Source organism: Salmo trutta, chromosome 3, assembly GCF_901001165.1.
Source record: "Salmo trutta chromosome 3, fSalTru1.1, whole genome shotgun sequence".
Taxonomy (NCBI): Eukaryota; Metazoa; Chordata; class Actinopteri; order Salmoniformes; family Salmonidae; genus Salmo; species Salmo trutta.
In genome coordinates this window covers 34,681,513-34,736,773 of record NC_042959.1, presented here as the reverse complement: position 1 = coordinate 34,736,773, position 55,261 = coordinate 34,681,513, and the positions used below count along the sequence as shown (strand labels likewise).

The following is a 55,261-nucleotide window of genomic DNA, read 5'->3' as shown; positions in this document are numbered from 1 at the left end:
TCCTGAACATCTAATCAAATGGCTACCCAGACTATTTGCTACCAGAGCGACAAGTCTAGGTCCAAGATGCTTCTAAACAGCTTCTACCCCCAAGCCATAAGACTCCTGAACATCTAATCAAATGGCTACCCAGACTATTTGCATTGCCCCCCCTCCGCCCCTCTTTTACACCGCTGCTACTCTCTGTTATCATTTATGCATAGTCACTTTATTAACTCTACCTACATGTACATATTACCTCAATTACCTCCGAGACAGGATCAGCTGAGGGCGGAGCTAAATAACCTGCAGCCGGGGTCATGCTCAGGTCAAGGACCAGCTTTCCCATGACTCCATAGTAACCTCACCACTAAAACAATAGTGAATTAAAGTGTTACTGTGTCCCATTGTAGAATCCTTATGCTCAACAGATAGTGTTCATATTCATTTTGTTTTAGGTTGGCTTCTTTTTTTCTCTCTCACTTTCCTCCTCTCTCTCTCCCTCGCCATTAGTAGGAGCATAAGGAGTGTTTGGAGTTTGAGCTCCAGGTTCTCAGGGCCTCCAGGGAGAGCCTGGACTGTCAGCTCCCCACCCTCACCATGGAATCATTACTTTTTCACACAGCCAGAGGTAACAAAGGGATGGAGAGAGGAAGGAGAGAGAAAGAGAGGATTGTGTGTATATTTAAAGAGAGAGGGGTAAGGACGCGAGAGGGAAGGGATGATGGAGGGAGACATGAATGACAGAGGGAGAGAGAATGAATGTGGGTGAATGAGAGAGATGGAAAAAGAGAGTCAGAAAGAAGGAATGTGAGGGGGATTCATTTCTTAACAGCAGTTCTATTGAGGTAGTTATAAATTAACCTGATTACTAGATTAGTGCAATGCAGTTGGAGGGGAGGAGGATATTTCCTGCTGTGGCACTTTCCATTCAAACTCTGTTAAACACACCCACATACACATTTTTCCATGTATTGGGTAATAATCTCAAACCCGAGGTTTAGAATAATTTGCTTCGTATGAGTCCAATCCCTTTCATTGTGCTAATCTCCAGCAGGGTGTTAGGTCTACACCCAGCAAGGCTAGGGAGGGTTCCATTTGCGGGACAGCAATGCTGGAGTTGGCATCAAGTTAATGGCTCATGGTAGAGATCACAGTAGTGTTTAAGTCCAGACAAAAGAGCTCATAGAAGGGTAAGAGAGTCTATCATCCTTTCCTTATCCCTGTCGGGTGGTGACTGATTTAAGACGATAGGACAGGATCAAGCCTCATGTTAGGCAATCACCGTATTGATGTCACCTATTATGCCATTCAGTGGTCAGGGAGGACTGGAGGTGAAGAAAAAGATAAGACTATGATAACAGAAATATTACCTTTTTGTTTATATATATATACAGTACCAGTCAAAAGTTTAGGGACACTTACTCATTCAAGGGTTTTTCTTTATTTTTACTATTCATAGTTTTGAATACATCAAAACTATGAAATAACACAAATGAAATCATGTAGTAACCAAAAAGGTGTTAAATGAATCAAAATATATTTTACATTTGAGATTCTTCAAAGTAGCCATCCTTTGCCTTGATGACAGTTTTGCACACTCTTGGCATTCTCTCAACCAGCTTCATGAGGAATACTTTTCCAACAGTCTTGGAGTTCCCACATATGCTGAGCACTATGCACTATGCTGCTGCTCCAGTTTCAACTGTTCTGCCTGCGGCTACGGAACCCTGACCTGTTCACCGGACGTGCTTGTTGCACCCTCGACAATTACTATGATTATTATTATTTGACCATGCTGGTCATTTACGAACATTTTAACATCTTGACCATGTTCTGTTATAATATCCACCCGGCACAGCCAGAAGAGGACTGGCCACCCCTCATAGCCTGGTTCCTCTCTAGGTTTCTTCCTAGGTTTTTGGCCTTTCTCAGGAGTTTTTCCTAGGGAGTTTTTCCCAGCCACCGTGCTTCTTTCACATGCATTGCTTGCTGTTTGGGGTTTTAGGCTGGGTTTCTGTACAGCACTTTGAGATTTCAGCTGATGTACGAAGGGCTATATAAATAAATTTGATTTGATTTAGTTGGCTGCTTTTACTTCACGCATACCATCTCAATTGGGTTGAGGTCAGGTGATTGTGGAGGCCAGGTCATCTGATGCAGCACCACCACTCTGCTTCTTGGTCAAATTACACAGCCTGGAGGTGTGTTTTACCTTTATTTAACCAGGCAAGTCAGTTCAGAACAAATTCTTACTTTACAATGACTACCTACCATGGCCAAACCCTCCGCTAACCTGGACAACACTGGGCCAATTGTGCACCGCCCTATGGGACTATGATGCAGCCTGGGATCAAACCAAGGTCTGTAGTGACACCTCTAGCACTGAGATGCTGTGCCTTAGACCACTGTGCCACTCGGGAGGTCATTGTCCTGTTGGGGGGAAAAAATGATAGTCCCACTAAGTGCAAACCAGATGGGATGGCATATCCCTGCAGAATGCTGTGGTAGCCATGCTGGTGCCTTGAATTCTAAATAAATCACTGATAGTGTCACCAGCAAAGCACCATCACACCTCCTCCTCCATGCTTCACGGTGGGAACCACACATGCGGAGTTCATCCGTTCACCTACTCTGCTTCTCACAAAGACACGTCGGTTGGAACCAAAAATCTAAAATTTAGACATATTTCCAACACTCTGTCTATTGCCAATGTTTCTTGGCCCAAGCACGTCTCTTCTTCTTATTGGTGTCCCTTAGTAGTTGTTTCTTTGCAGCAATTTGACCATGAAGGCCTGATTCACGCAGTCTTCTCTGAACAGTTGATGTTGAGATGTGTCTGTTACTTGAACTCTGTGAAGCATTTATTTAGGCTGCAATTTCTGAGGTGCAGTTAACTCTAATGAACTTATCAGCAGCAGAGGTAACTCTGGCTCTTCCTTTCCTGTGGCAGTCCTCATGCAAGCCAGTTTCATCATAGCGCTTGATGGTTTTGCGACTGCACTTGAGGAAACTTCATGTCTTAAAGTAATGATGGACTGTCATTTCTCTTTGCTTATTTGAGCTGTTCTTGCCATAATATGGACTTGATCTTTTACCAAATAGGGCTATCTTCTGTATACCACTCCTACCTTGTCACAATACAACTGATTGTCTCAAACACATTAAGAAGGAAAGAAATTCCACAAATTAACTTTTAACAAGGCAGACCTGTTAATTGAAATGCATTCCAGGTGACTACCTCATGAAGCTGGTTGAGAGAATGCCAAGAGTGTGCAAACCTTTCATCAAGGCAAAGGGTGGATACTTTGAAGAATCTCAAATATAACATATATTTTGATTTGTTTAACCCTTTTTTGGTTACTACATGATTCCATATGTGTTATTTCATAGTTTTGATGTCTTCACTATTATTCTGACTGGTACTGTAAATATATAAAGAGAGTTATAGTATTTACTGTACTGATCTACCAGTACTGACCTCCTCTAGGTAACGCGCCTCTACAGAAACAGGCTCCAGGAAGAAGGGAACCGCAGGTAACCATAGCAACCAACCAGGGTTTGTGTTAGAGTGGACAGTGACGGAGTAGTTAAATATCTGTATCCATTACCAACATTCTATGGAATGCGCCCCTAGTGTCCACTACCCACCCTTTGAAGTTCCCTTTGTAGGGAAGGGAGCTGTTTTTTTCAGAATGGAACAAAGCCTGGGTACCACAGCAGCAGTGGTAACTTGTGACTGAGATGCTGCCTTGATAATGATGGATAGGATTTACATACTGCTTTTCCAAGTGCTCAGAGAGCTTTTATATTGTAACAGGACACCCAGCTGAGGCTGTGTGCCAACGTGAGATGTTGCTTGCTGTTAGATCGCCGGTGCGGCGAGCAGCCTCACTTCTCCATATTGATCTGCTTCTATTTTTAGGCTCTGGGAGATGTGATAATGAGGAGGAAGATGAGAATAAAGGATGAAGCCAGGGAAACAGAAGGGCCACACTTTAAACAAGGACCCCAAGGGGCCGTCGGTTGGCAGCTTTTCATGTCTGTTTTTTGTTCTCTTTGTCGATTTGAGTGTTTCTTTGTTTCTGGGACGGTTTTGTTTGTTTTGAGCGATGAGTCAGTTCTTGCAGCCAGGGGTCTTTTGTAAACTGTTGCTACGCACCAGCTATGTTTGTTGCTAGTGAGTGTGCTTTAGAGTGTAGCTTCGTTAGCAGCTTTTCTAAAAATCATTATTTCCATGACATAGACTGACCAGGTGAATCCGGGTGAAAGCTATGATCCCTTATTGATGTCACTTGTTAAATCCACTTCAATCGGTGTAGATGAAGGGGAGGAGATAGGTTAACGAAGGATTTTCAAGCCTTGGCACAAATTGAGACATGGATTGTGTACGTGTGCCATTGAGAGGGTAAATGGACAAGACAAAATATTGAAGTGCCTTTGAACGGGACATGGTAGTAAGTGCCAGTGTTGTAAAGTACTAAGGAAAAATACTTGAAAATACTACTTAAGTAGTTTTTTGGGGTATCTACTTCACTATTTATATGTTTGACTACTTTTACTTCACTACATTCCTAAAGAAAAGTATGTACGTTTTACTCCATACATTTTCCCTGACACCCAAAAGTACTTTTGAATGCTTAGCAGGACAGGAAAATGGGCTAATTCACACACTTATCAAGAGAACATCCCTGGTTATCCCTACTGCCTCTGATCTGGCGGACTCACTTTGTAAATTATATCCTAGTGTTTGAGCGTGCCCCTGGCTATCCATACATTTGAAAAACAAGAAAGTTAAGCGGTGTGGTTTCCTTAATATAAGACATTTAAAATTATTTATACTTTTGATACTTAAGTATATTTAGCAATTACACTTACTTTTGATACCTAAGTATATTTAAAAGCATATACTTTTACTGAAGTAGTATTTTACTGGGTGACTCACTTTTACTTTAGTCATTTTCTATTAAGGTATCTTTACTTTTACTCAAGTATGACAATTGGGTACTTTTTCCATCACTGGTAGCTGCCAGGAACTGAAACTGCTGGGTTTTTCACGCTCAACAGTTTCCCGTGTGTATCAAGAATGGTCCACCACCCAAAGGACATCCAGCCAACTTGACACAACTTTGGGAATCATTGGAGTCAGTGGCAATTTTAGCATGTACATCTTGGTGGGGCAAACTCCCAAAATGTTTTTTAGATGCAATGCCACAACACAACACTAAACAGTGCATTAATTGCACTATAACTGTGACAAAAGGTGCCCACAAACTGTTAGGGCCTACATAAAGCTGTCCCAACAGCAGAGCTTTCTTTTCAGCACCATGGAGTGAATCCTTACAACTGCTACACCTGACTGTCAGCAGAGCCTTGTCTGGCAGTGAAACAGTTCATTCAGCCTCATTTTGCCTTTTAAAAAAACATAGCTGATATGGCTGACTTGCTTAAACAAATGTAGTCTCTACTGACAATTGAGATGTACTTTACAAACTATGGCATAAGGGAATGATGAGCGGATGAGGCAATCCGTAATTTCAATTAAGACATTAATGAGCGAGCTTGGACAGGCGTAGTCAATATAACTATTTGTTCAGCACTTTTGAAAGGTACAGCACAGAATTCAGAACCTGGCCCGGCCTTACAGTATTCTCCTTGTATACCAAGTCAGAACCGTAGGATAAGTAAAGGGGGCATATAAACAGACAATGAAAGCTCTTACTATATTTGATGATTACATTTCTCAAAAACAGGCTACAGCCTACATGTGCACCACCAAGTCAGAACAGTATACTAAGTTATGAGGGTGAAAGGGACCAAATTATTAGGGTGAGGCACATGGGCTACTAACAGCTTACTACACAACATATACTTAGTATAACTTTCTTAGCTACAGTATAAATATCTCCCTGGTATATTACATCATTTATGCAGCAGCATACAATACATTTTTGGACTCACCTTGTTGTGCTGTGCTCACTGGAACAGAAAGGTGGAGCGGCGGTCCTTGTGGGCAAATTTTGTCATCAAAGTCTGGCATTCTCTGGATGTGTGCTGCTTTCAAGACAACTGTTAACTCTGGGGGAAAAAACAAGGTTGAATCATGAAGTCAGTGATCTTCAGGTCGGAGCTAGTTTTCCCCCCCCCCAGAGTTCCCAGTTGTCTTCAACTCACTGAAGTCTGAGATTTCCGAGTTTCAGTTGTTTTGAACGCGGCAGAAGTCATGCTGGGTTGACAGCATGGTCAATGTATTCAACCTTTTCTGGCCCATGGTGTGTTGCGAGTGAATGTTTATCGTTTTAAGCTTGGAAAAGAGACCCTTAAACCCAGACTTGGACCACACACACTCTCCACTGAATAGCAGGCTAGTGATTGCTTTACAAAGCTTGCAGTTAGCCACTGATTCCTTCCAAACCACTCATTGTAGAATTTGCGATTTCCAACTTGTTGTGTAATGTTTATGGCCGATGAGCACCGATAAGTTTAATCTATAATTTCTCTTCATATGACAAGGATTGTAATGATTTGCCAGTATATTGTCGAATTGATTCATGATGATAACTGCTTGTCTAGCTGGGATTTTGAAAGTATGATGTTGACATGATTAGTCCAATCAAAGCTACGGTAGATATAACGTGATTTGACGTACTTTTATCTGTGGCCAATGACCTTGAGCCTTCTTGGATGGGCTCTTCTAATGTAAATCTATGGCAGCACCCAAGGGGCTTGAATTTTCGAGCTCTCCCCATAGATTTTGCGGCATCCCCATGAGTGACAGAACACTGAGCCAATCACGGCGCAACTAGAGAACATTACCAACCCCTACGCTCTGTATTTTCCGCTGGCTGTCCCACCACCACAGAAAGCACTGAACTAGGCTGAAACATCTGCATTTTGGAGCTGCCTTATTCAAGAAAGCAACTCAATATTAGGACGGTGTTCTTAATGTTTTGTACACTCAGTGTATAGTCTACATAACAGAATGTACAGGCTTTGTTAAATGTTTGCCTAGTATGCTAATAAACGCGCTGCAAGGGTTGTTTACTTTCCTACCACTGAAGCAAATATACCCATTCCACCCTGAGCCCACATTTTGTTCCTTGCACTGGCCACACAGCAGCTTTTCATGTAGATATTCTAAGTCTGTGTTATGACGCTAGCTGAGGAAGGTGTAAAAGTGTATTTGTAAAGTAAAGAACAGTACTGGAATGTGTAATGGAACGTTTCCGTTTCCATGGTTCCGTTCTCATACACCGTTCCTCACAGACAGATATGTTTACATTCCGTCCGGTCTTTCAATGGACAGGAACAAATTAAATAAATGGCACCCCAACCACTTTCTTTACCAATATGTAGTCTGTGCAGTGTGTTTTGAGTTATGTTCTGTGTGTGTTTTGGCCGCTGCTTTGGGTAAGGATGTGGAACATCAGACTCATGTAGTCTGTGTAATGGAGGGTGAGTCATGCCTACGAAGCCTCATTTACTACACATGAAGCATTACATCACTACTGGCAGGCTGTGACGGTGTGGGACTAGGATCAACATTGGGAAAAGGCGACGTTTCAGAGCCTGTACTGTACTGCCTGAGAACATGGACATGGGGGAGAGAGAGGGGTCCAAGGGATGATTGACGTGTTTGTGCGTAGGAAAGGGAGAGAGAGAGAGAGAGTGGTGGGAAAGGAGGATCACTATAAGTAGCTTCATTTGATGATCTAAATCTCCATATAACTCAAATCTCTCGCAGGTCCCATCTGAGCCCTTCAGACTGTCACTAAAGAAGCGGGTTTGTAATTATTTTAAATTGTTAACGCTCATGAATATATTTAAGCTCATACTGTCACACACATGAATTCTTAAGCTGGTTATGTAAAGTTTATTAAGACAGAGGCTTGTTTCTACACTCCGCTCCTTTCAGTACAGCCATAGGAAAATAGAATAGCTATAGCGTCCATCACCACTATTTCTACACTGAATAGAGCCTCAAATGCCCATCCCATTCCACAGCGCACAAATAAAGTTGAAAAAAATTGAGAGAGCGATTCATAAAATGATGAAAAGCAACACTCACTATTAGTCAGTCTCTCTCTGCCTGCCCCGCATTCAAACCATCCCTCCAAAGCCCCTCCCCTTCCCCTTCCTTCCGTCTGTTATGCAGCTTTCACCCAGGCAGCCCAATTCTGACATTTTTCACTAATTGGTCTTATTTACCAATCAGATCAGCTCTGAAAAAGATCTGATGTGAAAAGATCTGATGTGACTATTCAAAAGAACAATTAGTGGAAAAAAAGATCAGAATTGGTCTGCCTGTGTAAACGCAGCCTCATTGTGCTGTTCTCAGCATCAGGCCTAGCCTACCAACCACACTCACCCTCCCAGCCTCCTATGGCCCTGCAGCGATGGACTACATATGCTGCCATTAACGTGTCCAGTGGAGTCTGTTAGTGGGTGTCTGTGCGTGTGTATGTCTGTGTGTTGAACGCCACTCAGACAGACCACAGCAGTAGGCAGAGAGAGAGAGAGAGAGACAGGCAGCTGGGCGTGAGTAATGCATCCATCCAAGCCCAGGGAATCTGGGTCACAGTCACACTACTGTGGGACTTCAGGCAGACGCTGTTATTTACTCTCACTAGATACTTATACTGCTGGGTGATGTTCACTAACGCAAACTCTCCTCCTATTCAAACGGGTAGTCTATAGCTGCATTGACTGCCCACTCCTGATTGACATTGGAATGAGCATTCACCAGATGGAGGAGCAAAGAATGGACTAGGGAAGGAAGTGGAACTGTGCCTAAGCTGTAACGTTTTTTTTCTCACACATTTCTCACATTAAGTCCACTTCAAAGGGTCAGAGGTTAATTGGTTATCATCATTATTCAATAGCCTATTATTAGGATAGAGGACTGGTTGTGTGCATTATTAAGCACATCTTAAAGACAAGGGGGATAGCATCATATATGCGTAATTGAACAGCTTATTGCCAGACCACCAGGCGTCCTGCTATGACGGTGCACGCTTCTCCCGCACGCTCTTCCCGTGCGGTGTCATTCCTGAACACGCAGTCAGGTGTCGCGTGTCTTTTGCGTTACCGGCGACGTCCATGATTTTCCCACGTCCACGTAGCGTTGGTTTTTTTATCTCCCATTTTATTACCGGGAGAGCTGAGCTGTTGGATGAAATGTTTTGAGAGAAAACTGACGTCGTGTAGGCGTGGTGTGTGCCAGCGTGCAGAGAGAAGCCCACCGCAGAACCGTTAATCCAGTCCGGACACCACGTTTTAGTGGAATTTAGCCTACATTTTGCCAAACTTTACCATCCGCTGCTATTTATAAAGGGATTAATTCATAGCAGACTATTTGAGAGGATAAGTTTGTAACTCGCCTGCTCGATGGAAAAAAGAGAACGCCCAGCACAGCATCTCAAATCGAGGTGAGAGTGCGCTCTATAAACCGACGCCGAGGCACCGCTGCCATAGTGAATGAGAACCAGCAACGTTTAACCAGACCGACAAGAATACCTCTCACTTGATGACTAACACCATTTAAGTAAGTTTATGTTGGCCAGCCCGATAGCTCTGTAGGCAAATTTGTGAATTTGTGTGACGTGCGCAAACTGACAGGCAGGCTGTGGCTTCTGCAACGGGCGACATCCTCTGATATCCGGGTAGCGCAGCCAGTCATCACCTAACTCTATACTTCTTTACATTGTATCTTTTTTACACGGAGTCCGTGTAATATTGTGTCTAGCCGGCTGATGTTACAACGTGGCCATGACAGATTGCTGATCTTCAGCTTTTTAGAGCCGTCTTGGCCATGCATATGGATGTTGTGGTCTGCGGCAGGGCTGGCCCTAGACATTTGGGGGGCCCTAGGCGAAATTTGGTGGTGGTTAAATAGCTGATGTGCTAGGGACATGTCCATCTCCAATATTACATGTCCATCTGACATGTCCATCTCCTCTAGCGTACAGTACTGTAATATTGCCTGAAACAGCTGGACGCATGTACATCATTTCTCCAAGTGGACACAACATATGTGTCCCGCTTACATCACTAATGATGGTGATTAGAAGGGGTGATCCGCAGGTGCTTTGGGCACCTAAACCCAGATTTGGCATCAAATGTGACTCTTTGCTAATTGGATCTTTAGGGCAACAGCTGCCTGGACGATTTGCTCTCTTCACTGCCTCTCCTCCAACCCCTTATTAAACTCCTGACCCCAACCTCTGCCCTTTTATCCCTGCCCTTCTAATACATTTGGTATGGAGTCTAATGTATGTCCCACTCCGCCTTGCCTTTCTCACTTTATTTCTCCTTGCTTTCAATGCTGGATCTGTATCCCGCTCCCTTTCTCACCCCTCACCTCTTACCCATCTCACCCCAGCCTTGAGTAGGGTAAGAGTGTTGGAGAAAACAAGAGATGGAGGCAGGTTTAATGAGGTTACTGGATGCATTATCATGTGTGTGAGGGGATGAGAGGCTGCTACTGCTGTCGCTTCTGCTGCTACACACGCACACTAGGGCCAGCGCGATACCGGTATCGCAATTCTCGTTAGTTGCGCGGCAAGGAAACTAAATATGAAGCGGATTTAACTTTAGGAAAACAGCCTGAATGTTGGAAACAAACATCCTTATGTTGTCATCCAAAGTCACATTTTATTTGTTTTCCAAGCTAAAGCACAAAACCTTTTTACATACAGCAGGTTTTTAAAGAACCGAAGAGTTTGGTCTGCTTCGTGTTTACATTTTGGAGAAAATATTGGCACAGTGGTATCGTCCTGGCCCTGAACACACACACACACGCTCCTATTTAAATCCCACACATTGCTCCATCAAATTCAGCATAGTACCATCATCACATACAGTAAGTAGCAAGCAGTCCTTTTAATAGACTGCAATATAATACTGTTGAGCCCTCCGTCCCCTCTCTTTACACAACACTGCATCTCCCATCATGACTTGGACTGTTGTGAATATAGAGTTGTTTGTACTCACTAAAAACATATGGGTTAAAAATAACACAACCATGGTACATTATAGCACCTACCTCACCTTGGGTTATTTTAACCCAATGCATTGAGTAGATTTTTTTTTAAACCCAGCGCATTGGGTTATCTAATCAACTCACAGTTGGGTTAACTATAACCCAACTATAACCCAATGTCACTGTGATTATTATGTCAAATCGTTGTATTTAATCACTTTATTTTAAACACGTTCACATTGATACCCCAAGGCAGTTAACCCTTAACAACAACTGCTCCCCGTGCGCCGATGATGTGGACGTCGATTTTAAGGCAGCACCCCCGCACCTCTGATTCAGAGGGGTTGGGTTAAATGAGGAAGACACATTTCGGTTGAATGCATTGTTGTGCAACTGACTAGGTTTCCCCTTTCCCTTCCCTTTCCACTCACCACCCTCCCTATCAGTGGTGTGAAGTAACTAAGTAAAAATACTTTGAAATACTACTCAAGTAGTTTTTTTCTTCTGTACTTTACTATATATATTTTTGACAACTTTTACTCCAGTACATTCCTGAAGAAAATATGTACTTTTTACTCAAATATGTTTTCCCTGACACCCAAAAGTACTCATTACATTTCAAATGCTCAGGCAGGACAGCAATATTGGTACAATTCATGCACCTATTAATATAACGCGTTGTCATCCCTACTGCCTCTGCTCTGGTGGACTCACTAAACACAAATAATGTCTTTGTAAATTGTGTTGGAGTGTGACCCTGACTGTTCATAAATAGAAAAACAAGGAAATTGTGCCATCTGGTTTGATGTATAGCGTTTACTTTGACTTTTGACTTTTGCTTAAGTATGACTATTGAGTACTTTTTCCACCATTGTAACCATGCATTTAAAAACACATACTTTTAGACTTTTACTCAAGTATTTTACTGGGTGACTTTTACTTGAGTCATTTTCTGTTAAGGTATCTTTACTTTTACTCAAGTATGACAATTGAGTACTTTTTCCAACACTGCTCCCTATCCCTAATACATAAGATGTAAAATAAGTGTTCAAACAAGACCAATACACAGAGTTTCAAATGTTCAGCAAGTGTCCACTATATGCAATTACATTGAACCTTACACAGGTCTGTGAGCAGTGTAGCTTTTCCCCGAGCTGGCAGACAAATGGTTCTTGGCTCTGCCTTCCAGAGGTAGGCTTATTGCTTGTTGACTCCAACCTTAAAAGTAACAACAAAGAAAGTTTAGCAGGTCTGTTAGAAATGCCTTTGTCACACCATTTGGATAAGGGAAGCATTTCTATGCTGTACTGACAGTACAGGTGCACTGCATTGTAGAAATGATCATATTACACTATGTGTACAAGTTGTGTTAGGGGCGTATCATTTGCCCATCCATTTTGTATGACCATGGAGGCAGCATGCCAGGAACCACCTTCAGGTCCACTTCGCCAAATGGGTCTATAGGGGAAAATGACATCAAACAAATCTCAAATGAGTAAATGTGCCTAGTTTTTGGTTGGCACATGCGCTCTAGCCAACATCTTGCAGATAGTGTGAGTAGGTTAGTTTACATGAGATTATTATGGATTAGAGCGAGAATATTTTGGTCAAGCATCAATCATCATGTCATCAGAATAAGACCCTTGACATCTATTGGGAACGAGCATCAAGTGCATACCGTACACTTTCACCACCCTGTGAAGTTGATCATAACATTTCATCTGTAGCATAATAAACTGCATGGTTTCCTGAGTCGTAGTGGGAGGAGCACACACCATGTCATCGCGTGACTCCAAGTTTCCTTCAATTTGATGGTTATTATATCAATATTTGCGACTTAAAGGTGTTTTTACTGCCATTTCTTCCATAATTAATTTTACCGACACATAAAGATCCCGCCATGTCAAACGAACATTTTGTCGGAATTTATAAAGTTGTACCCGAAACGTCCTGTTTCCGTCACAGCTGCCGTGATATTTGTTTCTACGGTATAACTTTACTCGTATAAAAACTGTGGATGGAAACGTGGTTAATGTCCAAGAGTGAAGAGCTGTGTCAAAAACATAATTATTATTATTATTATAGTTCTTGTATATTTGTCACATTGTCTTACCATTAGAAGGATTTCAGCATCCTCTGCCTGGTCTTTTCCTCCTTTCCCCCCCTATGGAAGACATTGATACATGTCCAATGACCCTCCGCCACACGTAGTCACAAGTCAGTCAGACAGACTAAGCCAGGTCCAATCCTGGGCCTGGAGGCTGGCCAGACCTGTTCTGTAAGTCCACAACCTGCTCTCTCTCCCTCCCTCCCTGCTGCAGCTTTTATCACAGCACAGCCTGCTGAGTCCGTTTGTGTGTGAGAATCCTGCAGTGAATGAATGTACAGTATGTGAGGAGTGTGCCCCTGTGTGTGTGTGTGTGTGTGTGTGTGTGTGTGTGTCTCCCATCCTTTCAGTGGTGGGAAAAAGTACCCAATTGTCATACTTGAGTAAAAGTAAAGAGATCTTTTTAAATAGAAAATGACTCAAGTAAAAGTGAAAGTCACCCAGTAAAATACTACTTGAGTAAAAGTCTCAAAGTATTTGGTTTTGAATATACTTAAGTATAAAAAGTAAATGTAATTGCTCAAATATACTTAAGTATCAAAAGTAAAAGTATAAATCATTTCAAATTCCTAATATTAAGCAAACCAGAAGGCACCCTTTTCATGTTTAAAAAAAAAATGTACAGATAGCCAGGGGCACGCTCCAACACTCAGACATAATTTACAAACGAAACATGTGTTTAGTGAGTGCCAGATCAGAGGTTTTTCCTGTCCTGCTAAGCATTCAAAATGTTCCGAGTACTTTTGACTGTCAGGGAAAACTGATGGAGTAAAAAGTACATAATTGTCTTTAGGAATGTAGTGAAGTAAAAGTACTCAAATATAAATAGTAAAGTACAGATACCCCAAAAACTACTTAAGTAGTACTGTTAAGTATTTTTACTCAATTACTTTACACCACTGATCCCTTTTTTATAGGTACATTTTAAATCCAGTCAGTGTGTAGTTATTGGGTGTTCTGTCTCACTTCAGTCACTTTGGCTATGTTAATATTTAACCCAGCCGTGTATGTTCATGCGTGTGTGTGGGCTCTGTTGTGCAGACTGGCCTAAAGATGGTCCATCTGTGTTTGGCTAATGAGCTCTGGACCAGTCTAAAGGAATCTGCCATTATTGCCACGCTACTTTTGCACTGTTAAGCTGGTACTGCTGCCATATCTGTTCTCTGGCAATGACACCTTTACTACAACGCAGTACAGTACACTGTCACTCATGATGGTACATTGTATGGTACCACAACAAAAGCTCCCTCAGTACAATGTAGTGTGTGAAACACAGTAAAGTCCTCAGGGACAGGAAACTCCGGAAGGGGGATGTGTTTGCAATAATAATACATTTTTTGGCTTAGGTTCAGGTTGGTCATCTGGCTGTTCTGAAGGGATTTTTTTTATAACATATCACCTTAGGCTGCTAATGTATTGTACTGTATGTTGGTGAGTGTCAGTGCTTTGGTTGTTGGTGAGAGACTGTTTGGATAGCGATTCTGCTGTTTGGTAGTATTGGGTATTGGTTCTATCTGTTCCTAGTGTTTGCAGTATTGCTACTGAGTGAATTTTCAGGGGAGTTTTAAAGTGGAAGTCTGCCTCTCTTAGTTGGTTGTGAATCTCCTCAGAAGCATTTCCTCACCATATCCCATTCTCCTGCTCTGTTGTATTAAGGTCTTTGTTGTTTTTGTTAAGCAAATTGTCTCAGTGCCACATTTGACTAGCTAGGCCTCTGAGGAGCGGGTTCGTCCTTCACTCTGTTTCCCTTTCATATGACTTGACTGTTCAAGCATGGAACTTTGAGCAATATTTCCCTATAGAGAGTGTATACACTTCATTCGGTGTATGAATTGCTTGTGCAGTCAAAAATTTGGACACACCTACTCATTCAAGGGTTTCTTCTTTATTTTTACTATTTTCTACACTGTAGAATAATAGTGAAGACATCAAAACTATGGAATCACTTAGTAACCCCAAAAAAATTCTCTCAACCAGCTTCATGAGGTAGTCACCTGGAATGCATTTCAATTAACTGGTGTGCGTTGTTAAAAGTACATTTGTGGAATTTCTTTTCTTCTTAATGTTTTTGAGCCAGTCAGTTGTGTTGTGACAAGGTAGGGGTGGTATACAGAAGATGGTCTTTTACCAAATAGGGCTAAGTCCATATTATGGCAAGAACAGCTCAAATAAGCAAAGAGAAACGACAGTCCATCATTACTTTATGTGCAGTCGCAAAAACCCATCAAGCGCTATGATGAAACCGGCTCTTATGAGGACCGCCACAGGAAAGGAAGACCCAGAGTTACCTCTGCTGCAGAGGATAAGTTTATTAGAGTTAACTGCACCTCAGATTGTAGTCCAAATAAATGCTTCACAGAGTTGAAGTAACAGACACATCTCAACATCAACTGTTCAGAGGAGACTGCGTGAATCTGGTCTTCATGGTCGAATTGCTGCAAAGAAACCACTACTAAAGGACACCAATAATAAGAAGGGACTTGCCTGGGCCAAGAAACATGAACAATGGTCAATAGACCGTTGGAAACCTGTTCTTTGGTCTGATGAGTCCAAATTTGCGATTTTAAAAAAACATGTATTTTTATTTTTTGTTCCAACCGCCGTGTCTTTATGAGACGCAGAGTAGGTGAACGGATGATCTCTGCATGTGTGTTTCCCACTGTGAAGCATGGAGGAGGAGGTGGGATGGTGTGGGGGTGCTTTGCTGGTGACCCTGTCTGATTTATTACGAATTCAAGGCACCTTTTAATCAGCATGGCTAACACAGCATTCTGCAGCGATACGCCGTCCCATCTGGTTTGCGCTTAGTCCCACTATCATTTGTTTTTTTATGACCCAAAACACACCTCCAGGCTGTGTAAGGCTATTTAACCAAGAAGGAGAGTGATGGAGTGCTGCATCAGATGACCTGGCCTCCACAATCACCTGACCTCACCCTAATTGAGAGGGTTTGGGATGAGTTGGACTGCAGAGTGAGGTAAAAGCAGCCAACAAGTGCTCAGCATATGTTAGTTTCTTCCCTCATAAAACAACACAGCTTCCCGTTATTACATTCCTGCTTTTCCCTGGACCATAAACTTCCCCAGACACACAGTGGTGATGGGGACGAGAACATCTGTTCCAGGGATGGCAGATGTGAAGTGGTTGTTTGATGCGCTACTGGGCTGGAAGACGAGACCCCATGTGTGTGTGTGTGTGTGTGGGGTGGGGGGATCATGCCGTTCACATTCCAAAACGTAGATTGCAAAATGCATGGAGTTCATATTGACAAATTCACCCTGCAATTGAGCGCTAATCAAAACAACACCCACAAACACGTATTGAGCTACAAGCTGAGCCATGCTTCTCATCCTGTTGGTATTGATTGCACAATTTTATTTTTCACCAAACATGGTATAACCCTTCGCTGATCGATCGAAACACAACATTTTGAGCATAGCTTGTTGGCATACTCTGGTTAGGAATGAATGAGTCGGTGTGTTTGTAAATAGATGTTAGTAAGAATACAGATGTGGTTTTCTTTGTGTGTGTGTGTGTGTGTGGCTGTGTGCAATGTCCTCTCCTTTCTCTCTCTGTGTCTCTCTCTGTGTCTCTCTCTCTATCTCTCTCTGTGTCTCTCCGCTCTGTGTGTGTGTGTGTGTGTGTGTGTGTGTGGCTGTGTGCAATGTCCTCTCCTTTCTCTCTCTGTGTCTCTCTCTGTGTCTCTCTCTCTATCTCTCTCTGTGTCTCTCCGCTCTGTGTGTGTGTGTGTGCGTGTGTGTGTGTGGCTGTGTGCAATGTCCTCTCCTTTCTCTCTCTGTGTCTCTCTCTGTGTCTCTCTCTCTCTCTCTCTGTGTCTCTCCGCTCTGTGTGTGTGTGTGTGTGTGAATGGGAGAATGAGAATAGCTTTCCTCTCCACTCTGCTGCGTGACATCATCATAGCAACGGAAAGGATGGAGGTGGGAAAGTAGGGCAGAGTGGGGGGAGGAGGCAGAGGGGTGATTGCCCCTCTCCACCTCTCTCTCCATCTCTTCCTGTTTTCACTCAGTGTGTGCCTGTTCATTCTGTCTATCGGTGTGGTAGAGCGCTCCCCTGCCCCTCAGCAATGCATTTCTGACTCCGTCATCCTCGTCTGAGAGAGATGGTCTCTAGATAAAGAAATAATGTAGTGTGTGTGTGTGTCGAGATGTCTGAAATCCTCCGGGAGACACTTTCCTCCTTCACAGGGTCCTTTTTAATGTGGGAGGAGTGAAGTTTAAGAGCACGAGTTGCCTTGGTAACAATTGCTGCCATCTGTGTGAGTGGTGTGCGGGAGGGAAAGGATGGCGTCGCCTCCGGTCTTAATGCTTCATCTCCTTCATTTTGAATGATTTATTTATTACTCAGCAGAACGGGAAGGTTACTGGGTTACGCTGGAACACTTCCTTAGCCTTATGAATCTAGAAAGAGACCAAGTCCATTCTCAATGAGGGTACTGTTTATATTCTGTCATACTGTCTCATAAAATAACTTCTCACATCTGCAGCACAACATGGCTACCAACCGCATTATAACTGCAAAGAGGAGGGCAGAAGGTATCTAAGGAGTGGGGATGGATCTGGGAATGACCGACACAAGGGTGGGAGGTTTGAGATGAGGAGAGGAAAGAGGCCAGCAAGGGTCTGAGGATTAGATGTGGACTCCCTCGGATGGCTGAAGAGGGCTTTATTTCTTTGTTTTTATTTAACCTTTATTTAACAAGGCTTGGGGAGAGGAGAGACTGAATAATTTGTAGTAGTCCCAGACCATTCAATAGTAGTCCCAGACCATTCAATAGTAGTCCCAGACCATTCAATAGTAGTCCCAGACCATTCAATAGTAGTCCCAGACCATTCAATAGAGTTCTCTCGGCTGCGGTGGTGGTAGTAGTAGAGGGTTCTCTCAGCTGCGGTGGTAGTAGTAGTAGTAGAAGGTTCTCTCGGCTGCGGTAGTAGTAGTAGTAGTAGTAGTAGTAGTAGAGGGTTCTCTCGGCTGTGGTGGTAGTAGTAGTAGTAGTAGTAGAGGGTTCTCTCGGCTGCGGTGGTAGTAGTAGTAGTAGTAGTAGTAGTAGTAGTAGTAGTAGTAGTAGTAGTAGTAGTAGTAGTAGTAGTAGTAGTAGTAGAGGGTTCTCTCGGCTGCGGTGGTAGTAGTAGTAGTAGTAGTAGTAGAGGGTTCTCTCGGCTGTGGTGGTAGTAGTAGTAGTAGAGGGTTCTCTCGGCTGTGGTGGTAGTAGTAGAGGGTTCTCTCGGCTGCGGTGGTAGTAGTAGTAGAGGGTTCTCTTGGCGGCAGTAGTAGTAGTAGTAGTAGTAGATGGTTCTCTCGGCTTTGGTGGTGGTAGTAGTAGTATTAGTAGTAGTAGAGGGTTCTCTCGGCTGCAGTAGTAGTAGTAGAGGGTTCTCTCGGCTTTGGTGGTAGTAGTAGTAGTAGAGGGTTCTATCGGCTGCAGTGGTGGTGGTGGTAGTAGTAGTAGTGGTGGTGGTGGTGGTGGTGGTAGGGTTCTCTCGGCTTTGGTGGTAGTAGTAGTAGAGGGTTCTCTCGGTGGTGGTGGTAGTAGTAGTAGTAGTAGTAGTAGTAGTAGTAGTAGGGTTCTCTCGGCTTTGGTGGTAGTAGTAGTAGTAGTAGGGTTCTCTCGGCTTTGGTGGTAGTAGTAGTAGTAGTAGAGGGTTCTCTCAGCTGCGGTGGTAGTAGTAGTAGTAGTAGAGGGTTGTCTCAGCTGCGGTGGTGGTGGTGGTAGAGGGTTCTCTCAGCTGCGGTAGTAGTAGTAGTAGTAGTAGTAGTAGTAGTAGTAGAGGGTTCTCTTGGCGGCAGTAGTAGTAGTTGTAGTAGTAGAGGCCTCTCTTGGCTGTAGTAGCCCCACTCCCAGACTGCCCTGGCCAGACAGAATTTCATGCACGATGGAGCCTCTAAGCGGATCCCATTGAGAGGAATTGGATTATGATAAATGGCCGGAGAGCTGCCAGTGTGCTCTCTGTGGGTGTTGAAATAGTGTGTGTCTGTGTGAGCTCTGTGGATGTTGAAATGGTGTGTGAGCTCTGTGGATGTTGAAATGGTGTGTGAGCTCTGTGGATGTTGAAATGGTGTGTGTGTGTGTCTGTGTGAGCTCTGTGGATGTTGAAATGGTGTGTGTGAGCTCTGTGGATGTTGAAATGGTCTGTGTGAGCTCTGTGGATGTTGAAATGGTCTGTGTGAGCTCTGTGGATATTGAAATGGTCTGTGTGAGCTTTGTGGATGTTGAAATGGTCTGTGTGAGCTCTGTGGATGTTGAAATTGTCTGTGTGAGCTCTGTGGATATTGTTTGTGTGAGCTCTGTGGATGTTGAAATGGTCTGTGTGAGCTCTGTGGATGTTGAAATTGGTCTGTGTGAGCTCTGTGGATGTTGAAATGGTCTGTGTGAGCTTTGTGGATGTTGAAATGGTCTGTGTGAGCTCTGTGGATGTTGAAATGGTCTGTGTGAGCTCTGTGGATGTTGAAATGGTCTGTGTGAGCTCTGTGGATGTTGAAATGGTCTGTGTGGATGTTGAAATGGTGTGTGTGTGTGTGTGGATGTTGAAATGGTGTGTGTGTGTGTGTGTGTGTGTGTGTGTGTGTGTGGATGTTGAAATGGTCTGTGTGAGCTCTGTGGATGTTGAAATGGTGTGTGTGGATGTTGAAATGGTGTGTGTGTGTGTGTGTGGATGTTGAAATGGTGTGTGTGTGTGTGTGTGGATGTTGAAATGGTCTGTGTGAGCTCTGGATGTTGAAATGGTCTGTGAGCTCTGTGGATGTTGAAATGGTGTGGATGTTGAAATGGTGTGTGTGTGAGCTCTGTGGATGTTGAAATGGTCTGTGTGAGCTCTGTGGATGTTGAAATGGTCTGTGTGAGCTCTGTGGATGTTGAAATGGTCTGTGTGAGCTCTGTGGATGTTGAAATGGTCTGTGTGGATGTTGAAATGGTCTGTGTGGATGTTGAAATGGTGTGTGTGTGTGTGTGTGTGGATGTTGAAATGGTCTGTGTGAGCTCTGGATGTTGAAATGGTCTGTGAGCTCTGTGGATGTTGAAATGGTGTGGATGTTGAAATGGTGTGTGTGTGAGCTCTGTGGATGTTGAAATGGTCTGTGTGAGCTCTGTGGATGTTGAAATGGTCTGTGTGAGCTCTGTGGATGTTGAAATGGTCTGTGTGAGCTCTGTGGATGTTGAAATGGTCTGTGTGGATGTTGAAATGGTCTGTGTGGATGTTGAAATGGTGTGTGTGTGTGTGGATGTTGAAATGGTGTGTGTGTGGATGTTGAAATGGTCTGTGTGAGCTCTGTGGATGTTGAAATGGTCTGTGTGGATGTTGAAATGGTCTGTGTGGATGTTGAAATGGTGTGTGTGTGTGTGGATGTTGAAATGGTGTGTGTGTGGATGTTGAAATGGTCTGTGTGAGCTCTGTGGATGTTGAAATGGTGTGTGTGGATGTTGAAATGGTGTGTGTGTGTGTGGATGTTGAAATGGTGTGTGTGTGTGTGTGGATGTTGAAATGGTCTGTGTGAGCTCTGGATGTTGAAATGGTCTGTGAGCTCTGTGGATGTTGAAATGGTGTGGATGTTGAAATGGTGTGTGTGTGAGCTCTGTGGATGTTGAAATGGTCTGTGTGAGCTCTGTGGATGTTGAAATGGTCTGTGTGAGCTCTGTGGATGTTGAAATGGTCTGTGTGGATGTTGAAATGGTCTGTGTGGATGTTGAAATGGTGTGTGTGTGTGTGTGTGTGGATGTTGAAATGGTGTGTGTGTGTGTGTGTGTGGATGTTGAAATGGTCTGTGTGAGCTCTGTGGATGTTGAAATGGTGTGTGTGGATGTTGAAATGGTGTGTGTGTGTGTGTGTGGATGTTGAAATGGTGTGTGTGTGTGTGTGGATGTTGAAATGGTCTGTGTGAGCTCTGGATGTTGAAATGGTCTGTGAGCTCTGTGGATGTTGAAATGGTGTGGATGTTGAAATGGTGTGTGTGTGAGCTCTGTGGATGTTGAAATGGTCTGTGTGAGCTCTGTGGATGTTGAAATGGTCTGTGTGAGCTCTGTGGATGTTGAAATGGTCTGTGTGAGCTCTGTGGATGTTGAAATGGTCTGTGTGGATGTTGAAATGGTCTGTGTGGATGTTGAAATGGTGTGTGTGTGTATGTTGAAATGGTGTGTGTGTGTGGATGTTGAAATGGTCTGTGTGAGCTCTGTGGATGTTGAAATGGTGTGTGTGGATGTTGAAATGGTGTGTGTGTGTGTGTGGATGTTGAAATGGTGTGTGTGTGTGTGTGGATGTTGAAATGGTCTGTGTGAGCTCTGGATGTTGAAATGGTCTGTGAGCTCTGTGGATGTTGAAATGGTGTGGATGTTGAAATGGTGTGTGTGTGAGCTCTGTGGATGTTGAAATGGTCTGTGTGAGCTCTGTGGATGTTGAAATGGTCTGTGTGAGCTCTGTGGATGTTGAAATGGTCTGTGTGAGCTCTGTGGATGTTGAAATGGTGTGTGTGTGTGTTACTGTGTGAGCTCTGTGGATGTTGAAAGTGTCTGTGTGAGCATGTGTGGGTGTTTCTAGATCTCATAATAGAATGTTTGCCTCAAGCTACACTCTGCTGGCCTATGATTTTTGTTTTCACATTACTTACCTGTTGTTTATCGCTCTCTGCAGGACAGACAGGGATCTTCAGCCAGTGATGTAGACAAGGATGATGAAGTTACATAGGGAAGGCTGTGTGGGGAGGAAGAGCATCGCCTGATTCTCCTCCACTTCCTCATCCACTCTGAGTCGTGCCCTCTGATTGGGTGGCCGGAGCACAATGTCATCGACCACACCCACCTCAGCCCCGCCTTCCAAGAAGACGCGTGGGAAGGAGAGGACGGAAGTCATGGGCGACTTGCCGCAGACAGCCAATGAGGAGCTGAGGAGCAAGCTGATGGATTTCCAGATAGAACTGCAGCAGGAGAAGGGCAAGGTAGGCCCGCCCCCTCTGACAGGATGAGGATTATACTGAGGATGATTATATGATTATCTGATGCCTATACAATGATACACTGTTAATTATAAACTGGGTGGTTCGAGCCCAGAATGCTGATTGGCTGACAGCCATGGTATATTCGACCGTATACCACTGGTATGACAAAACATGTATTTTTACTGCTCTAATTACATTGGTAACCAGTTTATAATAGCAATAAGGCACCTTGGGGGGTTTGTGGTATATGGCCAATATACCGCGGCTAAGGTCTGTATCCAGGCACTCCGCGTTGCGTTGTGCTTAAGAACAGCCCTTATCCATGGTATATTGGCCATATACCACACCTCCTTGGGCCTTATTGCTTAATGATACTATTAGGAAATCATTATCACTCTCTCTTTTTCCTATTTCCCCTGAAAACCTCTCCTCCCCTTTGCCTCTCTCCTCCCCTCTCCTCTATCCCACCCTCCTCTCCCTCCCCTGGGTAGGTCTCTAAGCTGAGAGAGCGTCTCCAGGAGCAGAGGCAAGCCAGGGAGCTGGAACAACACAAACACACGGTGGTCCTCACCGACCTCCGCGCCAAACTGCACGAGGAGAAGCTCCGCGAGCTGGCCGCCGCTCGCGAGTCGTTGGCACGGCAACACGAGTTGGAGCTATCACGCACCATTAAGATCCGCGACGGGGAGGTGCAACGGCTCCAGGGGCTGGTCCATGCGCTAAGGGACGGGGCGGCTGACAAACTGAAGAGCGCCCTGCTAGGAGAGGCCCGGGAGGAGGCCAGGAGGACCTTCGATGGGGAGAGACTCAAACTGCAGCAGGAGGTAGGTTGACCTTGGAAATCAACTTGAATCCAACTTGCATTGTTGTATTAGATTAGTCATTTTTTCCCCCCATGGTCAATCAGAATCATAGCCTAACCTAAACCAGGCTATTGCAAATTCCTTCTACTACCAGCTACACTCCTTTCACAGGTAGATGCCTCTTGTTTTCAGTATAAGAAGTTTGACTGTTTTAGTCTGGTTTTTGAAAGTTCTTATATAAAGAAACAGAGCGTCTTCTTTGTTTCTGGACAAGCAGAGTCATATGACATTACTATCTCCTGAATCATCTTAATTGCTTCAGGGTCCCAGTACTTGGAAGTGTATATACACTCTAATTGTGTCTGTCTGTGTGTGTTCCCCTCAGGTCATGAAGCAGGAGACGGCACGGAAGCAGGTCGAGGAGGCTCTGGCTAACGCACTGCAGGCAGACAAGGCCAAAGCAGCCGACCTCCGAACAGCCTACCAGCAGCACCAGGATGAGATCAACCGCATCAAGAGAGACTGCGAGAGAGACATCCGAAGGGTGGTGAGTCGACCGTAACATGGCCGCCACACTATAACCCGATCACAGAACCCCTGATTGACCCCTGATCCTAACCCACATCAAACAAGACCATGTGAGAGACGACATGATTGTCTGGTGATGAGTGACCTGAAAGTTAACCAAATTCCAAACCAATATAAACCATAGCTAAGTAAAACTGGAATTACCCTCAAACAATATACCGATTCCTCAGATCCTGTACTGCTGAGTTCCCTGTGTGCACGTCCCTATATGTGCTCGATCTGATCATTAGCTTGAATTGCACTGTATCCTATGTTGATCTCCAGGTCTATTTCACACAGTGTAGTTTTGCTTTTCAGAGACCCAGGGTAGCACAGGTAACACACGTCGACTGTTGACTACAAGACAGAAGAACACAGCATGCTAGCACAGGGCCGTAAAAGATGGATCTCTAACCTGTTTTACAGCCAGGCCATTTGACTAATATCAGTTTACTGGGATAAGGAGAGGGAAAGGAAGCGAGAGTGAGCGGGCAGTGAGATGAAGACAGGAAGAGAGAAGGGGGAGTGTGAACTAGGATTCATGAATGAATTCCACTCAACGACGTTGGTGTCGCGTACTTGTTCGTTCACTCGTCTGTGGTTGGAAAATAATGAGCTGTTGGTGGAGGAAGGGAACAATGGGGTAGAAAGAGAGCGCAGGTCGGGTTAAGGCTGACGATTTCCAGAGTGAACGTCAGTTACTATCACTATCTCTCTCCCCTTCTTTCTCTCTCTCATATCTCTCGTTGTCTCCCTCTCTCCTCCTCCCCATCCTCCCATCTTTCTTAGATGGATGAGCTGAAGGGGAAGGACCGTGTGGTGTCTGCGTTGGAGAGGGAGCTGGGGGTGCAGGCTGGTTATGCCCAGAAGCTCCAGCTGCAAAAGGAGGCTCTGGACGAGCAGCTGGGCCAAGTCAGGGAGGCAGAGAGGCACCACGGCAGCCCCAAGAGAGAGGTGGTCCCTACCCTGGGGGATACCCAGGACTATATCAACAACCAGGTGAGGACAGCCCCATTTTAAAATACACACACAGGCAAGCACACACTTATGCACAAACGCAAACCTGGTGGTCAACTCATTCACACATTGTCTTTGTTTCTAATCATCTCCCCAATCTCTCTCTCTCTCTCTCTCTCTCTCTCTCTCTCTCTCTCTCTCTCTCTCTCTCTCTCTCTGTCTCTGTCTCTGTCTCTGTCTCTGTCTCTGTCTCTGTCTCTGTCTCTGTCTCTGTCTCTCTCTGTCTCTCTGTCTCTCTCAGGAGGTGGAAGATCTTCGGGATGCGAGGAGGTTCCAGCTGAAGATAGCTGAGCTCCACTCTGTTACCAGGAAGCTGGAGGACAGGAACGCACTGCTGGCAGATGAGAGGAACGAACTGGTGAGGAACACACACCTACACGTACACAAACACACACAGAAAATAACTTGGTGGATAACTGACCATCGTAGGGGCGTTATGGGGACGTATGGAAACGTCATGGGGACATTGAAGGGATGTTATGGAAAATAGGTCTACACATCTCATCTGTCACTATTTCTCTTGTTTTCTCCCTCCATCTCTGTCAGTTGAAGAGGGTGCGTGAGGCAGAGAGTCAGATGAAGCCCCTGTTAGATAAGTATAAGAGGATGTCGAAGAAGAACGATGACCTCCTGCAGACTCTGCAGCGCATGGAGGAGAAACTCAAGAACCTCAGCAGAGAGAACGCAGAGATGGTGAGGGAACCAGAAATATCCTCCTTTGTCTACTTTCCTTGTCATGTCTCCTTCGTGATGGGAAGAAGACACCATTTGAAAGTATTTGGACCAAAGTGTTGATACGTGTAGCAGGAGTATAGCCAATGCTTAGATATTTATGAATGAATTAAGAGGAAACTATACTGAACAAAAATATGAACGCAACATGCAACAATTTAAAAGATTTTCCTGTGTTACAGTAAGGCCCATGGGTGGGCCTGGGAGGGCATAGGCCCACCCACTGGGGAGCCAGGGACAGCCAATCAGAATGAGTTTTTCACCACCAAAGGGCTTTATTACAGACATAAATACTCCTCAGTTTCAACAGCTGTACGTGTGGCAGGTCTCAGATGATCCCGCAAGTGAAGAAGCCGGATATGAGGGTCCTGGGCTGGCCTGGTTAGAAGTGATCTGGGGTTGTGAGGCCGGTTGGACGTACTGCCAAATTCTCTAAAATGACGTTGGTGGCGGATTATGGTAGAGAAATTAACATTAAATTCTCTGGCAACAGCTCTGGTGGACATTCCAGCAGTCAGCATGTCAACTGCAGACATCTGTGGCATTGTGCTCTGTGACAAAACTGCACATTTTAGAGTGGCCTTTTATTGTCCCCAGCACGAGGTGCACCTATGTAATGATTATTTTTAATCAGCTTCTTGATATGTCACGCCTGTCAATTGGATGGATTATCTTGGCAAAGGAGAAATGCTCCCTAACAGGAATGTAAACTAATTTGTACACAACATTTGAGAGAAATAAGCTTTTTGTGCATATGGAACATTTCTGGGATCTTTTATTTCAGCTCATGAAACATGGGACCAACACTTTACATGTTGTGTTTTTATATTTTTGTTCAGTATACATTGTCCAGTAGGTACCATGTGAGATTTGTAATTGCTCTGTGAAATGGAGGGAAAGGGAGACCTCCAGTGGACATCTGAGAAAAAGCATCAAGATGATTATGTAGCAGCATCTGTGTGACTGCAGTATTTGCAATTCTCCTTGATTACAAAGTCACCTTGCACAACTTAAAGTTACGTTATGTTTCAGGAAATCCTGTCTCTCTCTTGACCTAACTGCTCGAGTTGCCTAACCCTGAGAATGTCTCTCCTCACTCCCTCTCTCTCTTCCCCTTTCTTTCCCCCTCTCGCTCCTCCCTCCCTCCCTCCCTCCCTCCCTCTCTCTCTCTCTCTCTCTCTCTCTCTCTCTCTCTCTCTCTCAGAAGGAGAAGGCGCACTCTCGTTCCCAGCAGCCCCAGCAGCTGAAGAGGCCTACCTCCCTGACAGACCTAAGCCACGCCCACGAGGAACAGGAAGTGGAGTTCCTCAAGCTGCAGGTTGCCGAGCAACGTGGCATCATCGACGAACTCACGCAGGTTAGGGAGACGGACACACAGACATTCACACTGCAGTTTATCTGATCTTTAAATCACCTGAGCTTCCAAATAACAGGGCATTGACAGATCCTTATTGTAGTGAGATTAGTGAATCAGGCTGCCGACTAGCTCATAAACAAAGAGGGGGCCATTTTGTTGAATCTTACCAGAGTACATTGAAACAGTAGGATAAAATGGGTGCCGTTAGGGTCAGTGAACTGTTGGGTAACATGTTGGTCGTCTGTACACCTGGGCTGCCCTCCAGACCCTCACCAGCCACCCACCCGCCACCCTCTCTCTCTGTTCTAATCGCCTTAAATCAGAGCCTTGCTGATAATTCACTCATTTGCATGATGTTCTGCTGGCTCCTTGCCTCTGATTTAAGGTGTCGTACACACAACTCTTTGTCATAATCTCTTGACCCTGCTTCTCTTGAGAATCCTACTCGTCTCACTTTTTTACCATGGGTGCATTTTGACAAGCCTAAATCGCACCGTATTCCGATTCTGTCTCCAGTAATTCACACGCAGGGGATGATAGATGGCCTAGATTAGTACAATTAGTTTGGTCAGGTTAAGGATCAGTCCCACATCAAACAAAGCATTCTCATAAATACTGCACACAATGCATGTGGTAAAAGCTGTAAATCCTAAGCTGTCCTCTGCTCCTTTTTGCCACAGGAACGTGACAGACTGATGCTCTACAAAAATAACCGAAGAAAAACCCTCAAGCTACCACCTAAAGTAGGACTACTGCTCCATTTGCCCTTCTGTCTGTGTGTTTCTGTTTGTGTAAGCGGGTTTTTTTTGTTTTGTTTTATAGCACTAGGCGTTTCTTTGTTGTGTTCTCTGTCTCTGGTCACACACTGTTGATCCAGTGGTGTTGTCACTTAGCAACTGTCTCTTCCCATGATGCCGACGCACTGGTTCTGTGTAATTGGGCTCAATGGGGAACTATGTGTGTTTTTTGAGTTGTCTTTGTGTAGTTTGTGTGCGCGCAACTGTGTGACTGTGTGTTTATAATTGGGCTCATAGGGGAACGATGACACCTGTTGTTCAGCTCAGAATGATAGGTAGATAAGGTGTTGATGAGGCACGATTAGCGCAATTGGGCTGGGTTCTCAATAGAGTTTGCGGAGTCAGTGATGTATGTTAAGAGAGAAGGTGACGGAAGATTCAACACACTCCCTGCATCTATAACCGGAGCTAGCCATTGGGACTCGCACTCTGAAACGGAAAACGGCGATTGGAACGCTCCACTCTCAAACTGGGAGGGTTGTTGAGACTATTGCTCTCAAACCGAAAACGTCAATTAGGACTCTCAAACTGGCAATGGAACAGAACACGCCTATGGAAAGAGTTTGACTGGAACGGAAAAGTATTCCACTGCTACCTCGCAGGCCTGGAAACTGGACAATCTTTAATATAGTTTTCTTTTTCCCCTGGGAGGAGTGAATGCTAGTTAACGCTCCTCTCTCTCGCTCCGTCTTTGTCTGCGGAGTGCGCGACTGAGACACGGTTGTGCGTCAGAGCTCAGTGCTCGAGGACTGGCACGTACAGTGTAGATTGCCTCGGAAGGTACTAGATTTGTCGGGGGGGGGGTTCTAGTATAACAGGTTCTAGTATAACAGCAGTATGTATGAGTACTTCCAGCTCATCCTCTACTTCTCCTTCTTTATCGGCCTGTGTGCTATGGTCTGTCTCTACTTCTCTGGTTGTCAGGAGATGACCTACAAACACGACGGTAAGGACTTTATTGTAGTATAGTAACCATTTGAGCTGTCTCAGTGGATTGGACCTGAACACTATGGGAAGGATACGGTGTTTTTAAAGAATGTTGTTGAGTCTATAAGATCAATGGGAAGGACGAGATTAGACCTTTTTCTTTTTTTAGGGAATATTGTGAGGAGAGTTTTGGTTTCGTAATCCGATGGTAAGGAATATGGAAGTGATTCTTCCGAGGTTGATGGACTGTCTACAGTCGCTGGTGAAAGTCTACACACCTCTTGCACAGCCTTACATGTTGTTGTTTTTTCCTACCGATCTTCACAACCTACTCCACACTTTCAAAGTGAAAGAAAAATATTAGAACGGTTTTCCAAATGTAATAAAAAAAATCAGAGTTAATAATTGGTGGAAGCACCTTTCCCAGCTGTGAATAATTTTAAATACGATTCCACCAACTCTGCACAACTCTTGGGGCAACATACTGTATATCCATTGTTTTTGACAAAATTGCTCAAGGTCAGTACATTTGGTTGGGAATCATTGATGGACAGCAATATTCAAACCTTGTCTCTGATTTTCCCGCAGATCTAAGTCCAGACTGAGATTGGACCATTCTGGAACACTCAACACCTCTTGAAAAGCCATTCTGGTGTGTCTTTGGCATTAAAATTTGTGTAATTTTACAGCTGAAACATGTAATTGTCTCAGGGTTTTGGTTTTCAGAATTCTACAATGGGTTTTCCTCATTTTTTTTTTACCTGGGCTTTGCTCCTTTCGTATTTATTTGTATCCTGATTAATTCCTCAGTCCCTGCCGGCGACACGCATACGTGATGCTGCCACCACAATACTAGACAATACAGAGGGTTTCACTCTGTGTTGTGCTATATTGGATTTGAATACCTAATCCTGGGAATAGAGTTTTATTTTTAAGGTGAACAATTACACAAAAGTTAATGCCAATGACATGCCAATGACATGGCTTTCCAAGAGGTGTTGAGTGTTCCTGAGTGGTCCAGTCTCAGTCCTGACTTAAATTTGCTTGGAAGTCAGAGACAAGCTTGGAATATTGCTGTCCGTCAATGATTCCCAAACAAAATTTCCTGAGCTTGAGCATTTTTGACAAAAACAATTGATATACTGTATGTTGCCCTCAGAGTTGTGCAAGGTTGATAGAATCTTATTCAAAATGATTCACAGCTGTAACGGTTCTTCCACCAAGTATTAACTCTTGTATTGATTGCATTTCTTCACACTCATCTCCATTTTGTATTAATAACAACAGCAAAAAAAGTCTAACTTTAAAGTATGGAGTAGGTTGTTTAGATCTGTAGGAAAGTGTAATCCTTTTTTAGATTTAATTGTAAGGCAGCCACATCTGATCAAGGGATGGGTAGACTTTCAGTAGGCACTATGTGAGTGTTCTGTATAGTATTGGATGTGTGTTTTTGTATTTTCTCCTACCATTTTTGTGAGTGTGCAAATCAATATGTTACAGATCCTCTCTCCCCCTTGCCGCCCCCCCACCTTCTCTCTCGCTCTCTCTCTCTCGCTCTCTCTCTCTCCCTCCAGAGGCATGTTGTGGAGACGTATTTTGGATTTGACGAGGAGTCTGTGGACTCTGAAACGTCCTCTCTGACCTCTTACATCACTGACCTCACAGACCGTACCCCCGCTACACCCGAGGAGGACCTGGAAGACGTAAGTGTGTGTCTTTGGCCTTTACTCAATTGGATTTGCTCAACTCCTGCATCCTCTCTCCTCCGTCCTTACTGGCATCCTTTTTGAAATGAAATAACTCTCCTTCTCCAATTGTGCGTCATCAGGCAAATAATCTTTACAGGGTGGAATCCCAAAATACATTTCTAAATTGCTGAATAAATGTAGCTGGTTGTGCAAGACATTTTATAAATAAAAAGGATAAGTAGCATATAGTTTTTAAATGTTTGCATGCGTTACTCATTCAAGAAAACAATAGCTGATTTTAAAGGGGCTGTGGCAGATTTCAGAACTCGGGTAGGATACACTTGTGCTTCCTCACGAAAAGGAGACTATTGAGGAGGTGAGGACAGTCTTCCGTTAGCCTATTATTGAATTGACACTCCTGGACCACTCATCGGTTTCCAGGTCACGGAAGAGCGATAAGTGAGAAAAGGGGTGTGTGTTTGTGTATTTGCTGTTTAGCAGTGGTGTAGTGGTAAAATAAATTGGTGTGTAAACGCTGATGGCCCTTCTCACTGAATAAAGTAACACTCCCTATATTTTCAATGCATTTTTCAGCTGTAATTAAGTAAACGCTTGCGCAAATGTAATGGTGTTCAGGTGTGTGTTTGACCCTGTCTCTGTTCCTCCAGGGTGTATCTCGTGAAGAGGCAGAACTGAGGTTCAGACAGCTGACCAGAGAGTACCAGGCTCTCCAGCGGGCCTACGCTCTCCTGCAGGAACAGGCTGGGGGGTCGCACGACGCTGAGAGAGAAGCCAGGGTTAGTAGCTTTAACCTTTAATGCCTACCTCCTCATAACCCCTAACACCTTCCCCTAAACTCTATCCATAAACTCCTGATGTGACCATCACTGTCTCAAAACATGAGGAGTACAAGATTAACTTTCTTTGGTGTTGAAGGGCTACAGGATGTAGAGGCTTTTGTTCCAGCCCAGCGCTAACTCGATTCAACTAATTTGACTCTGGCCTCTGTTCCTGTTCCCGCAGAACCGTGAGCAGTTGCAGGCGGATCTAATAGGCTGCCAGGCAAAGATTGGCGACCTGGAGAAGGCATTGGCCGAGAGGGGGCAGGTAAAAGAGAAAAGGGGCGGGGAGAAGACTGGGAGGTCCCTGGCTGCTCCGCTCTCATTGACCCTGCTGCTTGTCTGTCTGGGGGCTTTGTTTTTGGCCTGGTGCTACGCCGACCGGATCTGCTGCAGAATCCTGTGATGACGCTCTGATGTCACAAGTCTGCCCTATTTGAATGCTCCAACCATTGTTGACAGTTTTTTTCCCAGACCTTTTTATATAGTCTATTTTCACTGGAAAAGAGCGAATCGGCATTAATCTACACATGATCAAATTGATTGAATGTTAGGTCATGCCAAACAAATCCACCAATCATAACAAATGACATCATTTATAGACATGACTATGACAGACACGAGGTTGATAAAAATTATTTTTTTTTTATCACATTATGTGGAAATCATCTTATTACAATCCTCTGTAAAGATATGTCAATTTGATTATTTCCATGTTTTAAGCAGTCACATTTGTAAAATCACAGAGTGAAATATATTTAGTGAAGAGTATCTGGATTTGGGGTCAAAACAATGGATACCGAATGCAGATCACATCATTGTTCAATCTGATTGTTGAATGATTTCATTAGACTGAACAGATCTAAGACTGGGCAGTGTTTCACAGAGTTCAGAACTTCTAGCTACCTCCTATCATTCTCTGTTACCTGCTGCATGCGTCACATTGGTTTACTGCGTGTTACCTGTTTGTGTCACTGTGGCCTTGTTGCACTTTCGGTTGCACTGCTTGCTGCACCTCTTGGGGGGCTCAATATTCCTGTTCCTCTGATCAGCATGTTGTTCACTGTAATACTGGTGGTGGCCTTCCAAACTGTTTTCATTTTGGTTCAATAAAGCCATGCTACACCAGGTTCTTTGTTTGTCTTGTGAATGCATGTATGTTGTTCACGGTTTGAAATCATTATTTCACTTATTTTGGGCTTGTGGGTCTCTGTTGTAAACCAGCTGGTTTGGGCTAGGACTGAGCAGGTTGGGCTGGATCTGTTAGTGTTTTGGTGCTTATGCATGTTCAGTATCCCTTCTGGGTGGCATGGTTCTCTTTTCTCCCCTGTGATTCTGTGTTGTGATGCTTTTGTTTTCTTCTGAGACGTGTGTGACTATGTTTCTCCAGGACTCTAAGTGGGTGGAGGAGAAGCAGTACCTCATCAGGGCCAATCAGGAACTCCACGAGAAGGTAAGACGCCTCCTACTTCCTCTGTCACTCAACACTGTCCTGTGAGCCATCTGGAAGTGAAGGACACGAGGATATGGCACATTTTGAGTGTATACTTTAAATAGATCAATTATATCAAGTGGTGGGAAATACAAAAGTGTGTGTGTTTTGTAGATGTGTGTGTTACAACAGGCTGAGTCGAAGCTGCAGGCAGAGGTGCAGGACGCGAGGGACCAGAATGAGCTGCTGGAATTCAGAGTGCTAGAGCTGGAAGTAAGAGAGTGTACAACCATCAAACTGCCCCCAGGGGGTGACACCGGCCTGCACACCCGACGCAGGACCTACATACAGTGACCAGAATACACACACACACACACACACTACTGTGCTTCGACCCATGTTATGTACCCTGTATTTCCTCGTTTTGCTTTCTGACTGCCTTACCATCCCCACTGAACTGGAAACTTGTATTTTTTTAAATTGAAAGATGTACAAGAATGTTGTCTTAAGTGAGATGAGTATAAATTTGTATGGAATAAAATGTATTTAAGTTCATCATCCACCCCATCTTTGTTCATTTGTCTCCCCTCCCTGCATGTAGTTCTTAAGTTTTATTTACTTTCATAAAAAAACGTATTTATTTTATTTCAGTTGTATACATGACTTTCAAACCAGTAGTCACACATGTCCTGGATGTTTTTAAAGTGTTCTCAACAGAAGATTGACTGCATAGCTTTCCACCTTTTCAGGTTTCACTTGTTTCAATCACACTGCCCCCAACAACTGATGTAGGATCAGTGTCTTTCGTTATGACATCATAGGATATACTCTGTCACTTCAAGATGAGATCAAATCAACTCATAATACACAGACTCCTAAGGAAGGGTTGGACCCGTAACGGACCCAAAGATCTTCAATCACTTACACACTCATACATTTTGAAGATGTTTTAAAACCCCATTTGCTTTGGTTTGCGTCACCTTTAAAAACATGTTTCTCCACCCACCTTATTTGGACAGATTCTGAGCATGCTATCCTCATCATGTAAGTACTGTGCATCATTACATCATTCAGTTCAGTTCCCAACCATGACCCATTCACTATCAGTCTCACTCACCAACCTACCCAATCAGAATGTTAGTTGGATTGTGCTGTCTCTCTAGGGGACTGGCTTTTGTGGCACATGAAGTGAATGGGGAGGACTCTGTGTGTATGAGGGTGGGGTTAACTGTCTGTGTTGTCCAATAGGAGAGGGAACGCAGGTCTCCAGCCATGGGCTTCCACATGACCACCTTCCCAGAGAACACCAACAGCGCTCTGCAGATATACTGTCATCAGGAGGGCATCAAGGTATCTCTCTCTCTCTCTGTCTGTCTCGCTCTTCCCCTCTCTCTCTCCCTATATGAACTGGATGTGTGAACCCTCTTTAGGACGTGGTTATTCCAGATCTGATGAAGAAGCTGGATATCCTGGGAGATAATGGGGTGAGTTCACATTAGTCTCCACTCTTCCTAATGCTTTTAGTACAATTCAAACTGCTAATTTTACTTCTCAATTCAAACCTTAAATACTTTAATTCTTTTCCCCCGTCCTCTATCCCTTTCTTTTCTCCTCTTCCTCTCCACCTCTCCAGAACTTGCGTAACGAGGAGCAGGTTGTCGTCATTCAGGCGGGGACGGTTCTCTCGATGTGTGAGAAGGTCAGTCCCTCCTCCTCCTCATCGCCACTCAGCCTGACTTTACTGACACCTACTGGTCATATCCATTATCTACTGTGGAATTAATTATCTCTCTCTCCATAGTGGTTAAAGCAGATAGACAGCACAGAGGCAGCCCTGACCCAGAAGATGATTGACCTGGAGAATGAGAAGGTGAGGGGAAAAAGACAAACGTATCTGAACACGCATCAGTGGTTCTTTTACAACTTCCACATACAGCACACGACACCGTTGTCATGATGTGAAATCATATCGTGTGATGTCAAATCCTGGGATGTCATATCCTCTGTGCTGTGGCTGTTCCAGGACCTGTTCAGTAAGCAGAAGGGCTTCCTGGAGGAGGAGCTGGACTACAGGAAGCAGGCCCTGGATCAGGCCTACATGGTACGACACAGCAGCACGGTGGGACAGGAGGGTTACTCTACAGCTGTCTCCTGCTTGTAGGAACATGGGTGGTTGTCCTCTGTAGCTCAGTTGGTAGAACATGGTGCCTTTAATGTTAGGATAGTGGGTTCGATTCCTGGGACCACCCGTACGTAAAAATGTATCCACACATGACTAAGTCGCTTTGGATAAAAGCATCTGCTGAATGGCATTTATTGTTCTAATATTATAAAAACCCAATGGTCATTATATTATCGAGCACCAGTTCTAATCAAGATCACATTTAGTTTCATAAAGTGCGAGCATGTTGTAGGCCTTCATCTAGATACACTGTCAGCCCTCTAGCTGATGTAAACCCATCAAACATCACGAACCCAGAGACCAAACCCTGTTTGAGTTTGTGTTGTCGGGATACTGCATCTTTTACCTCAATGAATCCCTGTTTGCACTGGGTACTAAAGGACAGAAAGAGACATGCCCTACTGAGTGGGGAAGTATGGCTGAGCGTTCACTGTTCAGACATATCCCTCGTACTTTAAGACATAATGTCTGAGTGAAATGTGTAATTCTAATGAGAAGGTGTTTTGGAGGGAACAAACGTAGGCTATAGATGTGTGAATGCCTGAGTACAGAGTAAAGGCTTAAAAAGCCCATATGTTTTATGTTCTTCAAATCCCTAAATGGATTCAAGACTCACTGCCATCATATAAGTCAAATCAAATTGTATTGGTCACATACACATGGTTAGCAGATGTTAATGCGAGTGTAGCGAAGTGCTTGTGCTCCTAGTTCCGACAGTGCAGTAATATCTAACAAGTAATCTAACAATCTAGTAATCTAACAACTGTAAGGGATGAATAAGAATATGTACTTATAAATATATGGATGAGCGATGGCCGTGCGGCATAGGCAAGATGCAGTAGATGGTATAGAGCAGTATATACATATGAGATGAGTAATGTAGGATATGTAAACATTATTAAAGTGGCATTATTTAAGGTGACTAGTAATACCTTTTATTACGTCCATTTATTAAAGTGGCCAGAGATTTGAGTCTGTGTGTTGACAGCAGCCTCTCTATGTTAGGGATGGCTGTTTAACAGTCTGATGGCCTTGAGATAGAAGCTGTTTTTCAGTCTCTCGGTCCCAGCTTTGATGCACCTGTACTGACCTCGCCTCTGGATGATAGCAGGGTGAACAGGCAGTGGCTTGGGTGGTTGTTGTCCTTGATGATCTTTTTGGCCTTCCTGTAACATTGGGTGCTGTAGGTGTCCTGGAAGGCAGGTAGTTTGCCCCCCGGCGATGCGTTGTGCAGACCTCACTACCCTCTGGAGAGATTTGTGGTTGAGGGCGGTGCAGTTGCCGTACCAGGCGGTGATACAGCCCGACAGGATGCTCTCAATTGTGCATCTGTAAAAGTTTGAGTGTTTTTGGTGACAAGCCAAATTTCTTCAGTCACCTGAGGTTGAAGAGGCGCAGTTGCGTCTTCTACGCCACGCTGTCTGTGTGGGTGGACCATTTCATTTTGTCCGTGATGTGTACGCCGATGAACTTAAAACTTTCCACCTTCTCCACTACTGTCCCGTCAATGTGGAAGGGGGGGTGCTCCCTCTGCTGTTTCCTGAAGTCCACGATCATCTCCTTTGTTTTGTTGACATTGAGTGTGAGGTTATTTTCCTGACACCACACTCCGAGGGCCCTCACCTCCTCCCTGTAGGCCGTCTCGTCGTTGTTGGTAATCAAGCCTAAAACTGTAGTGTCGTCGGCAAACTTCCTGATTGAGTTGGAGCCGTGCATGGCCACGCAGTCATGGGTGAACAGGGAATAGAGGAGAGGGTTGAGAACGCACCCTTGTGGGGCCCCAGTGTTGAGGATCAGCGGGGTGGAGGTGTTGTTTCCTACCTTCACCACCTGGGGGCAGCCCGTCAGGAAGTCCAGGACCCAGTTGCACAAGGCGGGGTTGAGACCCAGGGTCTCGAACTTAATGACGAGTTTGGAGGGTACTATGGTATTAAATGCTGAGCTGAGTCAATGAACAGCATTCTTACCTAGGTATTCCTCTTGTCTAGATGGGATAGGGCAGTGTGATGGCGATTGCATCGTCAGTGGACCTATTGGGGTGGTAAGCAAATTGGAGTGGGTCTAGGGTATCAGGTAGGGTGGAAGTGATATGCTCCTTGACTAGTCTCTCAAAGCACTTCATGATGACAGAAGTGAGTGCAACGGGAAGATAGTCATTTAGTTCAGTTACCTGAGCTTTCTTGTGAACAGGAACAATGGTGTCCATCTTGAAGCATGTGGGGACCACAGACTGGGATAGGGAGTGATTGAATATGTCCGTAAACACACCAGCCAGCTGGTCTGCGCATGCTCTGAGGACGCGGCTAGGGATGTCATCTGGGCCGGCAGCCTTGCGAGTGTTAACACATTTAAAGTCAGTTAACAGTAAGAGTATGTAGCATTCACTTCCATTTATACATTTTATTCAGTGTTTTTTTTGGTGTGTATTTGTGTTTTTAGTTCCACTTTATATTGTGTCAGTAGAAGCATGTATTTACATGGTAACTACACTGGCGTAATAAGACATAGTTGTAAGTACTATGTAACAAAGTGTACTTAGTACCTACACTTTAGTTACCATGCAATTGCCATGAACAGCACATCATTATAGCAACACTAGATATAAAGTGGAACAGTGTTTTCCATCTATGCCATGATCACAGTGGCATGCCTGTGTGTGTGTGTGTGTGTGTGGCTGTACGACAGAGGATCGCGGAGCTGGAGGCTACGCTGTATAACGCTCTGCAGCAGGAGCCCGGGGGGCGTGCGGTGGCAGAGTCTCTGTCCGACAGGCAGAGGGAGGAGCTGGGGCTAGCCGTGGACAAACTGCGGAGGCAGATACTCAGGCAGAGCCGCCAGTATGACAGTCAGATCTTACAGGAGCGCATGGAGCTCCTACAGCAGGCCCAGCAGGTAAGGAGAGGCCTTGACCTGCAGCCGCCACAGAGAAAAGATGCAGTATCCCTCCCTCCCTCTAGGTGCATGCGTGTCAGTATGAGTGTTGGTGTATTTGTATAAAGATGCAGTGTCGCTCCTGCTTTTGTGTGTGTGTGAGTGCTTATGTTTTGTGTATCCCTCCAAACGTCAGCATTTCTAATCGTCTTCATACGTCTCACCTCGTAACTAAAAGTCTTACACTCAGCGTAACACGTCTTATCTCAACCTTTTTTATTAGTATTTTAAACGTAAACTTTATTTAACTAGGCAAGTCAGTTTACAATGACGGCCTACCGGGGGAACAGTGGGTTTAACTGCCTTGTTCAGGGGCAGAACGAAGGATTTTTACCTTGTCAGCTCGGGAATTCGATCCGGCAACCTTTCGGTTGCTGGCCCAACGCTCTAACCACTAGGCTACCTGCCGCCCTAATCTTAACCTTATGCAATCCATTGCTTCAGAAACGAACCATCGTCTTTTCTAACCTATAACACCATAACGGTTTACTAAAAACATCAATTATAAAAAACGTTCTCTGTAACTGACCTGCAGTTGAGCGATTCTTCCCAGTCAGTGGTCTCCTCCACCAGCTGGTTGCAATTTTAGGATCGCACACTAATCACAACCCTTAAAACAGCTCTTTTCCAGGCCCTGCCTCCTCTCTGGCTGACTCAGCTGTCTTGTGGTTATGACCTAAGCAGCTTTTAGCATTCAGGTCAGCCATGCAAATGTGATCAGTGTGCTTCCAGTGAATCATAACTCTATCAGGAGCAGATACTGGTATGGCACCAGTGAAGGTTCTTGGATTCCACACGGAGTGTGTTCGTCTCAAATGCCAGTTCTTTCTCATTAGCCTGTAGTGTTTAAAGGGGCAATCTGCAGTTGCTACAAACATTTTTAGACTTTTAGTCCCTGCATCCATAGGTCTGTCCATGAGTTTGAGAGTGGCACATTTCTCTAGCACAATCCCACCGCTGTTATTGTTCGAACTGCAGATAACCCCTTTTGAAGGACAGGGAAAATGTAGAGGGAAGCAGGGCCAGTGTCGCCAATACCAAAGGTTCTAGGTTTTACCTCTAATCTTCTTTCAGTCAACACATCAGATCCTGGTCTTATAGAACAAAGTTCCACTCGCTTGTTGTCACGGCAGTGGGATTTTATGACTCTGCAACAGCTGCCATGGTAACATGGTAGGAGCACAGGTTTTTGGGAATATGTGGAAACAGACTCTGTTTAGCAACCATAACCATTTCATTTTCTACTTCAACTGTGAAGATAATGACAGACCGTAAGGCCACACATTACCCATGTGAACTATCGTATGCTGCCTGTCATAGGTATGACGTTGACCTCCTGAACTCTAGGTTCTGTGTTGTTTCCGTTACAGAGAATAAGGCAGTTGGAAGACATGATTGAGATGCAAAAGAGACAAGTAAAGGAAATAGAAGAAAAGGTATATATGTCATGTAGAGTTTCTACGTTTCATAGTTATGAATGTGGTGGGGCATGGGAGCATGTAGACTGACTTTTTTGTTTAGTTTGAATTATTCAAGATAACAGTAACACTCGTCTTCTTCTCTCTCCTTTTATGACCATTCTTTAAAATTCTTCTTTTTTTTTTTAGTTTTTGTTCCTCTTTTTGTTTTTCTCTCTAGCTTTTATTCTTTGGCCTTAATGACACTGACATGGACCGACAACAGGTAAATGGTACACACCTACACAACCGTCATAATACTGTGTAATAACATGATGATTTTGATGGCCATTTGTCTGTTTTCACAGGTGCTAAGGCGCTCAGGTGGAGAGTGAGGAAGAGAAACACAACATATTTGTTTTTTGTCATGCATTTTTTAGATGGTTCACAAACCTTATATGGCCTTTTTGATACACGTGCACTTTTGTGGAAGACACTTACCTGGAATGCAAAACAAAACCATGACTTTGAAAAGTGAACAAATATCAGAGACATGTAAAGAGGTATATCAGAGTTTTCTTTTACAACGGAAATGTCCCTTACCATTTCTGGAAGTGGAACATTTAGCCAAACTCTAATGTGAGTTCTAAAAAGCATAAACATTGTAACTGGAACACTGAAGCAGGTCAATAAAGAAACAGAGAAACTGAGATGGAGACAGTGCCTCAGATGGATTTAGAGCCAGACAACGAAAGAGTGCAATTGTAGAGGCGGAAGGAGAAGGAGGAGAAAGAGTTGATTAAAAAAAGCAGGACGATTTCCTAACAGACTAGCCAAGTCCTGGGCATTCCCAGAAAGCTCAGTGCAGGAGGGTCTCCATGGAAAGGGCTGGCGAAATGGCTGTCATGGCCAAATGCAATGAGCAAGAAGTGAAAGCTCTGTACTCCGGAGTAGAGGGACACCAGAGGACCACGGGGACAGAATGTGTCACCGGTCTGTGAAACAGAACAAAGAATCCTCAATAGGTAAGTGACTTTATAAACTCAGCAAAAGAAGAAACGTCCTCTCACTGTCAACTGTGTTCATTTTCAGCAAACTTAACATGTATAAATATTTGTATGAACATGACAAGATTCAACAACTGAGACATAAACTGAACAAGTTCCACAGACATGTGACTAACAGAAATGGAATAATGTGTCCCTGAACAAAGGGGTGTGAAAATCAAAAAGGTACAGTCAGTATCTGGTGTGGCCACCAGCTGCATTAAGTACTGCAGTGCCTCTCCTCCTCATGGACTGCACCAGATGTGCCAGTTCTTGCTGTGAGATGTTACCCCACTCTTTCACCAAGGCACCTGCAAGTTCCCGGACATTTCTGGGGGGAATGGCCCTAGCCCTCACCCTCTGATCCAACAGGTCCCAGACGTGCTCAATGGGCTCTTCGCTGGCCATGGCAGAACACTGACATTCCTGTCTTACAGGAAATCACGCACAGAACGAGCAGTATGGCTGGTGGCATTGTCATGCTGGAGGGTCATGTCAGGATGAGCCTACAGGAAGGGTACCACATGAGGGAGGAGGATGTCTTCCCTGTAACGCACAACGTTGAGATTACTTGCAATGACAACAAGCTTAGTTCGATGATGCTGTGACACACCGCCCCAGACCATGACGGACCATCCACCTCCAAATCGATCCCGCTCCAGAGTACAGGCCTCGGTGTAACGCTCATTCTTTTGACGATAAACGCAAATCCGACCATCAAATCAAATTTATTTATATAGCCCTTCTTACATCAGCTGATATCTCAAAGTGCTGTACAGAAACCCAGCCTAAAACCCCAAACAGCAAACAATGCAGGTGTAGAAGCACGGTGGCTAGGAAAAACTCCCTAGAAAGGCCAAAACCTAGGAACAAACCTAGAGAGGAACCAGGCTATGAGGGGTGGCCAGTCCTCTTCTGGCTGTGCCGGGTGGAGATTATAACAGCACATGGCCTAGATGTTCAAATGTTCATAAATGACCAGCATTGTCAAATAATAATAATCATAGTAGTTGTCAAGGGTGCAACAAGTCAGTAACACAAGAGTAAGTGTCAGTTGGCTTTTTCATAGCCGATCTTTGAGAGTATCTCTACCGCTCCTGCTGTCTCTAGAGAGTTGAAAACAGCAGGTCTGGGACAGGTAGCACATCCGGTGAATAGGTCAGGGTTCCCGCAGGTCTGTGACAACAGGTCTGGGACAGGTAGCACGTCCGGTGAACAGGTCAGGGTTCCATAGCTGCAGGCAGAACAGTTGGAACTGGAGCAGCAGCACGGCCAGGTGAACTGGGGACAGCAAGGAGTCATCAAGCCAGGTAGTCCTGAGGCATGGTCCTAGGGCTCAGGTCCTCCGAGAGAAAGAAAGAGAGAATTAGAGAGAGCATATTTAAATTCACACAGGACACCGGAAAAGACAAGAGAAATACTCCAGATGTGACAGACTGACCCTAGCCCCCCGACACATAAACTACTGCAGCATAAATACTGGAGGCTGAGACAGGAGGGGTCAGGGGACACTGTGGCCCCATCCGATGAAACCCCCGGACAGGGCCAAACAGGTAGGATATAACCCCACCCACTTTGCCAAAGCACAGCCTCCACACCCCTGGTGAGACAAACCCGCAACTCATCAGTGAAGAGCACTTTTTGCCAGTCCTGTCTGGTCCAGCGACGGTGGGTTTGTGCTAATAGGCGACGTTGCTGCCGGTGATGTCTGATGAGGACCTACCTTATAACAGGCCTACAAGCCCTCAGTCCAGCCTCTCTCAGCCTATTGCGGACAGTCTGAGCACTGATGGAGGGATTGTGCATTCCTGGTGTAACTCGGGCAGGTGTTGTTGCCATCCTGTACATGTCCCGCAGGTGTGATGTTCGGATGTACCGATCCTGTGCAGGTGTTGTTACACGTGGTCTGCCACTGCGAGGACGATCAGCTGTCTGTCCTGTCTCCCTGTAGCGCTGTCTTAGGCGTCTCACAGTACGGACATTGCAATTTATTGCTCTGGCCACATCTGCAGTCCTCATACCTCCTTGCAGCATGCCTAAGGCACGTTCACACAGATGAGCAGGGACCCTGGGCATCTTTCTTTTGGTGTTTTTCAGAGTCAATAGAAAGGCCTCTTTAGTGTCCTAAGTTTTCATAACTGTGACCTTAACTGCCTACCGTCTGTAAGCAGTTAGTGTCTTAACGACCGTTCCACAGGTACATGTTCATTAATTGTTTATGGTTCATTGAACAATCATGGGAAACAGTGTTTAAACCCTTTACAATGAAGATCTGTGTAGTTATTTGGATTTTTATGAATTATCTTTGAAAGACAGGGTCCTGAAAAAGAGCCATTTTCATTATTTATTATCACAGTATTTCACTGTATTTGTCTAACTTCAGTTACCTTGACAAAACAAACCCAACACAAATACTTCCTTCTCCAGCTGTGTTGTGCAGTTCTGTGCACCTGGCACCCCAGACCTCTAGGTTCTGACCCATAGAGTGAAGCTTCTAGAGCACAGCCTGAGAGACAACGTCAGCTCCTTTACTGAGTCTGAGAGCTTGCTGCACAACAGGTGAGGAGCAGGTGACAGACAGACGGGGATCTCACATCACACAGCTACAACATATGGCCACAACCATATCACATTGCACACACTGTCGTGCTCACATGCAGCTTACCACACGGAATGCTGACACAGTAAGACTGTTGCTTGCCTCTTGCTTGTATCACTTTTGTATCACGTTTGTGGGGTTTATTTCTAACATTGCCGTCAGTAAGGTATGTGTGCACACTTCTACATTCTCTTGGACAGATGACTGACAAAAACAATTTGACATTAGGTCTCATCTTTGTTTAATGCTAATGTTATGTTATGCTATGCTAATCATGTAATCCTTTTCTAATCATGTGATGCTATGCTAATCGTGCGATGCTATGCTAATCGTGCGATGCTATGCTAATCATGTAATGGTATGACAATGTCATGTGATCTAATGAGTCATGTCGTCCTCCTGTGCTGGATCAGAGAGTTGGAGGTGCCAGAGCAGAGCCTGCTACAGAAGGTGGAGGACCTCACAGCACACTCAGTCCTCCACTGTCCCAGCATGCAGCGACGCCAGGCTCCACGCGCTCAGGGAGGAGTTGCGCTTCATGGTGAGTAGAGACTGTACTGAGCTTTACGTTAGCTTCAATGAGGCTCATAGAGTGATAAGTATGTCATGTAAGCTGTACTGTAAATTGTAGTATAAGCCTGTTGTAATTATTGTGTAAGTGTATTGTGAGAGTGGTTTAAATCTAGCATTTCTCAGGTGTAGTGCTATTCTGACTGTAGTCTCCCTCTCTGTTGCATTATATGAGATGTGTATGACATTACTCAGATGTGAGGAGTAACTGTGTCATAGTTCTATCATGACTGGTCTTTCCCAGTATCAGGAGAAGGAGCATAGGAATCTTGTGTGTGTGGAGGGAGAGGCGACAGTGCTGCCAGTTCCCAGCTCAGGGCTAAAGAGGAGGAGATGGGTTGCCATTCTCAGTACTTTGAGCACTTTAAGAGCCAGCTGCAGCTCAAGTTCGGCCTAGCCAGAGACAAGGAGCAGGGCCTGCAGACCAGAGTCCACCAGCTGGAGAGACATGGTCTGGAGATGTCTGTATCTTCATCCACCAACATAGCCACTGTCGACGCAGCTAGCGTCAACTACCCTGTCGTGGTGCCAACGGAGTCCGAAAGACTGGCCCACCCAAGGGTCTCCAGCAGAAGCAGGGAGCGGATGAAATAGAAATAGAGGAAGAAAGAGAGGGGGAGAGAGAGAGCGTTAGGGAGAGGGGGGTGAGGACAGACTGAGAGGCTTTATCCTCAGCCTCCAGGAGGACCTCAGCGAGCTGTTGGAGAGGGAGGAACAGGGGCTGGAGGAGTGGAGGGGGCTGTTGGAACAGCTGCAGGAAGCGCAGCAGAATGGCCACTCCCTGTCGTGTAAGGTGGAGGAAATGAGGACGGTGGTCCACAGGCTCAAGCTGAATGAGGGCTCCATGATGGAGGAGGTGGAGGAACTGCAAGAGGAGAACCAGAGACTGTGTAAGAGGCTCAGCCACAACCTGAGACAGATCAACCACAGCCCGGGCTCTACTGACCCCCGTCTCTACCCCCAGCCCTAGCTCTGGTGCCAGCCCAGGGACTCCAGCCCCAGCCTGGCTACCACCCTGCCAAACACCCCTGCCATGTGGACAACACTGATGACATTGAAGCTAATGTGGAGGTGACTCTTAATCAGTAGTAGGTCTTAAGTCTAAATTGTTGAAGAGTTCGGCCTCAAGAATGTGAATGAGTACGATTACAAGCAAATTGTACAATTGATTATAATGTTGGATTATCATGGCTTTAGCTGCACAGTGGAATGTTGATCTGATTAACTACAGAGGAACTAAAGAGTGTGGCTGGCTTGTGTGTTTGAGACTGGGATCTGCTTTGTGTTGAATCTCTAATGTTTAGTTTTGACCATCTATGCAGGTGAAGCTGACCCTGGGCCAGTCATCACTAAACACACCTCCCTCTGCTCACCACCGTGGAGCAGCAGAAGCCGCCGCTCTGCCTCTACCCCAGCCGAACTTCCTGAACCTCTCAGGCCTACCGTAGCCAGAATCCCGGCATCATACAGTTGAAGTTGGAAGTTTACATACACCTTAGCCAAATACATTAAAACTGTTTTTCACAATTCCAATTTAATCCTAGTAACAATGTCTTAGGTCAGTTAGGGTCACCACTTTATTTTTAAATGTCAGAATAATAGTAGAGAGAATAATTTATTTCAGCTTTTATTTCTTTCATCACATTCCCAGTGGATCAGAAGTTTACATACACTCAATTAGTATTTGCTAGCATTGCCTTTAAATTGTTTAACGTGGGTCAAATGTTTCGGGTAGCCTTCCACAAGGTTCCCACAATACGTTGGGTGAATTTTGGCCCATTCCTCCTGACAGAGCTGGTGTAACTGAGTCAGGTTTGTAGGCCTCCTTGCACACACCCGCTTTTTCAGTTCTGCCCACAAATTGTCTATAGGATTGAGGTAAGGGCTTTGTGATGGCCACTCCAATACCTTGACTTTGTTGTCCTTAAGCCATTTTGCCACAACTTTGGAAGTATGCTTGGTTTCATTGTCCATTTGGAAGACCCATTTGCGACCAAGCTTAAAACTTCCTGACTGATGTCTTGAGATGTTGCTACAATATATCCACATAATTTTCCTCCTTCATGATGCCATCTATTTTGTGAAGTGTACCAGTCCCTCCTGCAGCAAGGCACCCCCACAACATGATGCTGCCACCCCGTGCTTCACGGTTGGGATGGTGTTCTTCGGCTTGCAAGCATACCCCTTTTTCTTCCAAACATAACAATGGTCATTATGGCCAAACAGTTCTATTTTTGTTTCATCAGCCCAGAGGAAATTTCTCCAAAAAGTACGATCTTTGTCCCCATGTGCAGTTGCAAACCATAGTCTGGATTTTTTTATGGCGGTTTTGGAGCAGTGGCTTCTTCCTTGCTGAGCGGCCTTTCAGGTTATGTCGATATAGGACTCGTTTTACTGTGGATATAGATACTTTTGTGTCTGTTTCCTCCAGCATCTTCACAATGTCCTTTGCTGTTGTTCTGGGATTGATTTGCACTTTTTGCACCAAAGTACGTTTGTCTCTAGGAGACAGAACGCGTCTCCTTCCCGAGCTGGTATGACAGCTGCGTGGTCCCATGGTGTTTATACTTGCGTACTATTGTTTGTACAGATGAACGTGGTACCTTCAGACATTTGGAAATTGCTCCCAAGGATGAACAAGACTTGTGGAGGTATACACTTTTTTTCTGAGGTCTTGGCTGATTTCTTTTGATTTTCCCATGATGTCAAGCAAAGAGGCACTGAGTTTGAAGGTAGGCCTTGAAATACATCCACAGGTACACCTCCAATTGACTCAAATGATGTCAATTAGCCTATCAGAAGCTTCTAAAGCATGACATCATTTTCTGGAATTTCCCAAGCTTTTTAAAAGCACAGTCAATTTAGTGTATGTAAACTTCTGACCCACTGGAATTGTGATACAGTGAATTATAAGTGAAATAATGTCTGTAAACAATTGTTAGAGAAATTACTTGTGTCATGCACAAAGTAGATGTCCTAACCGACTTGCCAAAACTATAGTTTGTTAACAAGACATTTGTGGAGTGGTTGAAAAACTAGTTTTAATGACTCCAACCTAAGTGTATGTAAACTTCTGACTTCAACTGTGTCCCTGGGAACTAAAAACAGTGAGCTGGGGGAGTTGAGCCTGGGGGACTGGTGTCTTGGTCCTGGGTGCTTCCCCTCTCAACCTGAGCGAGGAGACTGAGGTGCTGAGAGAGGCTTACAGGGGCATGGGGGCGACGTGGACTCACTCCGGGACCACAGGGACCAGCTGGAGAGCACGCTCCGACACACACAGGACCAGCTGCACAGGGTGACCGAGGAGAACACCCAACTGAAATGTAAACTCAGGGAGCAGGGAGAAACGGGGGCCTGCGAGGCGGAGCAGGGGTGCTAGCTAGGAGGGAAAAGCATGACAGGAAATGCCCAGGAAAACAGGGTGCCAATTCATAACCTAATACCCCAGGTTAGCAGAAAGCTTACCACAACTCCAACCCAGAATAATACTACCCTATTCTTAGCCGATAATGACCTAACCCTGTATGCCTTTGCCCAGGATGACCTAGCTCTAGCCTTAAACCAGGAGAGCCGGGCACAGGGCAGGCGTATCAAGGAGCTCCTGCCTCACATAGAGAGCCAGGATAGTAAGGATAGTGAGAGGAAGCTAGAGAGGGAGAGCTCCAGGCTGGAGCAGGAGAACCAGGAGCAGGGAGGTCTTATAACCGAGCTAACCAGGAAGACAGAGGATGACCTCAACACTATCATGGAGCTGCAGCAGAGACTGACTGAGAGCGGTCAGCTAGGCCTACAACAGGGTGACCATGGTTTGACCACTGAGTCAGAGTGTGGTCAAAAGGGTGACCATGCGGTCGTGTCAGTGTTCGCTCAACAGGGTCAACCCCCGGTAGGGTTCGTGACCAGTCTACAAGGTGATCACACGCCAGGGTCGGTGAATAGCGGTGAACTGCAGGTTGACCACACGACCGAGTCAGTTAGGGATCAAAAGGACGACCATTTGGCCACAGAGTTCGTGTCCAGGCTTAGAGAGGAGAGGGACGAGCTAATTGGGTCTCTCAGTGATCTCAAAGAGGAAAGGGAACAGGTTTCCCTCTCACTCAGGTGTCAGACAGGGAAACACCAGCTAACACGCTCCGTGTGGGTTCTGAAAGAAGAACGCCACCGGGTCAATCAGGAACTCTGCCGTTTAAAAGAAGAGAAAGAACCGCTTACAAGGTCTGAAAGATAAGAGACAGGGTGGTATGGTCAATGTGTGGTTTAAAAGAGGAGAGTGACCAGCTAGTTCAGTCAAGGTCTAGACTCCAGGAGGAGAGATACCAGCTAGTTCAGTCAATGTCTGGTTTCTACAAGGAGAGAGACCAACTAGTTCCGTCAATGTCTGGTTTCTACAAGGAGAGAGACCAGCTAGTTCCGTCAATGTCTGGTTTCACAAGGAGAGAGACCAGCTAGTTCAGTCAATGTCTGGTTTCTACAAGGAGAGAGACAAGCTCTCGCAGTCTCTCTTCAGTTAAGAAGATGAGAGACCAACAAAACGACTCACTCCACAATCTAGAAGAAGAGAGAGACCAGTTGATGCAATCAATGTGTGGTTTAAAGGGACAGAGAGACTAGCTAACAGAGACACTCAGCCTTCTAGAGCAGGAGAGTGACAAACTGTCATCTCTCTGCCTTCAAACAGAAGACAGAGACCCGGTCAACCAGTTTAAAGAAGAGCGAGAGCAGTTGGTTCAGTCAATGCATGTTCTGTGCGAACAGAGAGAGCATCTCAGAGCAGAGAGAGACCAGTTGCAGATGGACGTCGCTCCTTTACGGAATCAGCTGCTGTCACAGGGGCGGAGTTACAACCAGCAGTACTCTGAGAACCACGTTGGCATGGCAACACACACAGAGGGTGTGGCTACAGAGAGAGGGGTCGCTGCGCCAAATACGGATAATGACGTCGTTCAGAGAAGTCTGGCCACGGTCTACTCTTACAAGACCATCCATCTGGGACAGTCTGCACAGGTATGAGTGAATCTTTTTACTTGTATATGTTATGTATGTTGGCACTGATGAGTTTCTGTCAGTAGTAGTAGTAGTAGTAGTAGTAGCATGGCTAACTTATCCCTGTATCCAGGGACACTTGGAAGAGGTGACAGAGGTGGAGCAGAGTGAACTGATGGAGGAGATCAAGTCGTTGGGGGCAGAACACAGAAGGTCACGAGACGAACTGGAGAAGAACCAATCAGAGGTGAGCTCTGTTTACTTCCTTTGTCCTCTTGGCCAATCAGAGGAAAGGTCAGTGGTCAGAACAGAATCTGTGTGTGCAGGCTCAGAGCTGAGTGTGTCTGAGGTCAGGCGTGAGGAGGCTGTGAGGAGGGCAGCACACGCAGCCAACGAAGTGAAGAGGAGGGTGGAGGAGACGAAGAGGGAGAACCACACACTGAGAGCAGAATTACGAGTAGTGAAAGTATCCCTCTCTCACTAACCACAGTAATAATGTCATGTGATGATAACCCACTGGCTGTTTCGTTTGTTCGGTGAGGGAGGTGAAGAGCAGACTTGCGGGTCTGGAGAGAGAGAAGACTGATGCCAACTTACTCTGGACTCCGATAGAAGAGAACTTCAACTGGCTTCAGACTGAACTGAAAGGTGTGTGCTGTGCGTACTGTATACCTGAATTTGTGGTTGTTCATTCACCAAGATCAAGTGTGTGTGTTAGGGTTGCTCTGAAGGAGCTGAGTTCAGAGTACATTTCCCTGAAGAGAGAGCAGGGCATCAGAGAGGCGTGGAGCATCACACTCACCTCACTGAGGGTGCGCTGTGATGACATCAGAGCTAAGGTAAACAACCCTCTGTCATATAAGATAGGTAAAAATGTGTCTTTAGGTTACCAATTTAGGTAGAAGTCATCCTTTTGTACAGCTCTAGGATCAGCTTAATACCTTCCCCGAATTCCAAGCCTTACCAATACGAAACTGACCATTCTACTCTGATAAGACCACAGCTCCCTGCTTAGAGAGTTAGTGACGTTTGTTCAAAGACACGAGGAATACCTTTTTATTAGAAGAGATCTTTTACAATCTCCAAAGAGCTGTATTTGTGGTGAGTGTATATCTTTTTTATTGTAATGTGTTTGTTATTTCCAGTCAGTGTATTTTGTCTAATGGCTGTTTGTCTCCATCTCTCCAGTACAATGTTCTTCTGAGAAAGAAGAGCCAGACGGATCTGGACATAGCTGCTCTAAAGGTGAGGGTGAATGGAGAATTGTGGGTGTCTGTTGGTTGTTTAGAGCTAATAGAGGATTTATTGTTGGATTTCTTTTGACTGACAGCTGTTGTGTCCAATGACAGGCCAAGCTGTCATGATTTGATGTTCTGTTCAATTGATGTTCTGTTCAATGACAAGCGAAGGTTTCATGATTTTACGTTCATATTTTTATGCACAAAGTCCCAATGCAGTCTCCTTCCAGATACTGTACAACCATGTCACCCCCTTTTTTCCCCTTTTCTCCCCAGGATCTCCCTTCCAAGACCAGACACCAGGTTTACTCCAGTCCCCCTCCAGGTCAGGGAAACTCTGCAGGTTACCCCAACCCAAACCTTGCTGCCCTCAACCGACCCAAGCATACCCCCATAACAGCTACCCCTTTTACTACTACTACTACTACTACTACTATTACTGCCCCTGCTCTGACTGTTTATTTATTTATTTATTTCACCTTTATTTAACCAGTTAGGCAAGTTGAGAACAAGTTCTCATTTACAATTGCGACCTGGCCAAGATAAAGCAAAGCAGTTTGACAACATACAACAACACAGAGTTACACATGGAGTAAACAACAGTCAATAATACAGTAGAAAAAAAAATAAGACTATACACAATGTGAGCAAATGATGTGAGATAAGGGAGGTAAAAGCAAAAAAATGCCATGGTGGCAAAGTAAATAAAGTATAGCAAGAAAAACACTGGAATGGTAGATTTGTAGTTTGAAGAAAGTTCAAAGTTCAAATATAAATAATATGGTGCAAAGGAGCAAAATAAATAAAATAAATAAATACAGTAGGGGAAGAGGTAGTAGTTTGGGCTAAATTATAGATGGGCTATGTACAGGTGCAGTGATCTGTGAGCTGCTCTGACAGCTGGTGCTTAAAGCTAGTGAGGGAGATAAGTGTTTCCAATTTCAGAGATTTTTGTAGTTCGTTCCAGTCGTTGGCAGCAGAGAACGAAGCACGAAGTACCACTACCTCGTTGAACACGGCCCCCACCCAAAACTGCCCCTCCAACAATTACCCTTAAAACTACAGCCCCCACTAAAGCTGCCCCATCCACCTCTGCTCTGCCCCCCACTGAGAGGCCATGACTGCCTGATGAGGACCATTGTGTCAAGAAGCTCCTCTCCAACTGCCAACCTGAACAAGCTAAATCAACTAAACCCCAGAGCTAAGCCGGGTAGAGAAGCCCAGACAACATACACCGTTTACTGTACACTTGATGGAAAGCATGGATGTCTGATTGTTCTTTTTTGTCCCACCCCTTTAGAACCTCCAGCTGAGGTGGGCTCTGTTGAGGTCATCAGGATGGTGGGACAGAGCAGCCTCATGATTGGCTGGATGAGCTAGGCTGCAGCGACGGAACCTTTGTGTATGGATACAGGGTAGGCACCTGGGATACAGTAGAATGAAAATAAATGGGTTTTGGTGTTGTCCATTCTATGCAGTCCAATGTCTCCGTATGCTGTGCTCATCTCGCGCTCTCTTGCTCTCTCTCGCTCTCTCTCTTTCGGTCTTTCTCTCTTTCTGTCTTCCTCTCTCTTTGTCTTTCTCTCCCCCTCTTCATCCCCATTTTTCTCTCTCCCTCACGCTCTCTCTCTCTCTCCCCCCCCCCCCCACACAGATCTATGTAGATGGGGAATGTGTATTTTCGAGAAGCTGGATCAGTCCGGTCCGGTTCACATCAGTGTTCAGACCCTGGGCTCCAACGGTCTCTACACTAACAAGATTCATGTCATCTACAGGGGGAAACCATGCCCAGTTTAGGACAGACCACACCCCTTTCATCATAGACCACACCCATGACACCACGGCTTCCGCTGTACATTGCACAAACCACACCTCCCCAGACTGCAGGACTCCGCCCACACACCGACACAGTGGCTCCACCCAACCAGTGAGTTCTATAGGCATGCATGTGTACTTAATGTTTTGTCCACTCAGTATACCACCCTTGTGAGAGCATAGGTCGGACTAGCTGGCCAATCAGAGGCTAGAAGCAGTGCATGCACAAGGGTGAGGGTGCATGGCTAGCACCCGATTGGCCAGGGCCGCAGCCTGGTGACCTCTCACATGAGTGGGGAGAATGGGTTAGAACGGGTGATACCAAGCAACAGGTAATCAAGTTGTAATGTCTGTGACATCTAGGAGGAGTAATTCTGTACAGCAACCCTACCTTGACCCAACCGTTTCATCTTTCAATGTTTTACTGCAGATTTTCAGCCGCACTGTCCATTTGAAACATTTCTCACCAGATTCAGAAGCTCAAACGGTAATGGTGTGTGTCTTCTTCACTTACTGTGTTTCATTGAAATTTGCATGACGAAACAATGAAATGTGATGCATTTGTGATTTTCTATATTAACAGTCGCCTCTTCTAAGCTTGTGTATTAATGTGTGCGTGTGTGTGTGTTTGTGTTTGCTTGCTTGTGACCTGTGTGTTCTCTCTGTGTATGCGTGTGTGCATGATTGGCGTGCAGCTACAGTCCTCTGGGGGACAGCCCTAACCTCCACCCTAGCAGAGCTGGGCCTGAGAGAGGGAGATACTGTCACGCTGCTAGGCAACCCCCGCAACGACGGCTTTTGTGAGGCCGAGGTGAGCCAATCCCAGCCAGCCGTCATTTACCAATGAACATGCAGCAATCAGCTTGTAGCTTCTTGTAGCTTGCACCTTTTTTTAATATCAGACCAGCAGCTGTTTTAGGTGTACAGTCGTGGCTACAAGTTTTGAGAATGACACAAATATTAATTTTAAGTTTGCTGCTTCAGTGTCTTTAGATATTTTTGTCAGATGTTACAATGGAATACTGAAGTATAATTACAAGCATTTCATAAGTGTCAAAGGCTTTTATTGACAAATACATGAAGTTGAAGCAAAGAGTCAATATTTGCAGTGTTGACCCTTCTTTTTCAAGACCTCTGCAATCCGCCCTGGCGTACTGTCAATTAACTTCTGGGCCACATCCTGATTGATGGCAGCCCATTCTTGCATAATCAATGCTTGGAGTTTGTCAGAATATGTGGGTTTTTGTTTGTCCACCCGTCTCTTCAGGATTGACCACAAGTTCTCAATGGGATTAAGGTCTGGGAGTTTCCTGGCCATGGACCCAAAATATCAATGTTTTGTTCCCCGAGCCACTTAGTTATCACTTTTGCCTTATGGCAAGGTGCTCTATCATGCTGGAAAAGTCATTGTTTGTCACCAAACTGTTCCTGGATGGTTGGGAGAAGTTGCTCTCGGAGGATGTGTTGGTACCATTCTTTATTCATGGCTGTGTTCTTAGGCAAAATTGTGAGTGAGCCCACTCCCTTGGCTGAGAAGCAACCCAACACATGAATGTTCTCAGGATGCTTTACTGTTGGCATGACACAGGACTGATGGTAGCGCTCACCTTGTATTCTCCGGACAAGCTTTTATCCGGATGCCCCAAACAATCGGAAAGGGGATTCATCAGAGAAAATTACTTTACTCCAGTCCTCAGCAGTCCAATCCCTGTACCTTTTGCAGAATATCAGTCTGTCCTTGATGTTTTTCCTGGAGAGAAGTGGCTTCTTTGCGGCTCTTCTTGACACCGGGTCATCCTCCAAAAGTCTTCACCTCACTGTGTGTGCAGATGCACTCACACCTCCTGCCTGCTGCCATTCCTGAGAAAGCTCTGTACTGGTGGTGCCCCGATCCCGCAGCTGAATCAACTTTAGGAGACGGTCCTGGCGCTTGCTGGACTTTCTTGGGCACCCTGAAGCCTTTTTCACAACAATTGAACCGCTCTCCTTGAAGTTCTTGATGATCCGATAAATGGATGATTTAGGTGCAATCTTACTGGCAGCAATATCCTTGCCTGTGAAGCCCTTTTTGTGCAAAGCAATGATGACGGCACGTGTTTCCTTGCAGGTAACCATGGTTGACAGAGGAAGGACAATGATTCCAAGCACCACCCTCCTTTTGAAGCTTCCAGTCTGTTATTTGAACTCAATCAGCGTGACAGAGTGATCTCCAGCCTTGTCCTCGTCAACACTCACACCTGTGTAAACGAGAGAATCACTGACATGATGTCAGCTGGTCCTTTGTGGCAGGGCTGAAATGCAGTGGAAATGTTTTTTGGGGATTCAGTTCATTTGCATGGCAAAGAGGGACTTTGCAATTAATTGCAATTCATCTGATCACTCTTCATAACATTCTGGAGTATATGCAAATTGCCATCATACAAACTGAGGCAGCAGACTGTGAAAATTAATATTTGTTTCATTCTCAAAACTTTTGGCCACGACTGTAGACACTTTGAGTGGATCTGTGTCCCATGTATCTAAATGAGACTACAACTGTGTGTTTCAAGTGAGGGCAGGGGTACTGTAGATAACGTACTGAGTGACTATGTGTTTCAGGTGAATGGCAGACGAGGTCTGGTTCCTGTTGCCTTCCTAGAGGAAATTCCTGTTCCAGACAGACATGTAACCGACCGAAGGAACAGATGATAGGCCACTGTGACTGCCATTTAGAGAGAGGACAAGATGACAGGCCACTGTGACTGCCAATCGGAGAGAGGACAAGCTGAGGAGCCACTGTGACTGCAAATCAAATGATGCTTCCCTCCAGAGAGATTACAGTGGCCAACATTAATGACATCATCAAACTCTGCCTGCCCATGACAAAAACATTCATAAGTGCTCACAGCCTAAAGTCATTTCTAATGGAAAGCTACTCTAAAGCACTAGCCTAAATGTGGGTGTGTTTGTGTGTATGGCCCAGTTTGACATTGTGCTTCTATAAACCGATGCTTTTAACCTACATCCTGCTCATTGAGATCGCGTCAAATCACCTCTGTTCTTCAAAATCCCCCACTGTTCTGTGTCTAATCTCTCGTGGACAGACGCACTTAGCATAACTGGTATCCTAGCGTCTGTCAGCAGACTGTGGGATGCGACGACTAACGAGGAACTTGGTTCCGGTGCACAGATTTTTCATCATTTTGGACAAATCACGATTTTGCATCTTTCCATTTTCGGAAGAGGAGGGGACATTTGGACCGTGGACTTGCCTGTAAATTGCAACTGGAGAGGAGCTACCGGCCTGCGTCCCCTCCACGTTCTAGTATTCTTTCTAACACATCTGCCCCCAGAACTTAATCAAGCATCTGGCACAATTACGTAAGATTTTAGTTTTGGGTTTCTGAGATTATTCTGTATGTGACAAGTGTCAAAAACAAAGGTGGGCCTGAATGATGTGACAACCTGTCTGTCTGACAACCTGTCTAACAATCCGTCTGAAAGCCTCTCTAACATGGTGGTGATATCAAGTGATAATGTTTTACATTATGATAAAGCAAAGCCGTTTTCACAAGGCCATTTTACTTGATCTTTAGGTATTGAGCCAAATACGAGAAAAAAAAGCTCCATTCCAAAGACTTTGATATTTCTGTTCCTCGTCGTTACGTTTACAGAAAATGTTTGTGATCAAAATCAAATCATGAAGTAAATTGTCTGAGATCTTCTTCTACTGTAGAATTGATTCAATCTATGAAGTCATGTCATTCAGATGGATAGAAGTTTATGGCTGATATATTTTGTAGAGATTATTAAATAACCTGAGGTATGCAAATGCTGAGTACTTTGTGTGACTTTCATCTCCTCATTCTCTGTCTACAGGTCTAACTGACGTTAACTTTTACATTCTGACCTGATTCTCTAAAGGCATCTCAAATGAAATGGAGAAAATACACACATTCTGTGTTACACCCGATTACTGCACACTTGTCTTTAACTGATTATGATGTATGGTTGGGGGAATGGCCATGCTGCCACAAATATATTTTCATATCATTCTGTGTTAGATGTAATTTGATTTCCTAATGATTCCTTAGGCTATATAAAGAGAATAAATGTTTATAGGACACATCACATACAATGGTATGTATTGTGTTTCGAGGATTACACTGTCATATGCAACCTTGATTTTACCACTAGGTGGCAGTCATCGCAACGCTGACAGCCTGTTACTCTCAATAGACAAATAAATACATCCCACTGGGCACAGACGTCAATTCAACGTCTATTCCACATTGGTTTAATGTAATTTCATTGAAATTTACATAGGAACAACGTTGACTCAAACAGTGTGT

General features: G+C 44.9%; 1 protein-coding gene and 1 long non-coding RNA gene across 5 annotated transcripts; both read left to right on the top strand.

Moving 5' to 3' along the window:
• Nucleotides 1-9,002: 9,002 nt before the first annotated feature.
• LOC115173910 (janus kinase and microtubule-interacting protein 1) lies at nucleotides 9,003-44,398 on the top strand. 2 transcript variants are annotated; one of them, XM_029732421.1, is made up of 26 exons: nucleotides 9,003-9,523; nucleotides 21,707-22,010; nucleotides 22,502-22,834; nucleotides 23,199-23,360; nucleotides 24,170-24,379; nucleotides 24,639-24,755; nucleotides 24,944-25,090; nucleotides 26,334-26,486; nucleotides 27,167-27,229; nucleotides 29,785-29,913; nucleotides 30,567-30,695; nucleotides 30,922-31,005; nucleotides 32,128-32,190; nucleotides 32,344-32,442; nucleotides 33,418-33,519; nucleotides 33,600-33,653; nucleotides 33,803-33,868; nucleotides 33,971-34,039; nucleotides 34,193-34,270; nucleotides 37,037-37,243; nucleotides 38,653-38,718; nucleotides 38,890-38,965; nucleotides 39,048-39,704; nucleotides 42,153-42,284; nucleotides 42,738-42,865; nucleotides 44,217-44,398. In XM_029732421.1, the coding sequence occupies exons 2-22, from the start codon at nucleotides 21,855-21,857 to the stop codon at nucleotides 38,938-38,940; spliced, it is 2,538 nt and encodes an 845-aa protein (XP_029588281.1). In that variant the 5' UTR covers nucleotides 9,003-9,523; nucleotides 21,707-21,854; the 3' UTR covers nucleotides 38,941-38,965; nucleotides 39,048-39,704; nucleotides 42,153-42,284; nucleotides 42,738-42,865; nucleotides 44,217-44,398. The 2 variants fall into 2 exon arrangements, with proteins under 2 accessions (XP_029588281.1, XP_029588273.1); XM_029732413.1 differs by lacking the exons at nucleotides 33,418-33,519; nucleotides 33,600-33,653; nucleotides 33,803-33,868; ... (7 more) ...; nucleotides 42,738-42,865; nucleotides 44,217-44,398 and having other exon boundaries at nucleotides 9,010-9,407; nucleotides 32,344-32,731.
• Nucleotides 44,399-50,063: 5,665 nt separating this feature from the next.
• On the top strand, nucleotides 50,064-55,035 carry LOC115173898 (uncharacterized). 3 transcript variants are annotated; one of them, XR_003871695.1, is made up of 6 exons: nucleotides 50,064-50,325; nucleotides 50,416-50,530; nucleotides 50,891-51,042; nucleotides 51,361-51,423; nucleotides 51,626-51,741; nucleotides 53,529-55,035. It is a non-coding gene; the product is annotated as an uncharacterized LOC115173898 (long non-coding RNA). The 3 variants fall into 3 exon arrangements; XR_003871691.1 differs by having other exon boundaries at nucleotides 50,064-50,530; XR_003871694.1 differs by having other exon boundaries at nucleotides 50,064-50,530; nucleotides 50,770-51,042.
• Nucleotides 55,036-55,261: the final 226 nt, after the last annotated feature.

Excerpts from the sequence above, each read along its gene's own strand:
- LOC115173910 (XM_029732421.1), top strand. The coding sequence starts at position 21,855 with ATGTCATCGACCACACCCACCTCAGCCCCGCCTTCCAAGAAGACGCGT. Across the intron at positions 22,835-23,198 it reads GACTCAAACTGCAGCAGGAG|GTCATGAAGCAGGAGACGGC; the intron begins GTAGGTTGACCT and ends TGTTCCCCTCAG. Across the intron at positions 31,006-32,127 it reads CATTGGCCGAGAGGGGGCAG|GACTCTAAGTGGGTGGAGGA; the intron begins GTAAAAGAGAAA and ends ATGTTTCTCCAG.